Raw genomic sequence first — 72,089 nt, forward strand, 5'->3', positions numbered from 1 at the left:
TGTGTGAAGGGGAAAGGAATTTTCCAATTTGGGGGAAATTACTGGACATTGGCACTGAATCAACACTAACCACTGAAGACCCATATCACCATTGTTAGTCCACCACTCAGATTAGAGATTTATGGAGATTAGATAATCAACAGAATTTTGGCTTGAATTGTTTTCACAGTGAGACCAATGGATCCTCAAGTCCACCCTGTGGTTATTTTCTGGGTTTTGGAATGTAAAATTGGAATAAACTTCCTCAGCACCTGGCATTGTTAAAGGTTTCCTGAATCATAGAGTGGAGCTCTTATTGTAGGAAAAACATGTGAGAGCCACTCAAACTATTACTACGTACAAAAATGATGAGCTAAAAGCAATACTACAGACCTTGGGAAACTGCAGAGATTACTGCCATGAACACTTACCTTGAAAGATGATGCATGGTCTTTCCTACCAACTCCATTCATTTCTCTTATTTGGCCCATGAAGGTGACAGCTAATCTTTGAGAATGAGAATGGATTACTGTATATATAGTCAGTGGAGTCTAACTGCAGCTACTCTTCTAGATGCACTTTAATTGCCAGAGCAAATCTACACATTTCTTGGCAACTGGTGTGCAAGAATGAAGCCAACAATTGTCTTTTTGCTATATGTATTAGTAAAGATTATCCAAAGCAGTTTCATTTCAGATGACAGGTCTATCCTTAGGTTCTCTTCTCCTACTTTAGGATTGCATCAACTCTCTGGCTCAATGTCATATTCTGAATCACAGAATTAGTGATTAATTTAATTAGCTTTCTTTTAACTACCCCAAGAACAAAAGGGACTTCCCAGGTGGTGCTAGTGGCAAAGAACCCACTTGTCAATGCAGGTAGATCTAAGAGATGTGGGTTCAATCCCTGGGTTAGGAAGATCCCCTGGAGGAGGGCATGGAAACCCACTCTATTATTCTTGCCTAGAGAATCCCATGGATGAGGAGTCTGGTGGGTCACAAAGAGTGGTACATGACTGAAGCAACTTACCAGGCACACACACGAGAACAAAAGAATCTGAAGCAGATCTAAGGTTTTATGCAAGCTGATCTGCCAGCTGGGCCCTGTGAGTTAGCAGCTCTGATGTTGCTTGAAATATTAGTTGTAAATAGGGATCATTTATGAAGCCTTTAATGGCCTTTAGATGAGACACAGAGCAGATCCTTAGGATTTTTTGAGCAAATCTATATTATCTTCTGTAGATCACTGCTCTTTTAGAGAGAGCTTTTGGAATTGTTACCAGGCCTCAGCATATACTGGATGCTTTACCGTTGGCTATCAAGAGAACATGTGATCCAAGCTTCCCATCATGACTCCTTAATCCATAGAGTTGGGCATGCACAGCAGTATCACACAAGATGAAAGCATCCTGGTGTCACAGAAAAAATGCAAGAATGAGTGGGCCATGTGTCCATTGTCTATTCTTCTTCTACACTGATTTCTTCTCCTCAATCCACACGTATGTATTGATGTTGGAGGAGGTCATTGAGAAGTTACTACCCTATAGCCAGATCTGGGCAATGGAAAGCTCTTGTCCTCTCCCTTGTCTTGGAATGTGCATTCTGCTTGCATTTCCTGAGCTAGAAGCTGTCCCATGGACGCATTCTTGAGAGATCAGTGTGTTATTGAGACCATCTAGATGGTATATGTGACTGAATCCAGTTAAAGCCTCTATATAAACTTTTAAAGATTCTGGAGGGTGGGTGTGGAGATCTACACATGTTGAAACCACCTAAGACAAGATACATATGTAACTTGCCTTTCTCAGTAAACCTGCCACCTACCAATATGGTGTGGCTTGCCTCTTTCTTTGTTTTCTCTTTGTCTCCTGTAGATGGGGACCGGTTTGTGAACCAACAGTTGAAAAGTAATTGAGAATTAAAACTCAGCCTTATATTCTGATGTGTGCTAAGTCACTTCAGCCAAGTCTGACTCTTTGGGAACCCATGGACTGTAGCCTGTCAGTCTCTACTGTCCATGGCATTCTCCAGGCAAGGATACTGGAGTGGGTTGCTGTGCCATCCTCTTCTCTACCAAGGGATTGAATCCACATCTCTTACATCTCCTGTATTGGCAGGCAGGTCTTTTGTTTTACCACAAGCACCACCTGGGAAGCCCTGTTTCCTGATGGTTCTATGCATGGTTCCTGATGGTTCCCCAAAAGTGGACAACGGAAGCATTGCTGCACCAATCCAGGATGGTTCTAAAAGACAATGCTGATGGCAAATCTTCTCAGTGGGCAGAGCCTCAAGCAGCACAACTTGCTATTCATTTTGCTTGGAAGGAGAGATGACCAGAGATGTGGCTCTTTCAAGCTTATGGACTGTGGCTCTGCAAATACAACTATCTGATGAAGTATTCTGAAACTACAAAGTTTACTTTAGTTATTGATATTTAATAGTATCATTAAACATATTATTTCTTCATGTTTATTATTTAATAATTTTATATATTTTCTGTTGTGATTAACATTACATCCTTAATTTAGGAAGTTTACAGGGAGCTTTAAAAAATTAGTAGAAAATCTTTTTTCATAGCCAGATTTGGAGTAAAGAACAGCAACAAAACAACAACAAAAAGAACTACAAGAAACACCTTCAGTTAAGTTGAGTTCAGTTGCTCAGTCATGTCCGACTCTTTGTGACCCCATGAATCACCACCCCAGGCCTCCCTGTCTTTCACCAACTCCTGGAGTTTACTCAAACTCATATCCATCAAGTCAGTGATGCCATACAGCCATCTCATTCTCTGTCCACCCCTTCTCCAGCCTCAATCCCTCCCAGCATCAGAGTCTTTTCCAATGAGTCAACTCTTCACATGAGGTGGCCAAAGTATTGGAGTTTCAGCTTTAGCATCAGTCCTTCCAAAGAACATCCAGGACTGATCTCCTTTAGGATGGACTGGTTGGATCTCCTTGCAGTCCAAGGGAGTCTCAAGGTCTTCTCCAACACCACAGTTCAAAAGCATCAATTCTTCAGTGCTCAGCCTTCTTCACAGTCCAACTCTCACATCCATACATGACCACAGGAAGAACCATAGCCTTGACTAGACAGACATTTGTTGGCAAAGTAAGGTCTCTGCTTTTTAATATGCTATCTGGGTTTGGTCATGACTTTCCTTCCAAGGAGTAAGCATCTTTAAATTTCATGGCTGCAATCACCATCTGCAGTGATTTTGGAGCCCCCCAAAATAAAGTCTGACACTGTTTCCACTGTTCCCCATCTATTTCCTATGAAGTGATGGGCCCAGATGCCATGATCTTAGTTTTCTGAATGTTGAGCTTTAAGCCAATTTTTCACTCTCCTCTTTCACTTTCATCAAGAGGCTTTTTAGTTCCTCTTCACTTTCTGCCATGAGGGTGGTGTCATCTGCATATCTGAGGTTATTGATATTTCTCCCAGCAATCTTGATTCCAGTTTGTGATTCTTCCAGCTCCACGTTTCTCATGATGTACTCTGCATATAAGTTAAATCAGCAGGGTGACAATATTCACCCTTGATGTACTCCTTTTCCTATTTGAAACCAGTCTGTTGTTCCATGTCCAGTTCTAACTGTTGCTTCCTGACCTGCATACAGGTTTCTCAAGAGGCAGGTCAGGTGATCTGGTATTCCCATCTATTTCAGAATTTCCCACAGATTATTGTGATCCATACAGTCAAAGGTTTTGGCAAAGTCAATAAAGCAGAAATAGATATTTTTCTGGAAGTCTCTTGCTTTTTCCATTATCCAGAGGATGTTGGCAATTTGATCTCTGGTTCCTCTGCCTTTTCTAAAACCAGCTTGAATATCTGGAAGTTTACGGTTCACGTATTGCTGAAACCTGTCTTGGAGAATTTTGAGCATTACTTTACTAGCGTGTGAGATGACTTCAATTGTGTGGTAGTTTGAGCATTCTTTGGTATTGCCTTTCTTTGGGATTGGAATAAAACCTGATGTTTTCCAGTCCTGAGGCCATTGCTCAGTTTTCCAAATTTGCCGCATATTGAGTGCAGCACGTTCATAGCATCATCTTTCAGGATTTGAAATAGCTCAACTGGAATTCCATCACCTCCACTAGCTTTGTTTGTAGTGATGCTTTCTAAGGCCCACTAGACTTCACTTCCAGGATGTCTGGCTCTAAGTGAGTAATCACACCATCATGATTATCTGGGTTGTGTAGATCTTTTTTGTACAGTTCTGTGTATTCTTGCCACCTCTTCTTAATATCTTCTGCTTCTGTTAGGTCCATATCACTTTTGTCCTTTATTGAGCCTCTCTTTGCACGAAATGTTCCTTTGGTATCTTTAATTTTCTTGAAGAGATCTCTGGTCTTTCCCATTTTATTGTTTTCCTCTATTTCTTTGCATTGATCGCTGAGGAAGTCTTTCTTATCTCTCTTTGCTATCCCATGGAACTCTGTATTCAGATGCTTATATCTTTCCTTTTCTCCTTTGCTTTTCACTTCTCTTCTTTTTACAGCTATTTGTAAGGCCTCCTCAGAGAGCCATCTTAGGGATGGAGCCAAAGCAAAAACAATACCCAGTTGTTGATATGACGGGTGGTAGAAGCAAGGTCTGATGCTGTAAAGAGCAATATTTCATAGGAACCTCGAATGTTAGGTCCATGAATCAAGGCAAATTGGAAGTGGTCAAACAGGAGATAGCAAGAGTGAATGTCAATATTCTAGGAATCAGTGAACTAAAATGGACTGGAATGAGTGAATTTAACTCAGATGACCATTATATATACTACTGTGGGCAGGAATCCCTTAGAAGAAATGGAGTAACCATCACAGTCAACAAAAGAATCTGAAATACAGTACTTGGATGCAATCTCAAAATCGACAGAATGATCTCTGTTCATTTCCAAGGCAAACCTTTCAATATTATGGTAATCCAAGCCTATGCCCCAACCAGTAATGCTGAAGAAGCTGAAGTTGAACGGTTCTATGAAGACACCCAAGACCTTTTAGAACTAACATCCAAAAAAGATGTCCTTTTCATTATAGGGGACTGGAATGCAAAAGTAGGAAGTCAAGAAACACCTGGAGAAACAGGTAAATTTGGCCTTGGAGTATGGAATGATGCAGGGCAAAGGCTAAGAGAATTTTGCCAAGAGAACGCACTGGTCATAGCAAATACCCTCTTCCAACAACACAAGAGAAGACTCTACACATGGCCATCACCAGATGGTCAACACCAAAATCAGATTGATTATATTCTTTGCAGCCATAGATGAATAAGCTCTATACAGTCAGCAAAAACAAGACTGGGAGCTGACTGTGGCTCAGATCATGAACTCCCTATTGCCAAATCCAGACTTAAATAGAAAAAAGTAGGGAAAACCACTAGACCATTCAGATATGACCTAAATCAAATCCCTTATGATTATACAGTGGAAGTGAGAAATAGGATTAAGGGACTAGATTTGATAGACAGAGTGCCTAATGAGCTATGGACGGAGGTTCCTGACATTCTACAGGAGACAGGGATCAAGAATCCCCAAGAGAAAAGAAACATCTTAGGTTTGAATAAATGAACTGAAAATAATAAGAATAAGAACAAGGATAATGACAACATAACCCAGTTTGACTGAAAATCTCAGCCCATTAGTGTATAATGGTACATAGATTTTTGTTGTCTGGTTGCCTTTGACTGCTCTATTGAATCTCCCATCTGTACTAACTTACAGAGACTCTTCATACTTGAGATGGTTCTCATAACTTTTCTCTTCTTTTTGGCTCTGAAAATTTAGTTTAGTCAATTTTTTAAACCTTAATCTCTTATCAAATCCAAGGTGTTTTTTTTTTTTCCTCCTCCCTCATAGGCAAGTCTAATGTGTCAAAACAAATGTTTTTCTCTGTTAATCCCTTCTTTTTGCCCAGTTCATCTTCTCTGAAATTGTATGTTTTTAAAGACCTTCACCCTGGCATGTGGCCTGCAATTAAAAGTGGGAAAAAATGAAAAAATAAGGAAAGACTAGCCTCTAAACATAATCCAGTCTTCCATCTGTAGAACGCTTATGAACAGTTTACTTTCCCCTAGCCACTAGCTGCCTGTCTGCCTATCCATCTACTTATCATCTAAGTGTGCATAGGAAAGTCAGATTATAAATAAGATGATTCAAAATTTTTATAATACTTATGCAATTATACTCAGAACACCTCTTTTTGACCCTCCGTAAGATCATAATACATTTTTATTTTCATCACTTTGTAAATACCAGTGTGCTATGACTGTTTTAAAAACAGTGACAATTAATTCTGTCATATTACACCACTGTAGCTTTTGCACTGTGGATAAAGAAATATTTGTTAGTAAGGCTGCTGCTACTGCTAAGTCACTTCAGTCATGTCCGACTCTGTGTGACCCCATAGACATCAGCCCACCAGGCTCCCCTGTCCCTGGGATTCTCCAGGCAAGAACACTGGAGTGAGTTGCCATTTCCTTCTCCAATGCATGAAAGTGAAAAAGTGAAAGTGAAGTCGTTCAGTCGTGTCCGACTCTTAGCCACCCCATGGACTGCAGCCCCCCAGGCTCCTCCATCCATGGGATTTTCCAGGCAAGAGTACTGGAGTGGGGTGCTATTGCCTTCTCCTAGTAAGGCTGCAGTAGACCTTAAAGATGGTTTCAATAAGAGAAATGATGTGAGACACCCAAACTCATCATGAGCTGCAACTAGAATTATCCTCTATTGTTTTCTTCATGAGTTTATACAGATGGATAACAAACACATGAAAAGATGCTCAACATCACTCATTATCAGGGAGATGCAGATCAAAAGCATAATTAGGTACTGTCTCAGCCAGTCAGAATGGCCGCTATCAAAAAGTCTACAAACAATAAATGCTGGAGAGGGTATGGAGAAAAAGGAACACTCTTACACTATTGGTGGGAATGCAAACTAGTACAGCTACTATGGAGAAGTGTGGAGATGCCTTTAAAAACTGGAAATAGAACTGCCATACAACCCAGCAATCCCACACCAAGGAAACCAGAATTGAAACAAACACATGCACCCCAATGTTCATCACAGCACTGTTTACAATAGCCAGGACATGGAAGCAACCTGGATGTCCATCGGCAGATGAATGGATAAGAAAGCTGTGGTACATATACACAATGGAGTATTACTCAGCCATTAAAAAGAATACATTTGGATCAGTTCTAATGAGGTGGATGAAACCAGAGCCTCTTATACAGATTGAAGTCAGAAAGAAAAACACCAATACAGTATATTAACACATATATATAGAATTTAGAAAGATGGTAATAATGACTCTATATGTGAGACAGCAAAAGAGACACAGATGTAAAGAACAATCTTTTGAATTTTTTGAGATAAGGCAAGTTTGGGATGATTCAAGAGGATAGTGTTGAAGCATGTATATTATTATATGTGGAATGGATCACTGGTCCAGGTTTGATGCATGAGACAGGGTGCTCAGGGCTGGTGCACTGGGATGACCCTGAGGGATGGGATGGGGACAAAAGTGGGAGAGGGGTTCTGGATGGAGAACACATGCACCCGTGGCTAATTCATATTGACGTGGCAAAAACCACTACAATATTGTAAAGTAATTAGCCTTCAATTAAAATAAATAAACTAATTAAAATATGAATTAACTAGTGGTGGGAAAGTATTAGCTTTACTATTCACATTTATAAACACATGGATATAGAGCTTGGCTGTTTTATATGGGATAAGTAAGAAAGGAAATAGGCTTCCCTGGTGATTCAGATGGTAAAGAATCTTCCTGCATTGTGGGAGACCTGAGTTCAATTCCTGGATTGGGAAGATCATAGCCTGCACTCACAATTTTAAAACCCTACATTTAGAATGAGAAGGAACTATTGTGGCAAGCTGCAGTACAATAAAATGAGGAGGAGGTGCACAACTAAGTTTATGGTGGGAAGATCCTACCAATTAACTGTTTCCTATGACTGTGTGTAGGTGGAGTGAGTCAATCAGAAAGCAGCTTGCTTTCAGGCCTTTTCACTTTTCTAGAATACTGATGAATATTTTCTAAAAGTAGCGGATGTTGATAACCCATAGTCCCTGGAAGAATTAATGTGAGCTAGATAGATAGTCCTCCCCAACCACCACCATCATCACCATTTGAGTTTACTAATCTGTTGGAAATAAAGCCTTAGATAAAAAACAGACAAACAAACAAACAAAAAACATGCTCAACATGCAAGTAGGGTTCCGATATCATAGACTATTGCTTTTTTCTTAGTTACAAGCAAGGAACAATTTCAATGAAAATTTTCAGTTGATTCTGTCAAAGTCATTAATATTTATATTCCAAGAGAAATTACACTGCAGCAGGAAAATGCTCAGAGATTTAGAGTTGTATGAATGGTTTTAAACATTCCTGCAGAGTACAACAACATAGCTGGACAGAGAACCATCTTGCCCCCTGATAGGCACAACTATAGCATATATTATTACATGCCACATTAAGGATGAAATAGCAAGCTTGAAAATAGGTTGGGAAAGAAGAATTCCCTCTTATATATTGCTATACATTGATACATAACAAATACCCACCATCCACAGTTCCCTTATCTGAATGTACCACTGTTTATTTATGCATTTACCTACTGAAAGATATCTTAGTTGCTTCCATCTTTTGGCAGTTATGAATAAAGCTGCTATAAACATATATGTACACGTATTTGTGTGAATGTAAGTTTTCAGCTCCTTTGGGTGAATACCAAGGAAAGCAACTACTGGATCAAATGGTAAGATAATATTTAATTTTGTAAGAAATGGCCAAAGTGTCTTCCAAAGTTTGTATGCCATTTTACATTCTTTTTTTTTTTTTTCATTTTACATTCTTATCAACAATTAATGAGCTTCTGTTGCTTTATATCTTCATTAGCGTTTGGTATTTTCACTGCTCTGGATTTTGGTCATTCTAAGAGGTGTGTAGTGATATTTAATTGTTGTTTTAATTTAATTTTCTTAATGACATATGATGTGAACATCTTTTCAGATGCTTATTTGCTATCTGTATTTCTTTAGTGTGGCATCTGTTATTAGGAGCATTTTAAAATCGTGTAGTTAATTTTCTTATGGTTGAGTGAGTTATTTGTATATTTTGGAAAATAGTCTTTTATCAGATGTGTCTTTTGCAAATGTTTGCTCCCACATTATGGACCATCTTCCACTGTATAATTGTAAGGGATTTGGTTTAGGTCATACCTGTATGGTCTAGTGGTTTCCCCTACTCTCTTCAATTTAAGTCTGAATTTGGCAAAAAGGAGTTCATGATCTGAGCCACTGTCAGATCCTGGTATTGTTTTTGCTGACTGTATAGAGCTTCTCCACCTTCGGCTGCAAAGAATATAATCAATCTGTTTTCAGTGTTGGCCATCTGGTGATGTCCATGGGTAGAGTCTTCTCTTGTGTTGTTGGAAGAGGGTGTTTTCTATGACCAGTGCATTCTCTTGGCAAAACTCTATTAGCCTTTGCCCTGCTTCATTATGTACTCCAAGGCCAAATTTGCCTATTACTCCAGGTGTTTCTTGACTTCCTATTTTTGCATTCCAGTCCCCTGTAAAGAAAAGAACATCTTTTGGGGGGCAGGGTGGGGGGTTGTTAGTTCTAGAAGGTCTTGTAGGTCTTCACAGAACCGTTCAACTTCAGCTTCTTTAGCATTACTGGTTGGGGGATAGACCTGGATTACAGTGATGTTGAATGGTTTGTCTTGGAAACAAACAGAGATTATTCTGTCGTTGTTGAGATTGCATCCAAGTACTGCATTTTGGACTCTTTTGTTGACTATGATGGCTACTCCATTTCTTCTAAGGGATTCTTGCTCACATTAGTAGATATAATGGTCATCTGAGTTAAATTCACCCATTCCAGTCCATTTTAGTTTGCTGGATTCCTAAAATGTCGACATTCACTCTTGCTATCTCCTGTTTGACCACTTTCAATTTGCCTTGATTCATGGACCTAATATTCCAGGTTCCTACACAATATTGCTTTTTACAGCATTGGACTTTACTTCCATCACCAGTCACATCCACAACTGGGTGTTGTTTTTGCTTTGGCTCCCTCTCTTCATTCTTTCTGGAGTTATTTTTCCACTGATCTCCAGTAACATTTTGGGCATCTACTGACCTGGGGAGTTCACCTTTCAGTGTCCTATCTTTCTGTATTTTTATACTGTTCATGGGATTCTCAAGGCAAGAATACTGAAGTGGTTTGTGATTCCCCTTTCCAGTGGACCACGTTTTGTCAGAACTCTCCACTATGACCACTTTATCTTGGGTGGCCCTACACGGCATGGCTCATAGTTTCATTGAGTTAGACAAGGCTGTGGTCCATGTGATCAGATTGGTTAGTTTTCTGTGATTGTGGTTTTCAGCCTGTCTGCCCTCTGAAGGAGAAGGATAAGAGAATTATGGAAGCTTCCTGGTGGGAGAGACTGACTGAGGGGAAACTGGGCCTAACTCTGATAGGCGGGGCCATGTGCAGTAAACCTTTAATCCAATTTTCTGTTGATGGGTGGAGCTGTGTTCCCTCACTGCTATTTACCTAGGGACATACTATGATGGAGGTAAGGAAAATAATGGTGATCTCCTTCAAAAGATCCCATGCATGTACAGCTACACTCACTGCTTCCAACCATACAGCAGACCACCACTGACCCATGCCTCCACTGGAGACCTCTAGACACTCACAAGCAAGTCTGGGTCAGTCTCTTATGGGGTCACTGCTCCTTTCTTCTGGGTCTTGGTGCACACAAGGTTCTGTTTGTGCCCTCCAACAGTCTCTTTCCCAGTCCTGTGTATGGTCTGGCAGCTCTATGGTGGAATTAATGGTGACCTCCTCCAAGACGATTTATTATACCCAAGTCTGCTGTACCCAGAGCCCCTGTCCTTGTAGCAGTCCACTTCTGACCCATACCTCTACAGGAGATGCTCAAACACAGTTCTGTCTCAGTCTCTGTAGAGTCCCTGGGTCCTGGTAGCATGAGGATTGTTTGAGCCCTCTGAGCATCTCTGGCAGGCATGAGGTTTGATTCTAAACATGAATTCACCCCTCTTACCATCTTGCTGGGGCTTCTCCTTTGCCCTTGTTTATGGGTCATCTCCTCACAGCCATTCCAGTGCCCACTGTCTTACTGAGGTTTCTCTGACCTTGGGTATGGGGTTTCTCTTCACAGCTGCTCCAGTGCCACACAGCTGCCACTAGCTCCAGGACCCCCAACCTGACCATTCAGGTATGACCTAAATCCAATCCTTTGGGATTATACAGTGGAAGTGAGAAATAGATTTAAGGGACTTGATTTGACAGAGTGCCTGATGAACTGTGGATGGAGGTTTGTGACATTGTACAGGAGGCAGGGATCAAGACCATCCCCAGGAAAAAGAAATGCAAAAAAGAAAAATGGCTGTCTGAGGAGGCCTTACAGATAGCTGTGAAAAGAAGAGAAGAAAAAAGCAAAGGAGAAAATGAAAGATATATCCATTTGAATGCAGATTTCCAAAGAATAGCAAGGAGAGATAAGAGAGCCTTCCTCAGTGATCAGTGCAAAGAAATAGAGGAAAACAATAGAATGGGAAAGACTAGAGATCTCTTCCAGAAAATTAGAGATACCAAGGGAACATTTCATGCAAAGATGGGCTCAATAAAGGATAGAAACGGTATGGGCCCAACAGAAGCAGAAGATATAAAGAAGAGGTGACAAGAATACACAGAAGAACTATACACAAAAAAGATCTTCATGACCCAGATAACCATGACGGTGTGATAACTCACCTAGAGCCAGACATCCTGGAATTCGAAGTCAAGTGAGCCTTAGAAAGCATCACTATGAACAAAGCTAGTGGAGGTGATGGAATTCCAGTTGAGCTATTTCAAATCCTAAAATGCCAACAAAATTGAGAAACTCAGCAATGGCCACAGGACTGGAAAAGTCAGTGTTCATTCCAATCCCAAAGAAAGACAATGCCAAAGAATGCTCAAACTACCGCACAACTGCATTCATCTCACACACTAGTAAAGTAATGCTCAAAATTTTCCAAGCCAGGCTTCAGCAATACATGAACCATGAACTTCCAGATGTTCAAGCTGGTTTTAGAAAAGGCAGAGGAAACAGAGATCAAATTGCCAACATCTGTTGGATCATCGTCCTATAGGTTTATAGTAAATCTTGAAATTGGGTAGTGTCTGTCCTCTAAATTTATTCTTCTTCAGTATAGTATGGACTATTCAGGGCCTTTTCTTTTTTCTATATAACTTTAGAATCAATTTATCAGTATTCACAGTATAACTTGCTGGGATTTTATTTGGGACTGCATTGAATCCATGAATTAAATTCTAAAGAAATGAAATATCAGCATATTGATGATATTGTCTTGTTTTATCTAGGAATGTGGATTATCTCTTCATCTGTTTATTTCTTCTTTGCTTATGATTTTCAGATTTTGCAATTTTCCTTAAAAAGTTATTCTGCATATTTTACTGTATTTATACTTAAGTATTTTACTTTTGGGGGTGCTAATGTAAATGGTATTGCATTTTTTATTTCAAACCCTACTTGTTCATTGCTGATGTATAGAAAAGCAGTTGACTTTTAGATATTAACTATATATTCGGCAACTTCACCATATTGCTTTTCATTACAGCAATTTTTTTTTTGGTGTTTTTTTTTTTTCAGATTTTCTCCATAGACGATTACATCATCTATGAACAAAGACTTTTATTTTTAATTTCTTCACAATCTTTTATCTTTTATTTCCATTACTTGTCTGATAGCTCGGTTGGTAAAGAATCTGCCTGCAAGGCGGGAGACGTGGGTTCAACCCCTGGGTTGGAAAGATGCCCTGAAAAAGGGAAAGGCTACCCACTCCAGTATTCTGGCCTGGAGACTTCCATGCACAGTCCATGGGGTCACAAAGAGTCAGACACGACTGAGCAACTTTCACTTTCCATTACTTGTCTTATAGCATTAGCTCAAGAATCCACTACAGAGTTGAAAATGAGTGATAAAAAGGGACATCTTTGTCTAGTATCTGAACTTAGTGTGAAAGCCTTGATTTTCTCATCATTAAGTGTGGAATTAGGTGTGGATTTCTTACAGGTATCTTTATCAAATTGAGGAAGTCCCCTTCTATTCCTAGTCTACTGAAAGTTCGTTAATCTTGAACAGATTTTGGATTTTTCCAAATGCTTATTCTGAACATGAGACTTTTATTTTTTAGGCTTTTGATATGAGAGATTGTACTGATTTTCAAATGTTGAACCAGCTTTGCACACCTGGCATAATCCTGCTTGTTTGCTGCCCATCTTTAGCTCACATGTCTTTGTAAATATGTATTCAATTTTAAGATAAATATGTTATTACTTTGTAAGGAATTAAAATATTTAGTAAAATAAATGAGCAAAATAGCTTTATATTCATGGTTCTAAAGTAAGCAAATTAAAGATGATATTTGTTGGTGTTGTTAAGTTTCTAAGTTGTGTCTGACTCTTTTGTGACTCTATGGACTGTAGCCCCGTAGGCTCCTCTGTCTATGGGATTTTCTTGTAAAGAATATCAGAGTTGGTTACCATTTCCTTCTCCAGGTATCTTCCTGACCCAGGGATCAAACCTACATTTCCTGCTTGGCAGGTGGATTATTCACCACTGAGACACCTGGGAAGTTCAAGGATGGCATAAGAGTCATGTAGATTTTAAAATACACTGATGATTTTTAGCCATTATTATATTTGTGACTTCCAAAGAAATACTAATATCTCATCCTTATTTAATTTTAACCACCTGCCCTGATATCTCTTGTTTAAGCCATTATCATCTGTCACCTATGTTATTGCAACAAATATTATTGACTCTCTGCCTTTACTCTTGCTTCCTTTTAATATACCTTTAATAAAGAAGCTTATAAGGGCCCTATGAACTGATAATTTCCAGATGTACAAACTGGATTTAGAAAAGGCAGAACAACCAGAGATGATATTGCCAACATCTGTTGGATCATAGAAAAAGCAAGGGAATGCCAGAAAAACATCTACTTCTGCTTCATTGACTCTGCTAATGCCTTTGACTGTTAGGATCACAACAAACTGTGGAAAATTCTTAAAGAGATGGGAATACAAGGCCAGCTTACCTGCCTCCTGAGAAACTTGTATGAAGGTCAAGAAGAACACTTAGAACCGGGCATGAAACAATGGACTGGTTCAAAATTGGAAAAGGAGTACATCAAGGCTATATATTGTCACCCTGCTTATTTAACGTATATGCAGAATACATAGTAGGAAATGCCAAACTAAAGGGATCACAAGCTGGAATCAAGATTGCTGGGAGAAATATAAATAATCTCAGATATGTAGATGACACCACCCTTATGGCAGAAACTGAAGAAGAATCAAAGAGCCTCTTGATGAAGGTAAAAGAGGAAAGTGAAAAAATGTGGCTTAGAACTCAACAACAGAAGATGAGAAGATTTGATGGCATCACCAACTCAATGAACATGAGTTTGAACAAACTCCGGCAGATAGTGAAGGATAATGAAGCCTGGAGTGCTGCAGTCTGTTGTGTTGCAAAGAGTCAGACATGGCTGAGCAGTTGAACAACATGTGACTATATGTTAGATTCATATTAAAAATCTCCAGTGATGACCCATCTCAATCAGAGTAAATGACAAAGACTGTACAGTGGTTTTGAAACCTTACATTATCTTGATTCCTTTCAATTCAGTTCAGTCACTCAGTTGTGTCCTACTCTTTGCAACCCCATGGAGTTGCTAGGCTTTCCTCTGAACATCACCAACTCCCAGAGCTTGCTCAAACTCATGTCCATCGAGTTGGTGATGCCATCCAACCATCTCATCCTCTTATGTCCCCTTCACCTCCTGTCTTCAATGTTTCCCAGCATCAGGGTATTTTCCAAGGAGTCAGTTCTTCGTATCAGGTGGCCAAAGTATTGGAGCTTCAGCTTCAGCATCAGTCATTCCAATGAATACTCAGGACTCATTTCTTTTAGGATTGATGGGTTGGATGTCCCTGCAGTCCAAGGGACTCTCAAGAGTCTTCTCCAACATCACAGTTCAAAAGCATCAATTCTTTGGTCCTCAGCTTTCTTTATAGTCCAACTCTCACTATACGATTCCTTTAATTCTCTGAAATTGTCTCATACTACTCTCCCTTCATGACTCTATTGCAAACTCACTGGTTGCCTTAATATCCCTGTAACATTCAGGCTAACTCCTGCTTTTAGAGTCTTCTCTCTTACTGTGTCTTGTAGGTTCTAATGGATACATTTTTGGCCTGCCCTCTTACCACTATCTACTTTCTGATCTTTACTCAGACATCAGTCTCTCTGTAAGGTTTTCTGTGTTAACCATATCCTGATATGCAGCTATCTACAACAGATCCAAGATTTCCAGTCTCCATCTCCTGCTTGGTTATCTTCCACTTAAGATTTTCTAACAGTATAGATAAATATGCAGACAGTGTGATAACTGATTTTATGAGTTAACTTGATATTTGGTCAAATGTTAGTCTGTATTATGTCTGTGTGAATGTTTTTGGACAAGATTCACATTAAAATTGGTAGATTGAATAAATTAGACTGCCCTCCTTGAAGTGGATTGGATTCACCCAGAGCTTTGAAGGCCTAATAGAACAAAAACAATGGCCCTTCCCCCAGTAAGAGAATTTCTCTTGCCAGCCTGCCTTCAGATTGGAACATTGACCTATTCCTGTACACATTCAGAATATGTATATATTTGCAAACAGCATTTGCAAAGCTGTTTCTACACATTGATAGAATACATTATCCAGCAGTCTATAATCGTCCATCATTTTCACTGAATTCCACCAAACCAGAATGTGTGAGAAAGTAAAGAAACAGAATTATGTGTGTTAGTGGAAATTTCTGGATATAGTCGCTTCAGTAATTTTGATCATATTTGCCACTACTCTCCCTCACAACATGGCTTATGTAATTAATTGCCTAAAGCTGGCTTTCTGAAGCAGCTGAAAAGATAAAATGGCATAAGCAATTCTAATGATTACACAGTTATAGCCGAAGGGAAGGGAAGCAAATGCAGTTGTTTGTGCTTTGATGATGTAAATAGCCAATTTTTCAGACCTGAATTAATTATCTTCAGTAGCGGCTTTGCCATAATTCATTAAGAATCTATCTAATTGTGCAGAGCTGCTTGAAACCATTATATCATTATTGGTTTTAAAGATTTCTCTCTTGATTCAACAACTAGATTATCCATTACTTGGGGGGCATGACCTGTTTGCATCACCTTGACTCAGGTAGACCCTCAACAAGTTTCTATTAAAACTAGTAATAAGATTGATAATAAATGTAAACCTGCCAATAATCACACCAGACTTACTGCCTGTATGAAATCCTCCAAAGTCTTTTTTTACCAAATAAAATATAAATTACTCAGTCTGTAGACAATGCTTTCTTCAGTTCTTCCACATTTATATGTCATGACGTATCTCTCACCACTCCCTTTATTTTCCTAATGCACCAGTCAAGTAAGTGCTTCTTGTTTCCTGAACAGTATCCAATTTTTGTCATCTATGTATCCTTATTCATATTGTACCTTCCACAAACAAACAAAACAAACTCCTGAAATAATCAAAACAATGTAATTTTACTGAAATAATCTCTTGATAATTGAGGCTTATTGAAGGTTGCGTTCTCAATCCTAACTCACCTTCTCAACAAGAATGTAGTCCTTCTTAATAATCCTCAAATTTATATCATTCTTAAAGCTTGTTTCAATACAAATATAAGAAAGAGCCATTTAACTGAGGTTTTAGTTTCTTAAAAATATAATTTATATTTTGAATTGAATTGAGAAAATTATAAATAGTTATTTCAAGACATAAGGGAAGTTTTTCAATTGATTTAAAGAAAAATTGCTTTTTACCAGCTCTGATGGATATTTTCAACTTTAATATCAGGGAATTCACAAGGAAAATCCATGTTTACAAATATATGAATAATGAATAAGAGTGTAAGCAAGACTTTGATAATGTTTCTATTGTATCCTTTTTTTACTTTTCTTTTGCTTTCTAACAAGGTTCTTCTTTTCTAACATTGTAGCATGCACCACAGTGAACTAAAATGTCCCTGTTTCTGGCTGTCTTACTAGATGATAAGCTAGTTGATGCCAAGCCCTTCATTTAGGCTCCTCATATATCCTTGAGACATAGCATCTAGCAGTTTCCTGAGGTGTAGTGGATAAGAGTGCTGTTTTGGGAATGAGACACATATGTCACTGAATCCCCTTTCCTTCACTTCACATTTGTGTTAATTTGTTCAGATGTCAATGTGATTAATCATTTTATTAGTTTTTAAGTTAGTTGTCTTGGTTATTTTGCTGAGACACTAATTTACAGTTTCTTTTTGTGTAAAATGGGGCAATAAAAGCAATCAACCCAGAGGATTGTTGTGAGAATTCAAGTGCTTATTGCAGTGTCTGACTCATGAAGCCTTCACTGTTAGCATAAAACAAGGGGTAGAAAGCAGGGACTCTGGAGCAAAAGATCTATAATCAAATGACAGCCCTGTCAGGCTGGCTGAGTGACACTGGCACTTAAATTCTTATCTGTAAAAGTTATAACAGTTTTTATCTTATAGAGTTATTCTAGGAATTGAATTATACAAGGATACACTTGTTAACTAAATAAATACTCACAACCTGAAGTTAGAGAGTTATTTTATTCCATGGGAACATCTTAGGACTTCAAGCCTAGGAGGCAGCACCTCAGTAGCCCTGAGAACCTGCTCTGAGGAGGCAAGGGCAGAAGTTAGTATATACAGAAATTTTTAACAAAGGCAGGCAGGCAGTCTAAACATCAAAGATTGCTGTTAATTAAGGAAAACCAGATATCTCAAGGAATTTAGCACTCTTCTATGTGTGGGAAGATGCAAGAGTCTGGGATTATCAAAGTCATGCCTTTCGTATGCTTCTCAGCTATCTGGAGCCAGTATCCTGTTCTTTTTTGTTTCTCATATCCTCTCCTATTGATGACTGTTATGTCTTTGTTTAACGATATGACAGGAGATATTCCATTTCACACACTTAAAATAGTTATTGCTTCCTATAATAAGCATTTTATAAACATGTATTATTATTTAGTTAAATATTGTGATTAGGGCTTTATTTACACATGTACCTTCCAGTCAATGCCAGTAGACTTATTTTAATATGTACTTTGCAATCTATTGCACAATTCTAAAATGTAAACATCTACTACAACCTTAATTCAGTTATGTTGGGTCTGTACTAGACTATTGCCTCAGTCTCCTAACCAGTCTCCTATGTTTCTATTTTCTGCCTCTTCAATCCATTTTCTACCTGTCTCTGAGGTGATCTCCCTGATTATGCCATCGCCAATCTCCACGTGCCTCAGTGAACATCTCTTGAATAAAGAGAATTCCAGTCTTAGGATGCCCAATTCTATTATTTAGTTCTACTTTTCTCTTTTAATAACTTCTCAATCACAGTATGCCCCCTCCATTCCCTACCTAGCATTCTTACTCCTTTAGACTTTTTCATATGCAGTTTCTTCTGCTTGGAATTCTTTTCTCTCATCTCTCTGCTTTTGCCTGCTTAACTCCAATCTAGCCTTCAATCTCAGTGCAAATGATATTTTTTCTCTCACTATCTCTCCAATGTAAGCCCAGTTAAGCAACCTAAACTTGTGGTCTAAGAACAAGCCACTGATATTTGTGTTCATGTTTGTTTTATTGCATTTTTAATCTATGAACTTCTCAACAGCAAGCATGGAGCCTTACTTTTCTTTGCATTTGCAATATCTTCTAAAGTGCTACTTGTGAATGGATTTTCATTGAAGACAGAATTGTCCTTGAAATTATGCAGCACTAATTAAACAGTATTAATGATTATATTTAGTGTGTGCTGTGCTGTGGGCTAAGTCACTTCAGACTCTTTGTGACCCTATGAACTGTAGCCAGCCAGGCTCCTCTGTTCATGTGATTCTCCAGGCAAGAAAACTGGAGTAGGTTGCCATGTCCTTCTCCAGGGGATCTTCCCAACCCACGGATCAACCTGCATCTCTTATGTCTCCTGCACTGACGGGCAGGTTGTTTACCACCGCCGCTGCTACTGCTGCTGCTAAGTCGCTTCAGTCGTGTCTGACTCTGTGCGACCCCTAGCACCGCTGTCTTAAATCCATTGTGAAATATGTAGATTCACTATTCCACTTACTTCCCATTAGGTCCTGAGGGATACACTTTATATAGGGTCTAAGATTTGATACAAACTTACATAGACTCTCTGATGTAAGGAAATTATATGCAAATGATGTTTTAATACAAAAGTGTTCACATAACATTATGAAAAAAAGCAATACAAATCAAATTCTATAAATAAGATCCATGAGAATGAAAGGACGTCTGAGGCTATTTCTCTCCAGTGCCAGGAACATCAGGTCCATTCATGAACCTGATGAAAATTCAAATAAACCATTTCCCTTTCAAAGTATCAATAACCTGTGATACAGAGAGAAATAAAGGATCAGTCTCACATCAGAGAACCTGGGTAGAATCCATGTCTTTAAGCTAATAATTGTTTAATGCAATCCAAGACCATGTCACAGGATGAGGTATTATGCTATAGAATACAGTTGTTTTTTTTATAAGGTGTCCAACACAGTCTCAAATTACATTTAAATAATGATGACTGCCATTTTATTTGTAGAAGAGCCTGAAAGCAATGGATCATTATCATAATTACCTCTCTTTTTCTCAATTAATCATGCAAAATACAACTGTCTTTGACATTAAATGGGCCTATGTTGCAATGAAACTCCAACAGAATTGGATATGTGACCTTGGATAAACTATATACTTTTTCCAAGCCTCAATTTCTGCCTGCCTCATGAGTAAAATGAACATAATAATATCCTCAGTGAATTTCGGGGAATATAAATAATACTATTGTATTATTAAAAACTTTCAGTTTCTTTAAAAGAAAATCTCAGTACAGAGGGTAAAAAAATGTTAATTAATGCATGAGTTACTGAAAAGGAATTGAAAGAATTGTGTCAAGCACTGATTCCTGAGCAAATTGCCCTGGTGACTAGCAAAATGGACTGGGCTTATTGACTGTGGCCTGGGTTACATGCCCTTCTATATCATTCAGAGTTCAATCATGGAAGCATAACTTCATATCCAGTGGGTTATAACATGCCAGGTATTAGGGATTCGACCTTGCACTATTGTTGGAGTGGGCCAGGCAGTCTCTGTAAAGCTGTTGTTTTCACATCTGATGATGATGAGCTTGAACTCAGAGCACAACCAGTTAGGAAGGTAAGATGAAGGTACAGATCACACTAGAAGACACAAAAACAAGCTGAAAGCCCAGGGGGAGAGACTGAGTCCTGTGTCTGTCCTCCCTGTTCTGCTGTCTTGTTGGAGGAGGTTACTGGGGAATATAATGGCCAGTTAAACCACAAGCTGACCCAGAAAATCATGCTCCTTGCCCCTGATCCCTGTCCTTGGAAGCAGTTTCTGCCCATAGTTATCACATCTGGAGCCATTTTTAGAGATGCAGCCATGTGACAGCAATGTGTGTTTGAAACCTTCTGGATGATATACAACACTAGGCCCAGTTACGGTTTCTATATCAACATTTAAGTCTCTGACAGGTGGGTATGAAAATCTACTCTTGTGGTTGCCCAATAAAAGCGTCATGTATAATGTCTTGTTTATTAAACCTCCCACCTCCCAAATTGGAGTCATGTGCTTCTTTTTTCAGTCGCTTTTTGCCCTGCATATGCAGAGGCAAAACACACATTAAAGGAAGTTATGGGAAGTTTAGTTCAGTTTAGCTAAGCAAACAAACCACCCATACAATTTAAACCTAGGGTGGGAATCAGCCCCCTCAAAGCACAGAGAATGAAGCTCAGAGATTATATTTTTACTGAAAGAACGGACAATGTGGATGTGGTGGGGAGACAGCAAGGCGTCCCTGGTGGATCTATGTAAATGAGATTGAGCCCGTGCTGTGCTGTGTTGTGCTTAGTCACTCAACTGTGTCCAACTCCTTGTGACCCCATGGAATATAGCCCGTCAGGCTCCTCTGTCCGTTGGGAATTCTCCAGACACCACTTGACAAACACTCACTGTTGATAAAGTGAATAAAAAAGCCAATAAACCAACCATGGACTTGAAAACTTCTAGAAAATCTAAAATGTTCAGTCAATAATATCTGTGCACTTATGAACTTCTCTGCTGTAAAAACACTTGTACTTTTAAAAAATAAGTATTATTGAAATATAGTTAATTTATGGTGTTTAGACTGTTTCGGATCGTGAAGCAAAGTGATTCAATTATGGCAGAAAGTGAAGAGGAACTAAAAAGCCTCTTGATGAAAGTGAAAGTGGAGAGTGAAAAAGTTGGCTTAAAGCTTAACATTCAGAAAACGAAGATCATGGCATCTGGTCCCATCACTTCATGGGAAATAGATGGGGAAACAGTGGAAACAGTGTCAGACTTTATTTTTTGGGCGGCTCCAATATCACTGCAGATGGTGACTGCAGCCATGAAATTAAAAGACACTTACTCCTTGGAAGGAAAGTTATGACCAACCTAGATAGTATATTGAAAATCAGAGACATTACTTTGCCAACAAAGGTTCGTCTAGTCAAGGCTATGGTTTTTCCTGTGGTCATGTATGGACGTGAGAGTTGGACTGTGAAGAAGGCTGAGCACCGAATAATTGATGCTTTTGAACTGTGGTGTTGGAGAAGACTCTTGAGAGTCCCTTGGACTGCAAGGAGATCCAACCAGTCCATTCTGAAGGAGATTAGCCCTGGGATTTCTTTGGAAGGAATGATGCTAAAGCTGAAACTCCAGTATTTTGGCCACCTCATGTGAAGAGTTGACTCATTGGAAAAGACTCTGATGCTGGGAGGGAATGCAGGCAAGAGGAGAAGGGGACGACAGAGGATGAGAAGGCTAGATGGCATCACTGACTCGATGGACGTGAGTCTGAGTGAACTCCGGGAGTTGATGATGAACAGGTGTGCTGCAATTCATGGGGTCACAAAGAGTCGGACACGACTGAGTGACTGAACTGAACTGAAATATATATATATATATATTTTTTTACATTCTCCCCCATTATAGATTATTAAAAGATATTGAGTATAGTTCCCTGTGCATCAGTAGGTCCTTGCTGGTTATTTTATACACAGTAGTGTATATACTTTATTCCCAAACTCCTAATTTTCCCTCCCCTGACTTTCTTCTTTTATTAACTATGAAAACACTGGTTCTTAAAAATCCCAAAATGATCGTGTCTTTACCATAAACTTTTTAGCTTTCCTACTCTAACCCATGTTTTATTTTTGTGGTCATCATAGTATGATCTCCCTCATCAATATTACACAAATCTTAGTTCATTTGGCTGGAAAATAAAGGGTGAAATAAAGGGTGGTTATTTTTTCAAATCTCCTGAATACTTTAGCTAAGCAAAAACAATAAGCAATATTCATAAATTGTTCTGCTCTTTCAATTCCAACAGGAAAACTGGTATTTCATTTAATGGAAATCGTCTTCATAACCATCTTCTTCCCATGAAAACAGTCTTTTGACACATTAGCACATGTATATAGGTTAATTATAAAACCTAAACAGTTCCATTAGAGGAAAGACCTAAAATGATTATGGAAAATGTTCTTTTTCTTCCAAAGTATTCAAAATCAAACACTCAGTAGTACAATATGTTTTAGGTTAATTGCTTTAATCTAGTTTTAATTAAGTTTATGTTGCCATGCCAACAAATGGTTTTTAAATTGTTGAAATCTTGATGTTTTAGAATATGACTAAAATTAATTACTTAAGAGCATTTGACTCACTTTTTTAGAAACATGTAGTGTAATTTTAGCATCACTGTAGCAATGATTTTATTATAACAACTTTGAAAAAACTATACTGCATTATAAGATTTACTTCTGCATTCCAAATTTTATGAATGTATTTTTTCTAAGACACATCTACCTGATTATATATGGTTTACAAAAATAACATTAGATATAGGAAACAGAAACACAGTCACACATTTGCTAAGTAGCTATTAGGCCCAAATGATCCCTGTTTTCAAACATTCAAAGTATGTTTTCTGGGAATATTGTACTGTTCTTATACATTCAAATAGAAGATTAAAAACAACCAAATAACAGGTGACTTTGGTCTAATTTACAGTTTCCAGTTTTTTTATTGACATGCCTTGAGTCTTGAAACAAAGAGAGCCACATGAAAGCTCTTGGTCTTGGGTCACTGGTAAAATGTGCTCGTAAGAAAATATAAGATTAATGTGCTTACTTAAGAGAAGCCTCTTATCTGCAGCAGACTTGAGTATTAATGAACCTTCAGGTTTTCCCTCTTCTTGGAAATGTATTTGCTGGAATAAACAGTTTATCTCACCAGAAATGTAACTTGCATTCCTGATTGGTGAGATACCTAAAGAGCTAAGTCAGGACCATTGCTCTCCATGGAAGCATTGCCTGAAAAGACACGACAAAATAGGACAGTGAATATCTGAGAGGAGCTTATGTATAACCACTTCAGGAATAAGCTGACACATGCCTGCAATAAAATTCAGAGTCAAAAATAGAGGCCAATCAGCATTATGCTAAGTCAAATCACTGCAGTGAAATGAGAATAAATAACTATGTGTTTGGAACAAGATGACCTCAGGGAATCTCAGTTTTAGTGGGTTGTTCCAGCTCATTTTAATATCATGAATTGTCAAATTTAAATAAAAATATGAGTATATGGAAGTGAAAAAATCATACCTTACACATAGAGCTCTGCAAGTTATTCTTTTTTGGATTTTGTCAAAAATAAAATTATGTTTGAATTTAATTGTTGACCAACATATTATTATATCTAAAAGCCAAATAACTACAATGTCCATTTACTTGAAGAAAAAATAAAATGTCCTTGTAATATTTATTTTTTTTCTTATAAGATTTCTTATACATATTTTTTTAATTAAGGAAAATGAATTTTTTGTATATATTCATAAAAAAACCCTGTAAATATTTTATATTTCTAGCAATAAATGAAAGCAATTGCTTGGATAATTAAAGTATAATGCATGATAAGAGAAATTATGCTTGTCAGCTCTGATTTGAACCAAAGACTGTGCTGGTCAGCTCTGATTTAAACCAGCACTTACAAAAATATATTCCCTAGAAAATTAATCCTAAAAAAGTGCTGTGTGAACACACATACGATTTTTTTTAGAATTTATATTTTATCTCTGCTTCTTAGGGACTAAAAATGAACACTAACTTTAGTCTCTGTAAATGCCTGGATTAAAGAAATGTTTAACTTTTAGTAACTCAGCATTTAGATGTGCAATGAAAAACTTTGTTCTTTCAACTCCTATTTATATCTTATTCTGTTAATATTCTATTTCATACCTATTATGAACTACTAGTCTAACCATTTAGAGGGAGTTCTCTAGGCTGTCCTGGCAAACCTCACGGATAGAGGTCTTATATAACTACCTGCTAATTCATCTCATGAACTTACACCAAGTTCCCTCACTTTCATTTTCAGTTCAGTGGCTCAGTCGTGTCTCACTCTTTGCCACCCCATGAACCGCAGCACACCAGGCCTCCCTGTCCATCACCAACTCCCAGAGTTTGCCCAAACTCATCTCCATTGAGTCAATGATACCATCAAACCATCTCATCCTCTGCCGTCCCCTTCTCCTCCCACCCTCAATCTTTCCCAGCATCAGGGTCTTTTCAAATGAGTCAGTTATTCGCATCAGGTGGCCAAAGTATTGGAGTTTCAGCTTCAGCATCAGTCCTTTCAATGAACACCAAGGGCTAATCTCTTTTAGGATGAACTGTTTGGATCTCTTTGCAGTCCAAGGAACTCTCAAGGATTTTCTCCAACACCACAGTTCGAAAGCATCAAATCTTTGGCACTCAGCTTTCTTTATAGTCCAACTCTCACATCCATACATATGGAAAAACCATAGCCTTGACTAGACAGACCTTTATTGACAAAGCAATGTCTCTACTTTTTAATATGCTGTTTAGGTTGATCATAACTTTCCTTCCAAGGACTAAGCGTCTTTTAATTTCATGGCTGCAGTCACCATCTGCAGTGATTTTGGAGCACAAAAATATGAAGTCTCTTATTGTTTCCACTGTTTCCCCATCTATTTCCCATGAAGTGATGGGACTGGATGCCATGATCTTAGTTTTCTGAATGTTGAGCTTTAAGCCAACTTTTGTCAATCCCTCTTTCACTTTCATCAAGAGGCTCCTTAGTTCTTCTTCACTTTCTGCCATAAGGGTGGTGTCATCTGCATATCTGAGGTTATTGATATTTCTCCCAGCAATCTTGATTCTAGCTTGCGCTTCACCCAGCTCAGCGTTTCTCATGATGTACTCTGCATATAAGTAAAATAAGCAGGGTGACAATATACAGCCTTGACGTACTCCTTTTCCTATTTGGAACCAGTCTGTCGTTCCATGTCCAGTTAAAACTGTTGCTTCCTGACCTGCATACAGATTTTTCAGGAGGCAGGTCAGGTGGTCTGGTATTCCCATGTCTTTCAGAATTTTTCATAGTTTACTGTGATCCACACAGTCAAAGGCTTTGGCATAGTCAGTAAAGCAGAAATACATGTTTTTCTGGAACTTTCTTGCTTTTTCAATGATCCAGCAGATGTTGGCAATATTATCTCTGATGCCTCTGCCTTTTCTAAAATCAGTTTGAACATCTGGAAGTTCACGGTTCATGTATTGTTGAAGTCTGGCTTGGAGAATTTTGAGCATTACTTTACAAGCTTGTGAGGTGAGTGCAGTTGTGTGGTAGCTTGAGCATTCTTCGGCATTGCCTTTCTTTGGAATTGAAATGAAAACTGACCATTTCCAGGTGTGGCCACTGCTGAGTTTTCCAAATTTGCTGGTATATTGAGTGCAGCACATTCACAGCATCATCTTTTAGGATTTGAAATAGCTCAACTGGAAATCCATCACCTATACTAGCTTTGTTCGTAGTGATGCTTCCTAAGGCCCACTTGACTTCACATTCCAGGATGTCTGGCTCTAGGTCAGTGATCACACCATCATGATTATCTGGGTCACGAAGATCTTTTTGTACCATTCTTCTGTGTATTCTTGCCACCTCTTCTTAATATCTTCTGCTTCTGTTAGGTCCATACCATTTCTGTCCTTTATCGAGCCCATCTTTGCATGAAATGTTCCCTTGGTATCTCTAATTTTCTTGAAGAGATCGCTAATCTTTCCCACTCTATTGTTTTCCTCTGTTTCTTTCCATTCATAACTGAGGAAGGCTTTCTTATCTCTCTTTGCTATTCTTTGGAACTCTGCATTCAAATGGGTATATCTTTCTTTTCTCCTTTGCTTTTCTTCTTTTCACAGCTATTTGTAAGGCCTCCTCAGACAGCTGTTTTTGTTTTTTGCATTTCTTTTTCTTGGGATGGTCTTGATTCCTGTCTCCTGTACAATGTCACGAACCTCTGTCCATAGTTCATCAGGTACTCTGTCCCTCACTTTAAACTGACTCTTTTGTTTAGTCTTACACAGGTTAAGGAATAATATAGTTACTTCTCACAACTTCATATTCCTCCATGGTCAGAACTTCATATCCCTTCATAATCAGAAATGTGGTAATGAAATTGCTCATGGAAAGCATCTTGAAAACTTGTAATTACTTGATATTTAAGAGGAAGCTTTACTTAGACAATGATAGGTCCACATGCAATAGTGAAAGTAATACAAAGTAATTTTATATACAGTTTTCTGACACATGCTTTGTAAAACTCTTGTATAAAACTATTGTCATTGATACAACCTACCAATATATTTTTGTTTCCTCACCTTCTCTTGTTCTCATTTGTGTGTATATGTAGTTCTGTACAGTTGTGTTGAACATGTAGGTTCACATATCTGCTGTGATGGTCATGATAATGGCCAGTTTTCTCATCATGGATATTTTTCCTCTTGTCCTTTCATAATTACATCCATCTTTCCTCCTGGAAACTCATCCAAACTTCAATGTATAAAAAAATTTTTTATGGCTGAGTAGTAGTCCATGATATGCATGTCCCACAGTATTTTTAACCATTCATCTGTTGAAAGCTATTTGGGCTGATTCCAGATTTGGGCTATTATGAATAAAACTTATATATACAATGGCATAAAGGTTTTTTATAAATGTAAATTTCTAGTTCTTTAGAGTGCACTTCCTGGATTTTATGATAATTGCATCTTCCTTCCTTCCCTCCTTCCTTCCTTTTTATTCTTTATTCCTTTACTTTTAAATAAACTACCAACAATATTCTAAGGCTTGTGCTTTTCCATATAAATTTTAGAATAAGCATTCCTATGTCTACACAATAATCTGTCCAGAATATTGATAAGAATTGTTTTAAAGCATAGACCAGTTTTAAGAGAATTGATCACTTTTTTTCTAATGTTTTAATGGGTTTTCCCATCCATGACCACACTATGTATATTTTTTTTAGGTTTTTAAAATTTCTTTCACCAGAATATTTTAATTTTCAACATACAGATTTTATACATGTTTTGTTTTATGCATACTTGTATATTTCATTTTATTTAGAGCAACTGTAAATTATTTTGTGCTTTAATTTTCCACATGTTGTTTCTAAGTAAAAATGCAACAAATTTTAGTGTACTGACATTGTATCCTGAAAACTTTCTGTGTTCATTATTATTTAAGATGTTTTGTTTGTCTATTTGTTCTTTGTTGAATTTTTTGGATTTTTACATAAAATTATGTCATGTGAAAACAGAAATGATTTACTCTTTTCTAATCACTGTTTCTTCTATTTTGACTTGCCTTATTTCAGTGGTTAAAACTTTCAATATTATACAAATATGATTAGTAAGAATAGATATCTTTGCCTTATTATTGTCTGGATCTAAGAAGAAACACAGTCTTTCAGCATTAAGTGTAATGATAGTTGTAGATTAACTGTTTAGTTCAGTTCAGTCACTCATTTGTGCTATTTGTGACCCTGTGGACTGCAGCACACCAGACTTCCCTGTCCATCACCAACTTCCAGAGCTTGTAAAACTCATGTCCATCAAGTTGGTGATGCCATCCAACTATCTCATCCTCTGTCATCCCCTTCTTCTGCCTTCGTTCTTTCCCAGTATCAGGGTTTTTTCAAATGAGTCAGTTCTTCATACCAGGTGGTCAAAGTATTGGAGTTTCAGCTTCAGCATCAGTCGTTTGAATGAATATTCAGGACTGATTTCATTAAGAATGGACTGGTTGGATCTCCTTGCTGTCCAAGAGATTCAAGAGTCTTCTCCCACACCACAGTTCAAAAGCATCAGTTCTTCAGTGCTCAGCTTTCTTTATGGTTCAACTCTCACATCCATACATGACCACAGGAAAAACCATAGCCTTGACTAGACAGATCTTTGTTGGCAAAGTAATGTCTCTGCTTTTCAATATGCTATCTAGGTTGGTCGTAACTTTCCTTCCAAGGAGTAAGCGTCTTTTAATTTCATGGCTACAGTCACCATCTGCAGTGATTTTGGAGCCCAAGAAAATTAAGTCAGCCACTGTTTCCACTGTTTCTCCATCTATTTGTCATGAAGTGATGGGACTGGATGCCATGATCTTAATTTTCTGAATGTTGAGCTTTAAGCCAACTTTTTCACTCTCCTCTTTCACTTTCATCAAGAGGCTTTTTAGTTCTTCTTCACTTTCTGCCATAACGGTGGTAACATCTACATATCTGAGTTACTGATATTTCTCCTGGCAATCTTGATTCCATCTTGTGCTTCATCCAGTCCAGCATTTCCCATGATGTATTCCGTATATAAGTTAAATAAGCAAGGTGACAATATACAGCCTTGACATACCCCTTTTCCTATTTGGAACCAGTCTGTTGTTCCATGTCCAGTTCTAACTGTTGCTTCTTGGCCTGCATACAGATTTCTCAAGAGGCAGGTCAGGTGGTCTGGTATTCACATGTCTTTCAGAATTTTCCACAGTTTGTGGTAATCCACACAGTCAAAGGCTTTGGCATAGTCAATAAACAGAAATAGATGTTTTTTCTGGAACTTTCTTGCTTTTTTGATGATCCAGCAAATGTTGGACATTCAATCTCTGGTTCCTCTGCCTTTTCTAAAACCAGCTTGAACATCAGGAAGTTCATGGTTCATGTATTATTTAAATCTGGCTTGGAGAATTTTGAGCATTAAGATGAGTGCAATTGTGTGGTAGTTTGAGCATTCTTTGTCATTGCCTTTCTTTGGGATTGGAATGAAAAATAACCTTTTCCAGTTATGGCCAATGCTGAGTTTTCCAAATTTGCTCACATATTGAGTGCAGCACTTTCACAGCATCATCTTTTAGGATTTGAAATAGCTCAACTGAAATTCCATCACCTCCAATACCTTTGTTCGTAGTGATGCTTCCTAATGCCCACTTGACTTCAGATTCCAGGATGTCTGGCTCTAGGTAAGTAACCACACCATCGTGATTATCTGGGTCATGAAGATCTTTTTTTGTACAGTTCTTTTGTGTGTTCTTGCCACCTCTTCTTTACATCTTCTGCTTCTGTTAGGTCCATGCCATTTCTGTCAGCTATTAAAACATACGTTTCATCTTACATGACAAATATATGTCAAAAACAATCTCAATACCCAGTGCAAGTTTAGACAGGTTTCTACACAGAAATGGTCATGCAGAGAGCTGGCCCCTGTCTTCTGACTTGAGATCCTGCCTCTCTTCTCTTACTCTTCTGAGTTCATGCACTGTGTAGGGTGTTGTTTGCACCCATGTGGATACTCCTGCTCACACACCCAAACTTCACCACAATGTCCACCAGATATATGGGAAACAGCCACCAGATATATGCTGTGCCTTTGAAAGGATGGAGCTGTGGGGGATGTCCACAGGATCACTGGAAGAAAGTTTAAGGCTTTTAGGCAGGACCTGCAAGGTCCTGGATATCTGGGAAAATAAACGAAGACTTGCAGGCTCTGAGTGCACGTGGCCTCTTGGCTCCATGTTGGGCTCAGCTTTGTAGTGGAACAGATCTTGACTAGAATAGGTCTAGAGTGAATTCTTCTGAAAGTCTCCTAGAGGGAAGTTTTCTTATCTTAGTCTATGTGTAGCCTGTGTCTGTTTGCCAGTGTTTAAGAAAGACCTACACTGGTGTTTGTCTCTGCTTCCCTAAGAACAGAATTTAGTCAGTGAATAGAATCTTTCTTCTCTTCTATACAAGAGCTTTGAACAAAACTAGAACATAGAGTATAGTGTTTTTTAAAGAAGTAAATGTGTTGGTGCCCACCTCCTTCAGTGGAATTTTGGGCCAGCTTAGTTCCTGTTCCCAGTGGGGACCGCACAACTTTATTGAGAAAGTTCTCTAAACCATCTGGAGTGTTACGGTGACATTTACTTTTCTCAGATTTGCTCAGTGTGCCATTCAGCTTTCTCTGTTCTCGAAGGACATCCCTGAGTTTTAAATTGGCTGTTTTCTTTATTCATTATCAAAGACTAACATTAAGACAACAAAGAAAATAATGTTGCATTTCAAAGCAACAGCTGCTCTGTCTTCAACAGTGCTTTATTAAAAGTTTCCAAGTTGTATACCACATTGAGTTTTCAACTTTTCAGAGAATGACACTAATTTTTATCCACTTCTCCAGATTTTTAATGAGCAGTTTGTCCCCTGATATCTGTGTCAGAGGGTGGAGAGGTATGGTTTGTGGTTTCTGATTGTTTCAATTAAGGAGATCATCATTATTTTGTGTACTCTAACATCGCTAATAAATTTGGTTAGGAGAAGTTCTGACACAGAAGGTGGCTTAGTTGACATTGATGTTTAAAAGACATTGGTGATTACTCCAGATTGATAAACTTCATCTCTTTCAACAACATATGCCTTTCTACAGGAAGGCCCACACAATAATTTATCTTCATTTTTTCTCCTCTTTTCTCCTGTATTCTCTACCCATCAACCCATGCATTCCAGAGTGTGCAGGAATAAGTAATCTTCCACAGAACAAAGGGATTAACAACAGATTCAAATCTGGATCAAATTGTCAAAGCCCCTCACATCACACAGTGATGCAAAGCTGTGCAAATTATCATTCTAAATCTACCCACATTTCAATGCTGTTTCCTCAATAGGAATAATTGGATGATTTATATTTCCTGCTGACTTTTAAACATGACTGTCAGTGCATAAAACAAATTAGTTTTAATAAGAACCTTCACATGAGCACACAGAAATGGAGTGACAGGAACAGTAAATGGAGATTTTCAATAATTGTATTGACAGAGCTTCACCAAAAGAATATTCAGGTAATTAGGATAATTAAGTAGTAATGAGCATTCCACTTATTACTTGTATCCTATTTCAAAATGTCTAAATGAACTTATAATTAAAATCATACTGTCTTTAAAATAAGGAGTCCTTTTTTTCCTAAAACTACTGAAATGTTATAGTGATGATTTTGAAAGCTAGTCAGACTTGAAAAAATTGTTAAATGCAGACCCCACAGACTTATCTAAAATGCTATATTTCTTTAAGAAACAAGGCTAAAATGAGTTACACTTTACTAAAATAGTTGATTTTTAATATCTAAAACATTTTTACTTTAAAAAGTATTTTTTAAATAACATAATATTGATAAAGTTAATTATGGTTTTATGTTCAGGGAGATTTAATAGAATCATATTATTACTTTGTTATTTTATACAAGCTGTGATGGCAGAGATAACCTGATAAATGGAGTTTATAAATATTGTAATGCATAGCATTGTCACTGAACAGAGAGATTATGGTCACATGGATAGAGCCTGTCTGTGATTTAGAGTGGTTTAAGTGAAGTCAGGTAATTGAAGCTGGGAGATAGTTGGAATCAAATTGCATATTTTTTTGCTAGTGCTAAGGAGGTTCATTCTATGGGAAATCAGTTCAGTTCAGTTGCTCAATCAAGTCCAACTCTTTACTACCCTGTGGACTGTAGCATCATGGGAAATAGTAAGTTATTAAACAGTGGGAAAACATGGAGAGAAATGTCCTCTTTTCTATACTACTATGGCAAGATTGTCATGGTAAGATTAAATCACTGAAGTGTCTATATGATAAACTTTATTTTCTGGATTCTTTTATTATTAAACAGTTTAGTTACTATATTATTGATTTATCTTCATTATTTGAAGACTCAGGCTGTTAAGGTATAAGACTGCTTATAGTGAGTTTCAGAAGTTTAATGATTTTTTAAATAAAATATTATATGTAAAATATTATATATTACAAATATATGTATCTCTAATAAATAGACAAATAAATTTTATATATTTGTGTTAAGCACATTATACATTATTATAGAAATATATCACTTCTCTTTTACAACATTTGTACATTTCAACTGAAAAATTCAGTTTGTCAATTGAATCCCATGAGCAAAAGCTCACCAGTGAAACTTTGATTACTTCTCAGTTTACACTGAGCTTTAAAGGGGAAAACAATCTCTTATTTATTTGTTGCAAGAAGCTTTTCATTTCTGAAAATAAAATTCTAAACTTAATAGCATCTTCATATCTCCCTCTTCTGGAAGAGGGCATGGCAACTCACTAGAGTATTTTTGCCTGGAGAATCTCATGGACAGAAGAGCCTGGCAGGCTCCAGTCCATGGGGTCGCAAAAAATTGGACATGGCTGAGGTGATTTAGCACACACTCATATATCTCCCTCTTACAAGTTATTGAGTATCCAGTAAGGTAAAGTCTTCACTGCATCTGCTACCCCTGTCTACTTTGTTTCAGGCAAAATGGATGCAAGAGGCTCTTGTCAAACCTAGACAGTACAAACTGGAATGAGGAGAGGTGAAATGATTCCTGGGACAGAATAAGAATTGGCTTATCTGTCTGAAAAACCCTCAAACAAACTGATAATTTTAAACATTTTTAGTCACAAGTCTCACTATTTTGTGATTTAAATTCTCACTAAATATGATGTGACTTTTTTTTTATTTAATTTTTTATTTTTAAAATTTTATTTTTAAACTTTACAAATTGTATTAGTTTTGCCAAATATCAAAATGAATCCGCCACAGGTATACATGTGTTCCCCATCCTGAACCCTCCTCCCTCCTCCCTCCCCATACCATCCCTCTGGGTCGTCCCAGTGCACTAGCCCCAAGCATCCAGTATCGTGCATCGAAACTGGACTGGCAACTCGTTTCACACATGATATTATACATGTTTCAATGCCATTCTCCCAAAGAAAATAGGAATGTTATTGGTATCCTTATACAAAATAAACCAGAGAAATAAATGCACTCACAAATCAGAACAAAACATAAGGTAATAATGGAAATGAATGTTTAAAGATGTCTAAGAGAGTGATGTTTAACGCAAAATTTACATTTTTTAAAAAATTTTATTTTATTTTTAAACTTTACATAATTGTATTAGTTTTGCCAAATATCAAAATGAATCCGCCACAGGTATACATGTGTCCCCATCCTGAACCCTCCTCCCTCCTCCCTCCCCATACCATCCCTCTGGGTCATCCCAGTGCACTAGCCCCAAGCATCCAGTATCGGGCATCGAACCTGGACTGGCAACTCGTTTCTTACATGATATTTTACATGTTTCAATGTCATTCTCCAAAATCTTCCCACCCTCTCCCTCTCCCACAGAGTCCATAAGACTGTTCTATACATCAGTGTCTCTTTTGCTGTCTCGTACACCGGGTTATTGTTACCATCTTTCTAAATTTCATATATATGCATTAGTATACTGTATTGATGTTTTACCTTCTGGCTTACTTCACTCTTTATAATAGCCTCCAGTTTCATCCACCTCATTAGAACTGATTCAAATGTATTCTTTTTAATGGCTGAGTAATACTCCATTGTATATATGTACCATGGCTTTCTTATCCATTCATCTGCTGATGGACATCTAGGTTGCTTCCACGTCCTGGCTATTATAAACAGTGATGAACATTGGGGTACACGTGTCTCTTTCCCTTCTGGTTTCCTCAGTGTGTATGCCCAGCAGTGGGATTGCTGGATCATAAGGCAGTTCTATTTCCAGTTTTTTAAGGAATCTCCACACTGTTCTCCATAGTGGCTGTACTACTTTGCATTCCCACCAACAGTGTAAGAGGGTTCCCTTTTCTCCACACCCTCTCCAGCATTTATTATTTGTAGACTTTTGGATTGCAGCCATTCTGACTGGTGTGAAATGGTACCTCACAGTGGTTTTGATTTGCATTTCTCTGATAATGAGTGATGTTGAGCATATTTTCATGTGTTTGTTAGCCATCTGTATGTCTTCTTTGGAGAAATGTCTATTTAGTTCTTTGGCCCATTTTTTGATTGGGTCATTTATTTTTCTGGAATTGAGCTGGAGGAGTTGCTTGTATATTTTTGAGATTAGTTGTATGTCAGTTGCTTCATTTGCTATTATTTTCTCCCATTCTGAAGGCTGTCTTTTCACCTTGCTAATAGTTTCCTTTGATGTGCAGAAGCTTTTAAGTTTAATTAGGTCCCATTTGTTTATTTTTGCTTTGATTTCCAATATTCTGGGAGGTGGGTCATAGAGGATCCTGCTGTGATGTATGTCAGAGAGTGTTTTGCCTATGTTCTCCTCTAGGAGTTTTATAGTTTCTGGTCTTACGTTGAGATCTTTAATCCATTTTGAGTTTATTTTTGTGTATGGTGTTAGAAAGTGTTCTAGGTTCATTCTTTTACAAGTGGTTGACCAGATTTCCCAGCACCACTTGTTAAAGAGATTGTCTTTAATCCATTGTATATTCTTGTCTCCTTTGTCAAAGATAAGGTGTCCATATGTGTGTGGATTTATCTCTGGGCTTTCTATTTTGTTCCATTGATCTATATTTCTGTCTTTGTGCCAGTACCATACTGTCTTGATAACTGTGGCTTTGTAGTAGAGCCTGAAGTCAGGTAGGTTGATTCCTCCAGTTCCATTCTTCTTTCTCAGGATCGCTTTGGCTATTCGAGGTTTTTTGTATTTCCATGCAAATTGTGAAATTATTTGTTCTAGCTCTGTGAAGAATACTGTTGGTAGCTTGATAGAGATTGCATTGAATCTATAAATTGCTTTGGGTAGTGTACTCATTTTCACTATATTGATTCTTCCAACCCATGAACATGGTATATTTCTCCATCTATTAATGTCCTCTTTGATTTCTTTCACCAGTGTTTTATAGTTTTCTATATATAGGTCTTTAGTTTCTTTAGGTAGATATATTCCTAAGTATTTTATTCTTTCTGTTGCAATGGTGAATGGAATTGTTTCCTTAATTTCTCTTTCTGTTTTCTCATTATTAGTGTATAGGAATGCAAGGGATTTCTGCGTGTTGATTTTATATCCTGCAACTTTACTATAGTCATTGATTATTTCTAGTAATTTTCTGGTGGTGTCTTTAGGGTTTTCTATGTAGAGGATCATGTCATCTGCAAATAGTGAGAGTTTTACTTCTTCTTTTCCAATTTGGATTCCTTTTATTTCTTTTTCTGCTCTGATTGCTGTGGCCAAAACTTCCAAAACTATGTTGAATAGTAATGGTGAAAGTGGGCACCCTTGTCTTGTTCCTGACTTTAGAGGAAATGCTTTCAATTTTTCACCATTGAGGATAATGTTTGCTGTGGGTTTGTCATATATAGCTTTTATTATGTTGAGGTATGTTCCTTCTATTCCTGCTTTCTGGAGAGTTTTTATCATAAATGGATGTTGAATTTTGTCAAAGGCTTTCTCTGCATCTATTGAGATAATCATACGGTTTTTATTTTTCAATTTGTTAATGTGGTGTATTACATTGATTGATTTGCGGATATTGAAGAATCCTTGCATCCCTGGGATAAAGCCCACTTGGTCATGGTGTATGATCTTTTTAATGTGTTGTTGGATTCTGATTGCTAGAATTTTGTTAAGGATTTTTGCATCTATGTTCATCAGTGATATTGGCCTGTAGTTTTCTTTTTTTGTGGGATCTTTGTCAGGTTTTGGTATTAGGGTGATGGTGGCCTCATAGAATGAGTTTGGAAGTTTACCTTCCTCTGCTATTTTTCGGAAGAGTTTGAGCAGGATAGGTGTTAGCTCTTCTCTAAATTTTTGGTAGAATTCAGCTGTGAAGCCGTCTGGACCGGGGCTTTTGTTTGCTGGAAGATTTTTGATTACAGTTTCAATTTCTGTGCTTGTGATGGGTCTGTTAAGATTTTCTATTTCTTCCTGGTCAAGTTTTGGAAAGTTGTACTTTTCTAAGAATTTGTCCATTTCTTCCACGTTGTCCATTTTATTGGCATATAATTGTTGATAATAGTCTTTTATGATCCTTTGTATTTCTGTGTTGTCTGTTGTGATCTCTCCATTTTCGTTTCTAATTTTGTTGATTTGATTTTTCTCCCTTTGTTTCTTGATGAGTCTGGCTGATGGTTTGTCAATTTTATTTACCCTTTCAAAGAACCAGCTTTTGGTTTTGTTGATTTTTGCTATGGTCTCTTTTGTTTCTTTTGCATTTATTTCTGCTCTAATTTTTAAGATTTCTTTCCTTCTACTAACCCTGGGGTTCTTCATTTCTTCCTTTTCTAGTTGCTTTAGGTATAGAGTTAGGTTATTTATTTGACTTTTTTCTTGTTTCTTGAGGTGTACCTGTATTGCTATGAACTTTCCCCTTAGGACTGCTTTTACCATGTCCCACAGGTTTTGGGTTGTTGTGTTTTCATTTTCATTCGTTTCTATGCAAATTTTGATTTCTTTTTTGATTTCTTCTGTGATTTGTTGGTTATTCAGCAGCGTGTTGTTCAGCCTCCATATGTTGGAATTTTTAATCGTTTTTCTCCTGTAATTTAGATCTAATCTTACTGCATTGTGGTCAGAAAAGATGCTTGGAATGATTTCTATTTTTTTGAATTTACCAAGGCTAGCTTTATGGCCCAGGATGTGATCTATCCTGGAGAAGGTTCCATGTGCGCTTGAGAAAAAGGTGAAATTCATTGTTTTGGGATGAAATGTCCTATAGATATCAATTAGGTCTAACTGGTCTATTGTATCGTTTAAAGTTTGTGTTTCCTTGTTAATTACATTTTTAAAAATAAATCTGAAAGACAAATTTTATGAAGGCTATAATATTAGAAGGGATCAAAACCTCTGTGAATGCTATGACACGGAGAAACAGTAATTAGTGCAGGTATTTTAAGAAAAGGCCTCAGCTGGGTTAAAATTTTCTCATCAATTTAGAAAATATTAGTGCAATTTAAAAAGACTTAAAGGTGTAATATAATCCATTCATATGCCACTAGGCAAAATGAGCTCTGAAAGAGAATATGTAGCTCAGGAAATTGTATTAATACAAAGACCTCCAAATATGTCTTCATGAATATCAAGAAGTGATGACATCTTAGAAAGACTACAATCAGAAAATAGAGGGTCTTAAAAGTCATGAAGACTGTGGGAAGAACTTGGAATTCTGTCATAATTATAAATTTGGGGTCAGACTGAATTATTACAAAAATTTATGAATTAGGTATATTGATCAGATTTTAAATGCTAGCTCATATTCTTGCTCTTTAATTCTCATGTTGACAACTGTATTCATAGTTTTCATGTTGCCTGATAGTTGTGATAAATATCAAATTATAAAGAAGCCAGCGTTTAAGGCCCAGGTTCCTGGAAGTGCATGCAGCTTACACAGTGGTTGGAGGAGTGACAGTGATGCATGACTAGCAATGGGAGGAGTTGGCAACACAAACTAGAATCACGAGGCAGCTGCTGGGACTGAATGTGAATGTAAACTCACCCTAGATCTGCCCTTTTTCTCCTCAGGTTTGCTTGGTTTAATAGTACTAGTATTGTCACTGATTTGAACTTTTTGCCTTAGAAGCTTTTAATATTAATATAATTCAAGGAAAACTTCTGATTATGTTAAAGACTTGGGCTAAGTTCAAAGCATCTGTGTATTGAAGCTTTCAGGAGATTCCCTGACCTCCCCTCTTAAAAATAGAAATACAGTTTGATATCAATGATTTGGATTGGAAAGCTGTCCTTAGAGTTATTCTTTAGGGACTGAAATGATGAGGGTTTAAATGGAGAGAGGACATTGAGGGTTTTTTGTTGTTGTTGTTTTCTGTACAGAATTTAGGGCAAGCTAGATCCTGTACTGTGTAATTATTTTCATTTTTAAACAACTGAACATCAATACTATTGACTTCCTGAGAGGTCGTTTTTGCTAGATGATGTGTGGGTGCTTCAGAAATTTATCTTTTATTTTTATAATATAGATTGTCATAGTTGACTTAATTTTGTTCAGTCCAGTGCAATGCAACTACAACATATAATAATGAATTTATGAATAAGAGAAATAAAAAATCTTAAAAAACTAAACCAATAAAGTCCAGACATAATAAGTGAGCAGATCATCTGTAATAGAAAAATAAGAATTTATCCTATTTCTCAGTGTGAGTGTAAACATAATTTCTTTTGAAAGTACTTTCCTGATTTTTTTTAATAATGCTGGGAACTTTCCTAATCATACTAGTCAGTGTACTTTATTTTAATTATGTGCTTCAAATATATTTTCCCTTTTAGATTTTGAGGTTTATGAAGACAAAGACTGTTTCTATATAACCTTGGGATAACATTATCCTCATAGGGACTAAAATAGATATTTTGACATAATAAATTCTCAGTAAATACTTCTTGAATGAAAGGATGCTAAACAAATGATCACTAATTGTACAACCAAATAGCAATAGGACAAAAGAGCTACAGAATCCCAGAGTTCCAACTAAGATGACTCAGGAATAGTCTAAGTATTGAAGGAGCTGATGATACTGTAATTTGATCAGATGTTATGTTCATCTTGCTAGGAGAAAGACTGTAAAAACAAGACAGTAGTCAGGCCAGGTAAAATAAAAAAAAATGCAATTCCAAATACCAAAGATGGAAGTGCTAAGCTGAGTGGTGTACTGTTTGTTGGGTTGGCGTGACTGTTTGGCCACAAACCAGGTTTGTTGAGTGAGAAGGCTGCATCAGGCTATAAGAATTTAGCATTCTGACATTTGAATCATAGAATCAACTCCTGTGGTCAGTTAATCAATACGCTTGATAATTTGGATCCCTACATTCTTTCTTTGCACAGAGAAAATATACTGATTAGATTGGTGCAAATGTCCATGTCATTTGATATTTTGATTTTGTCTCTAATTTCATAAATTGAGATTCCTGATTTTTTTTTCAGTTTTATGAGTTTTGTTAAAATGACATACCCCTGAAAGATGAATACCAACAAAATCAAATTCCTAACTTGCAGGACTGAGACTCTAAGTTCCTGAGGCTTCCTGCTCTCACCTGTGATATGAGCTGGTGTCACTAAACCTTACCTATGATCACTGTGACATTACACACAAAACTATCACAACCTTTCTCTTAGAGGAATTTGGTGCTTATTGTGACCAAATTGTGGCTTTGTGTTATGATGGGATTAAAGTCCACCTCTAGTCTCAACCGGAGAAGGAGATGGCAACCCACTCCAGTATTCTTGCCTGGAGAATCCCATGGACGGAGAAGCCTGGTAGGCTACAGTCCATGGGGTCGCAAAGAGTCGGACATGACTGAGCAACTTCACTTTCACCTTCACCTAGTCTCAACCACACACAAAGCATCAAGATGCAAAATCATCAGATCACACAGATGTCTCTAGGAAACTACTATTTCAGAAAGTGAGTAGATTTGATGAATGTCAGTGAAATTAAGACATTTGACTTTTGTTTGTCCAAATTGGAGGAACTTGAAATTTTCAGTAGAGGAGAAGGCTTAAAATATTTTTAAGATAGTTCAGACACTTATTTTTTTAAGTTGCACAGACCCAGACAAATACCAAACTTTGGAACAAATAAAAGTAGCTTTAGTCTATTAAGTCTTGTAAACTCCACTTTTTATCAAAAGGATGATGTATTCAAATATAATAATAATAGATTTCTATGGACAGATGGGAAAATATCTTGAGTACATTTTTTCTGTTGATTTTCTTATTCCCATTTGGTTTTGTCCTTAGGCAATGACTAATTTCTTGAAAGAGGGTCTGTAAGAATAACGTTGACCTAATCATCATTTCCGGAGAAGCCAATGGCACCCCGCTCCAGTACTCTTGCCTGGAAAATCCCATGGATGGAGGAGCCTGGTAGGCTGCAGTCCATGGGGTCGCTACGAGTCAGACATGACTGAGCGACTTCACTTTCACTTTTCACTTTCATGCATTGGAGAAGGAAATGTTCTTGCCTGGAGAATCCCAGGGATGGGGGAGCCTGGTGCGTTGCCGTCTATGGGGTCTCACAGAGCCGGACACGACTGAAGCAACTTAGCAGCAGTAGCAATCATCATTTCTGTTCTGCAAATTGAACAGGGTGAGTTACTATTTCCTCTTGCAAGAGAAACTTAACCTTGTATATTATAATGGGTTGCTTTCATTAGTAGAAGCTTCAGTCTTATGCTGTTTGTGGAATACTGATGATTCATTTCATTTTTTCATAGTGAATACCTTTTGAAATTGTATCTTAGGTGTTTCCTGGCATTGCTGCTAGATATTTAAGTAGGGCTTATTGACCTGGCACCTGTGTGTTTTGCAAAGCGTGGAAGCAGGTGAAAAGGCAAATGAAATGGAGGCATATTTTAGATGATAGCACCTGGTCCCCAAATGAACTGATTTAGAGACCAATAACTATTCAATGATAAAATAGGTGATTAGGTGAGCCAATTCAGTACTTAGAAGATTGAAATGACTAGTTTGTTTCCCAATTGATCTGGCTAAACAGATATTTGGTGAACTGAGATTCAAAATTACACAACTGATTAACACGTCTTTTTGTGTGGGACTGTCATAAGATTGTTGAGATGGGATTGACAACACAGAACTGGCAGTTATGAAGTTCACATGAAATGTGTTTCTCTTGCCATGTTAACTTGTTCCTAGGCTGCTGAGCATATGCCAGGCTGTGAGCCGGCCATTTCTCATCCCCATAGTTGGCCAGTGGGTCTCCTCCTGTGTTTTATCAGGTAAATTGCTTATCTCCATTTCGGTAAGGCTTTTTATCTTGTACTTTCGTTTGGAGCATATCCCTCCATTTCTTCATTTTGCTTGACTCTCTGTTCATTAAATGAAATGGCTACCTCTTCCAGTCTTGAACGAGTAGTAGCTGTATAGGGAAGGATTCATATTGTTCAACCATTCCCTAGCTCTTGGTTGTTTTTCAAACCTTTGTGATTTTCCAAGCAACCTATTTTATTTGTAATAGCTCACAGTAGTTGAGAGTGTACCAAGACGAGCCAGAGTCCAAAAAGAAGGACTTCAGTGAGCACCCAGATTCAGGCTGTTGGAAGCCAGTCCTTTAGGAAGTAATTTTTAAAGAACTCAGTTACACGGTCCTGTGTAGGACCATAAGGATAGGCCCTACTGTCCTGCAGAGCCAGGCAATCCGGAGGTGTCCCCTGGCAGCAAATCTAAAATTCAGGGTGCCAGACAGTAGCATAAACCCCTTTCTGGATGACTATTGAATTTGAACAAAGGAGAAAGAGAACTCAAAGATTGCATCCACCAGCCTTAATTCCCCTGAGAACACTTCCTTAAAGCCTGACCCTGAGGTCAAAGCTCCTGTACATGCAAACAAACCTCTTTCTCAAAAAGTGTGGGGATGTGTTTCAGCCTGCTGTCTGAGCAGCAGCTTGGAGGTGACAATCTACCAGCAGCTCTTCAGAACCAGGTGGTGAAAGGGTGTCTCTTAGGCTGCAGCTGTGAAAACTGGGTCACCATAAGTAAAAACAGGACACCAGATGCATGCAGACACTTCCCTCTGGCGGATACTGACATTCTGGAGTAAGGCAAAGGGGAAATGTAAAGATGGTACCTGCCACAAAAGGAAAAATGAAAGCTAAAAAATAAGGCTTGCCAGGGAAATGTGTCTAGAGTTAAATAAATAAATAAATAATTTTAAAAACTTAAAGTAAAAAATATGGTGCCCACCAGACTCTGTTGGTTGAGAATATCCCAATATAACCCCACATCTAACTCTGTTTTAAAATTACCAAATAAGCTTTTTCATATGATGCTGGAACACCTTTTAAAGGCTGTTTCTGCACTGGGCCCTGGGGTGAGTGAGTTTGTTTGTGAGCCCTTTAAGAGTTGTTTCTCAATTCACCATAGCCCCACTGGTCTCACAGACATAAGCCTAGTTGGTTTTCAAAGTTAGGATAATTGAGGAAACTCATCTCTCAGGTATACGTCTTAAAAGCTATGGTGCCCCATGTGGGATATGAACTCTTCACTCCACAGGGAGAAGAGACAAGTTTTGAATTCCTTCACAATTATGGGTCACCATGTGGGGCAGAAGGTTGGGAAGTAGAGTTTATGGTGAGATTGTATCTCAGCCTTTCCTACTTCTCCTTTGTCTGATGTACAAAAATGGTTCTACTAGTTTTTAGGTCTTTTTTTAGAAGATATTGTCCCATAAATAGCTTTAGATTTGGTGTGTTCTTAAAGGAGATGAGTTTAGAATCTTCTTGTTTCACCATCTTGTTCCAGAACCCACCTCTTCTCTTTTAATATCTGTAGATGTGGAGTAGGTTATTGCTCATTATTTGTATTTCTTTTAACCACCAGCCACTTTCAAGTTGGATATATATGTTACAAAAGTATGAGCCAAATTACTTTGTCTCAGTTATGTCATCTGTAAAATACAGAACACAATCCATAAAATAGGTGATACCTACGATATACAGTTGTTCAGAGGATTAAGCAAATCAGTATACATAGAGATTGAGAATAGTTTCTGTTATATAGTAAATTCTTAGTAAATGATATCTATAACCATGAAAATGATAATGATAGAGATGAGAGTGATGAAATGACAGATATTTTATATAACCTTTATGTTCAGGTGTCTGCTGGGTTTTAATAATTCAAAACAGTACCAGACATTTTTCATACTATATATAATTTTCAACTTTTCACTAATCAAGAAGAAAATATAGAGTCTCCAAGAAGTCTCAAATGTGACACTGCATTGAGTATAATGCAGGTAGGCAGAGGAGACAAAAAAATCAGGTAAGATAGCTTACCTGGCATCTGGAGAGTTGATCTAATAAAAATAGCCCTAGGAATGTTTTTCTAAAGAGAAAATTAGGAGAGAAAATTCCCTGTTCAATAATTAAACACAGGCACCATTTCATATAAGAATTTACTAGTTGGCTTAACAATTATTTTGGGGGAACAAAATTATAGCATCCATAGAGGTTACATTCTAGTTGGAGGAACATGACAAGCTACAAGATTTTGCATACATGATATTTCTCATGGAGAAAAGTGGTACTGAGGAAAATAGGGATTGCCATCTTTTGTTGGGTCTTAAAGAAGGAATCACTGAGAAGAGACTAGACAACCAGATAATTGGAGGAAGGGAAAGTGAGTCACAGAACTGTCAGGAAGAGCATTCCTGGTAGAGAAAACAGCAGGTCAAACGTTCTGAGGCAGTTAAGATGTGATGACGCTTTAGGGTATTTCAGAAATAATAATAAACCAGTGTGGATAAAGCTGAATAACAAGTCTTAAAGCAATAGGAGATAATGTCAGTTTATGTAGGACCTTTCATTAATTAAATGAAAAACTGCTGACAGATTTTGAGCAAAGGAAAGAAATCTTTGGAAAATGAACTCTGGTGCTATGTTAAGGATTAACTGTTAGGAAGCAGAGTAAAGACACTAGAATAAAAATCTTTAGAAATTCTAAAACCTAAGCAAAAGCTGCTAGTTGAGTGGAAGTATTGCAAAGGGATCTGATTCTGAATGTATTTAAATAAAAGTATATGTTTATGAATTGATTAAATCATATAAGGGAGAAATAAGTGCCGAGCGCTTTGGGTGGAGAATTTTCGAAGGTTGCCGTCACTTTGGGAGAAATTGAGGACAGAGCAATTTGGCCGTGATGGAGGTATGGCTGGATATTACAAAGGAACAGCAACCAAGAGAGAATGAGGTTCCAGATGCCAAATGAGAAAAATAGTTCAAGCATAAAAAAATCAACTGTGCCAAATAATGCTGTCAAGTCAAGAAATGTGTAAAATAAGTTATGACCATCTTATTAAACAACACAAAATCTCTGGTCACCTTACAAGGAGTAGTGAGATTGAAAGTCTCTTCAAAAGGGGAAGGGTCAATATAAGAATTGCTTTTCTTTTCTAGAATACCTTTTTACAGACACTGCAGGATTATAATTTTGTCCCATCAAGGTCACTAAACTCAGAGAGAGGTCTTTGCTATTACTGGCTCAACCTGATTCTTTTTCTTGATCAGTGTGGATTCCATCAAAACATAGAAGGTCTATCAGAATCTGAGGGAGTGGAGGGCATGATTCCTTCTATGTTTTATTTTTCTGGTGAGCTAGACCTAGCACTTGGACATGTTAGGAATCTAACGGATATGACTGCATTTAATAAAGCAGCATATGGCATTTGTGTGGATACATATTACAACTGCCAACACTCAGTCACCTGTTTATCAGTGTTTAAGTCATGCACATGGAGCTTGAAGCTGTTGGGGGGAATGTGTAATTCCTTGGTTCTGTCTCACTGCAGCAAAAATTTGCCACCAGTGTTACAGCTTGGTTACAGCTCAGTTTTATTTGGCAAGCAAAGGAAAATATATCCTTGAGGCCTGAGGCCTTGACCCTAAAGAAGAGAGATCAATTTTGGCTCCTCCTTTTATACGTTTTTTTCTGCCCCCCTTTTCCCAGCCTGCTGTATGTAAATTGGGCTAGCCAGGAGGACTCTTTTTTCACCTGAGGTTCTCACTCTGGTCCTCAGACCTTCCTTTGTTCCATTTTCACAGGCTTTTTGCTTTCTTTGTCTTTTAGCTGCTGCTAATTTGGACTCCTATTTCCTATTCTAACTACCTAACAAAGCTAAAACCCTGGTATCAAATTTTACATCCACCAACCTGGTATTCACTATGAATGAAAGATCATAATCATCTTCTTTAGTAACCTGTTGTTATAATCCAGCAAATTTAGCTTACATCAGAGTATCTCTGAGAGCTATTTCTAGATGTGAATTATGTTATTTAACAACTGACTTCTCAGTATCTCCATTTGGATATTACGAGATTGCAAATGTAATGTGACCTAAATTTAACTCCTGGTTTTCTCTGCTAAGCTTACTTCTTCCGGAGTTTCCCCATTTCCATTTGATGATAATTTCATCCTTCCAGGTAACTGCTAAATAATTGAAGTCATCACTGAATGTTTGCTTTCTCCAGTATCTCAAATTCAATTCATCAGCACATCCTGTTTTCTTGACCTTTAAGTTATGTCCAAATTCAGTGACTTTCAACTACTTCCACTGGCAATATCCTGCTTGAGTCACCATCAATTCTAATCTCAATTTTATTGCAGTAGCTTCCTAATTGGCTTTATGTTTCTATGCTTGTTCCACACCTACATGCTATTATGCAGAAAGCAGTCAAAGGAATCTTGTAAATCTGAGGACCTCACACCTCCAGTCTGAATCCTCCCCCGACAGTGGTTCCCAAATTCTCTCAAAGTTCAGCAAATACTTGCTTTACCCTTCTTCCTTGCCCTCCTTAATTCTACAGCCTAATCTTCAGTTTTATCATTCACTCACTGTGTTCTGGCCAACTGCCCTCCTTGTTCTACTTTTTCTATTATGCATCAGTTCAGTTCAGTTTAGCTCATTATAAAATGCTATGTAATTCATGGATTTATTTTATTATTATTTGTAAACTTTTGTAGTCCTTTTCTAGAATTTAAGCTTCATGAGGGATTAAAAAAATAATCCTTGTCAGCTTTATTCAGTGAAGAATGAAAGGTGCCTTGATCTCTCTGGCATCTAGAAGGAGCTTAGTGAATATTTGTTGAATAAGTTGAATAAATTATTATTTTGTTATTAAGATATGTTATTATTTTGCCATTTTGCAGATAAGGAAGTATAGTCACAAAGAGCTTTAAAGTGTTTACATTAATATTAATAGTAAGTGACTGAGTCTGAATTAGAATAGAAAAATACTACTTCTAGAATCAACAATTATGTATTCCCATACTGTTACTGAGTCCAAGCTGGCTCTGCTAGCCTCAGGATAAGTCAATGAGACAATGAGATGAGGTGTTGGGACTAGGAAGGGACTTTGTTTGGGAGCTACCTGACCAAGAAGATGGCAGACTAGCACCTCAAAATAATAAACTTGTAGGTGCCTGGTTGCCCAGTTCTTTCATGGATCAGAGATGGAGGGGAGGTGAGGAATGAAGTAAAAAGACTATTCAATCCTTGCAAATGTCCCCTAGAATGGCAAGCCTCAGGCAGGGGAATGTATTAGTTTTACTTCCTTACAGTCCTTCACAGGTGGGTAGCTCAGGTTATCTCCTTGAGGCAGGCCATTATGTATGCCTACAACAACAAAAAGTGGCAGGATGAGGGTTAAAGTCACAGAACAGCAGAAATTCAAAATTAACTCTTCCTGGTAACAATACCGCAACTCTCTGTATATGAATATAAGAGAAAAATATTTATTTTGAAATTAAAAAGTATAAGGTAACTTCATGCAAATAGATACAAAGAGACTTCCTTGTCATGTTGATAAGTTTAAAAAATTGCAGAACAAATTCTATAGCATGATATTATATTAAAAATTCATGAGCATATACATATATATACTTTCATATGCACATACATATTTGTTGTCTAATGTTATTCACTTCCTTTCTCATGAATATGTACAAATAGAAAATTGTTCTCAAAGTAGGTATAATATGGGAAAGGGGGATTTTTAGAATAATCTTTCTTATTTTTAAATATTTTGCAACCAGCACTTGTTACATTATAATTTAAATAATTGAAAAATAACCTGTATAGCAGTAGAATTCCCATAAATACTAAACAGAAGTTCATTTAAAAATCAACTTCCCTTTTCCTCAGTGGATTTCATAACATTTTTGTTTACTTCAAAACTGAAATACATCCTTTAGGATGGTAATTGGATTCAATAATCTGGCCCTCTATGGGAGTGAGGATGTTGTGGGAATCTTTATTACTGCTTATGTATATCATTACATTTCAGTTTCACAGTATTTTGTTCACTAATATTCCCAAAATACTGTGAAAGATGCTGACAATGTTTCTTTCTTTCAGATGTGATTTAGGTTGAGTAATTCTACATTTAATCCCCTCACTTCCCCAAGTAGGGCCTTGTAAACTCATGGGGTGCTCCCAACAGTAGTAGTAATCTCCAATAAAGGATGGCCAGGGAGGAGCACATTTGAATTCTTTACAGGTGATAATTTTTTGATAAATCCTTGAGGGCACATGTTCCTTATTGAGAATAGCTATTCTGATATGTTAAATTATAGAAAAATTAACATGCTCCTAATTTATCCATCCTCAAATACGGAACTAATTGTAATTTTATATAATTTATAATGTAAGATACTATCTTTACAAGTTTTGGTTGAACCAGCTTCCTATATGCATAATAACTAATTGATGGCCTTCAGATACATTTGTTAAATTCATAAATTTTAATCATAAACTCATTTTAATCGTTAGGAGTGGAAAACAAGGAAAAAAATCAATCATTTTCTTTTCTGAAATGAATCGTTTTTTCTTCTTACTGATTCTGTTCATATTTGTTGACATATATGTACATATGTTGGATTTCCCAGGTGGATCAGTGGATAAAAACCTGCCTGCAATGCAGGAGACACTAGAGATATTGGTTCAATTCCTGGGTCAGGAATATACCCTGGAGGGGGTCATAGCAACCCACTCCAGTATTCTTGCCTGGAGAATCCCATGGACAGAGGAGCTTGGCAGGCTACAGTTCATAGGGTTGCAAAAGTCGAGCACGACTGAAGCTACTGACCATGGCATAGCACACAGCACATGTATACGTTTTATCAGTATCGCTTTTTATTAATGTAATCACTTTATCTGTGTATACAATCAATTTAATTATATTAACTTCATCATAGTTTATGTTTTTAAAAATTACAATATTAACTGAGTGGTAAAGGGAAAACAGTGGACTGATGGAGGGGAGCAAAAGTATTATCTACAGTGTTTTCTGTTGTAAACAGGCATGTGGAAAAGTGAGCCCATGCTATTTACATACATGTGACATAGAGAATGGGAGAGAGGAAGAGATAAATACAGTTTGATTGGATCAAATGAAACATAAAGATCAAATAAAAATTGAAATATCATAGGGGTTCTAGACTCTCTTTCCGTATTATATTTTGGTTTAGCATCCCCCAAATTTAAGATTCCATTTATAAATTTATAATTATTCCTTTTCATGCTCAAAACCAACTAATTTTTTGCTATCTCTTTTAATGCCATCAGCTTTTGCTTGAATTGGCCATCTAAGAATATTTCAGAGCCAAAGTTATTAAAATATTTCTAAACAAGAAGTAATTTCCCATGAAGTCTCCAAGGTGTTGAATTTTAAGCCACTACATATATTATGGTATTTAGAACACTCTGATTTTCATTTGTGCATATCCCAATCAGCATATGATCACAGCTGGAAAAGTGAACTTGAGTAATGAAATAAATGAGATGCCAAAGCAACAGTCTTTCTTAGAATGGAGGCCATTAGTTTAATTGCCACAGATGGATGGTAATCAGGTCTCAGAGTCCTGGTACTTGAAGTAGTCTTTCAAACCCTGAATATGAATTTAACATTTTTTATATTCTTTGAGTGGTCATCAGAATGGAGCAAAAAAATATTCTCATGTTAAAAAGTGGTAAATTTACAATTTCCTGAGGGAATATTCCAGGAATTGAGTTTTAAGTGATTCCTCAAAATTTTAGTTTATTATGCAACATGAAGTGGATGGCACTGTTTACCCAAGGTCTTCACCTGTAAAATGAATATTATCATAGTCCTCATCATTATCATCATCATTATCACTATTATCCTCATCACCTCTATCAGTAGTGTTGGGTTTACTGAGATAACAAATGTAAACCATTTAACATATCTCCTGATAGGTAGTGACCACACACAAAGGTTCTTCATGGATTCTTAAGTGAAAGTTGTATAATGTTGCTAAGTCTCAAATTCCCTATTTATAACAGGCAGACTATAATGGCTGTTTTCAGGCTTTCAACAGTATTAAATTTGAATTGTGACTGAACTGTACAGTACATAAGCATTGCTTCACATGTAGAACCAGCTTTAAAATTGAGTCCAACTTACTGAACTCAAAATTGAGTCAAAAATATTCTTACAAAGCAGATGGTCAAAGCTATGTAGAATCAGCTTTCAAGGGACATTCATTCTCTGAAACTAAAAGTCAGTAGATGTGTATTCTTTTTTTCTCTATTGCATGAACCCTCCTTGCAATCCTATTATAGACAAATATTGAAAACATTTTTTTTAGTTTTATGAGAAACATCTCAAAACAGTAAATCTTAAAAAAAAAAAAAATCCAATGAACAAGAGAAGAATTTAGAGTTATTTAAAATGCAATGTTTCCATATATCTTCAACATTTCATCAACTCCCATCCTGAGTTCTTTCTTGACTCAGTTCCCTTAGTTCTTTCTTTCCCTTAGTTCTTTTCTTGAACTTAGCATTAAGAAGACAAATTTTTCATCTCAGAGAGGTAGAATAGAAAGAGCAAGGACTTTGGAATCAGACTAGCCATGTTTATAATTCCATTGTCATGTAAAGATGTAAAACATACTATCATGTAGATACAAGTCATAATCTTGTATCTTTTACATATGTACCATTACATATCTACCTATCACAAGATATGTTAAATGTTAACTGAGTCAAATCTCAATTTTATTTTCTATAAAATGTGGCTAAAAGTACCAGTACTGTTATGTTCTATAAGGATTCAGTTCAGTTCAGTTCAGTTGGATTACATATAATATATATTAAATACCTAACAATTACTAATTCAGTTATAGCTCTCATAACTCTACTTTCATGTTAAAATATACTCTGTTTCTATTTGTTTCTCAGTTGTTCCATAGATCAAATACCTTAGGAGCAATTATTGAGACACTTCCTTCATAGACGGTTTTCAAGGTAAATTGCCTGGTTACTAACTTCACTCAGTTACTTCGCTTTCCTTAATCTCCCTCCAGGATGGGAGACTATGAAAAAGGCAGTCAGTGACTTTACACAGGTAGGTATTAGAAATTTGAAAGAGAGTTTCTTAAAACTCTGTCTCCTAAGTTGAATGTAGAAAATAATCTATTTTCTTTCTAAAATGTAAGATCTAGGCCTTAATAGCTAGAATATTCAGAATTTCAGAAACGATGAATTTTACCTCTCAGAAAAATCTGAACTCCCTTTCCTTCCAGGCTTTACTTTCTGCAAGTTTATGCTGTCCTCCTCAGAATATTTTCTTTTCACCAACCCCATTCCTGCCTAGACAAGACCTTGTCTTCCTTCAGGTCTGTTTCATAATAATGATCACAGATGTAATTATTTTATTCACATATTTACTCCCTGATGATATGCCCATGAGAGCCAAGGAGAGCTTGTGTGTTTTCCCAGCACAGGGACAGCACCACATAGACCCCAGTCATTTTATAAATACTTGATGAGTTGGCACTGGCAGAAATAGAGAAAGGGTGAATTAGGAGTGCCAGTTTTTGTGTGTCCTGTCCTGAGGTCTTCATTTATTCTTTGACTTATCTTTCTGGTACAGTTACATTGGCATCATTTTTCTTTTCTCATAAAATAAAACCAAACAATAAGAAAGAAGCTTAAGATAATATTCTAGTAAAAAATTGCTTCAACTAAAATATAATTGAGTAAATGTAAAATAAAATTTACTTATATAGGTCATAGAACTTTAGTTTTACCTCCAAAGGTCAACTTCTTAATCTCTTTGGAAGTTTGATTATTACTTTTATTAAAAGAAGTAAAGAAAATGACACCTTCAAAGGCCAATTTAATTACTTTAATACTTATGTTATTTTTCTAGATCAGCCTCTACTGTGTGATTTGGGGCAAGTAATTAATTTCTGTGACCAAGCCCTTGCCTATAAAATGGAGGAAGAATAGAACTTATCTCATAGAATTTTTAAGAGGTTAAAATGATTTAATATATATAAAGTATTTATATAAAGTATTATGATTGTTGTTAGTTTTTAAAGAACTATAGTACTTGACACTATCCCTCTTCAATTTTTTAGATATGACACTTACACCATCAAGAAACTCATGTGTCTTGTCATTTCACTTCTCTGTTTGGTAAAAATATATATTAAATGAGTTAGCCTTCACTTTTTAATAACTAATTTCCTCATGGTAGTTTAAACATTGGGCATATTTAATTTGCTTGAAATATAGGAAAGCTTAAAACTCAACAAAGGTTTTGCCCTTTGTGTACTGTAGGTTAAACTACATGAAATAGTCTGGTTTTATTGGTGACTATAGCAAATACTACACCTGATTCCTTATATTGGGAATTAGTTAGTCCTTTAATGAGCTTCAGTAACAGTTTGGTTTACCAAATAGCAACCTAAAAGAGGGACAACCTGCTCCGGTGGTATCTGAAAATCATGCTGGACTAAGGAAGATTCTGAAACAACTGCAGTATCAATCAGCAGAACATATCCAAAATGTTAATTCAAGAAAGTCAGATAAAAGTTTAATTTAAGATCTATTTCCAGTGAGACAGGGGTAGGATGAAAGGATTGAACAAAGAATGGTAAAGCATCCAGGCCCCAGAAGGTGCTGGACACCTTTACTACCTGTTTGCCCAAAGGAGCAATGTGATATCCGGGAATGAGGGGAATCTAGGGCCTGGTTAGAGTGGCAGTTGTGGGAATTTCATGCCCAAGACAGAGGAAACCAGTCACCATAAAAACTACTGGGTGGCAAGAAAGAAAGAAAAGATTAAATTCTGTCTCTCTCTCTTCCTCTCTCCCTCTTCCTCTCTTTCTTCTTTTCTGTCTCTCCAGCACACCAATTCTCTGCTGCTGCCTCTATGGCCAAATCAAAACTGAGGATGGAGGACTTGGGATACTGGGAATGATGCAGTCTGTGGAAGTCAACACCCTGTAGCCTAGAGCAAGGTGTAGATGGGAGCTCGGAGAAAGCATGTGATGTGCAAAGGGAGTTAAGTCAGCCCAACCACCTTCTGGGCAATTTTGTAATTTTAAGGTACCTTTATATTATATTAAATGAATTCAGTTATGTCTCTACTTAAAATAGAATTTGTATAATCAATAAATGTGAATAGGAAGAAAACATACCTATATGTGTATGCTACAATTTGTATGACAGCTTGTGTGACTAAAAATAATGCAGGAATATTTTTATTTCCTGGTAAACTAAAAGTATTTGCAAATGGAATTCAGTTATTTTCTATATTAAGATTTTAAACATATTTTCAATATTACCTTGGCAGGCCACTCTCTTTGAGTGTTTATGTTTCCCTTATGTTTATAAGCATATACTTTCCAGGTCTTTTGGTTTTAACAGGGTAATACATATTACAGATGCTTATGTTATAATTTTGTGCAGTTTTGCCCTTTATCATTCATGTCGGCAAGAATTTTCATTATTGATTAAGGCTCAGGACTATCAATGTTTAGGACCAGAACAGAAAGGCAGCACATAGCGAATACTGACACATTTTTGTGGTTATCTTGCACAATTCTAATAGTACTATTCCCCATTCCCTGTGTGTGCTCAGTCATGTCTGACTCTTTGCAATCCCATGGACTGTAGCCCACCAGGCTCCTCTATCCATGGGATTTTCCAAGCAAGAATACTGGAGTGGGTTGCCATTTCCTACTCCAAGGAATGTTCCTGACCCAGGGATGGAATCTCACCTTTTGCATTTCCTGCATTGGCAGGTGGATTTTTCACCACTAGCGCAACCTGGGAATGTACTATAAGATCATCAAATTCACATAATTTTTTCTTTTGATTCCATGGCAAGGCTAATTTTAGATCATAAAAACATGGAATTAAATTAAGGAAATACTGTTATCCCAATAAATTAGTGATTTATCATATAATAGATATATTTGAATATGTATAAATATAGTCAATCTGAATTTTATTTTATAAGAAAAGAAATGATAGCCTAAGCTTATGAGTGTGTAAAAATAAATGAAGTGAAACTCAAAAGAGAAAAGGAAAAATATACCCATTTGAATGCAGAGTTCCAAAGAATAGCAAGGAGAGGTAAGAAAGCTTTCCTCAGGGATCAGTGCAAAGAAATAGAGGAAACCATAGAATGGGAAAGACTAGAGATCTCTTCAAGAAAATCAGAGATACCAAGGGAACATTGCTTCTCTGGTGGCTCAGACGGTAAAGCGTCTGCCTGCAGTATGGGAGACCTGGGTTCAATCCCTGGGTTGGGAACATCCCCTGGAGAAAGGAAATGGCAACCCACTCCAGGACTCTTGCCTGGAAAATTCCATGGACTGAGGAGCCTGGTAGGCTACAGTCCATTGGGTAGCAAGAGTTGGACACAACTGAGCGACTTCAATTTCACTTTCACTTTTCAAGGGAATATTTCATGCAAAGATGGGCTCAATAAAGGACAAAAATGGTATGGACCTAACAGAAACAGATGATATTAAGAAGAGGTGGTAAGAATACACAGAAGAACTGTACAAAAATAATCTTCACGACCCAGATAATCACGATGGTGTGATCACACACCTAGAGCCAGACATCCTGGAATGTGAAGTCAAGTGGGCCTTAGAAAGCATCACTAAGAATAAAGCTAGCGGAGGTGATGGAATTCCAGTTGAGCTATTTCAAATCCTGAAAGATGATGCTGTGAAAGTGCTGCACTCAATATGCCAGCAAATTTGGAAAACTCAGCAGTGGCCACACTGGAAAAGGTCAGTATTCATTCCAATCCCAAAGAAAGGCAATGCCGAAAAATGCTCAAGCTACCGCACAACTGCACTCATCTCACACGCTAGTAAAGTAATGCTCAAAATTCTGCAAGCCAGGCTTCAACAATACGTGAACCATGAACTTCCAGATGTTCAAGCTGATTTTAGAAAAGGCAGAGGAATCAGAGATAATATTGCCAACATCTGCTGGATCATTGAAAAAGCAAGAGAGTTCCAGAAAAGCATCTATTTTTGCTTTATTGACTATGCCAAAGCCTTTGACTGTGTGGATCACAAGAAACTATGGAAAATTCTGAAAGACATGGGAATACCAGACCACCTGACCTGCCTCCTGAAAAATCTGTATGCAGGTCAGGAAGCAACAGTTTTAACTGGCCATGGAACAACAGACTGGTTCCAAACAGGAAAAGGAGTACATCAAGGCTGTATATTGTCACCCTGCTTATTTTACTTATATGCAGAGTACGTCATGAGAAATGCTGAGCTGGGTGAAGCACAAGCTAGAATCAAGATTGCCGAGAAAAATATCAATAACCTCAGATATGTAGATGACACCACCCTTATGGCAGAAAGTGAAGAAGAAGTAAAGAGCCTCTTGACGAAAGTGAAAGAGGAGAGGGAAATGTTGGCTTTAAACAATATTCAGAAAACTAAGATCATGGCATCCAGTCCCATCACTTCATGGCAAGTAGATGGGGAAACAGTGGCTGACTTTTATGGGGGGGCTCCAAAATCACTGCAGATGGTGACTGCAGCCATGAAATTAAAAGACACTTACTTTTTCGAAGGAAAGTTATGACCAACCTAGATAGCATATTAAAGGCAGATACATTACTTTTCCAACAAAGGTCTGTCTGGTCAAGGCTACGGTTTTTCCAGTAGTCATGTATGGATGTGAGATCTGGACTACAAAGAAAGCTGAGTGCTGAAGAATTGATGCTTTTGAACTGTGGTGTTGGAGAAGACTCTTGAGACTCCCTTGGACTGCAAGGAGATCCAACCAGTCCATCCTAAAGGAAATCAGTCCTGAATATTCATTGTAAGTCCTGATGCTGAAGCTGAAGCTCCAATACTTTGGCCAACTGATGCAAAGAGCTGACTCATTTGAAAAGACCCTGATGCTGGGAAAGACTGAAGGCAGGAGGAGAAGGGAACGACAGAGGATGAAATGGTTTGATGGCATCACTGACTCAATGGAGATGCATTTGAGCAAACTCCGGGAGTTAGTGATGGATAGGGACGCCTGGCATGCTGTGGTCCATGGGGTTACAAAGAGTCGGACACTACTGAGCAACTGAACTGAAATGATGATTGTGGTTAATGCCAATGGATAATCTATTTAGGTTTCAGTGCTTTTTGGCTCAAGACCTTTATCACTCCTAAAATTTTTTGAACATGGCAAGAGTGGCTTTTTTCATGCAGGTTAAAGCTATTCATATTTGGGGGTTAGAACTAAAACTGAGAACATTTAAACACATTCATTTATTTATCTCAAAATGATGATAAACATGTACTAATACCTTTAACATATTTTTTTGGAAATATATTACCAAAACAGAAACAAGTTAAATTAATAGTAACAGTGACATTCTTTTACATTTTTGCAAATCATTTTGATCTGTGCCTTGATAAAAGATATCTGGACTCTCATATATACATCTCCATTCAATCTACAGTGTATGTCCTCTGCAGTACACTTGGTTGAAATTTGTTGGAGAAAATCTGACTTCACACAGATAAATCAATTAGAAATACAAAACCTTTTGGACTCTGAAAGGGTCTTGAGGACTCCGAAAGCCTCATGGCACCACACTAAGCTTTAGGTCATTTTTCTCAATATAAATAGTCATGGAGAACAATGGACTGGTTTCCTTGAACCCTAATATCCTAATAATTGGTTGGAAAGAACAACAATGTTATAGAAAATACACATGCATTTTTTCAGTTAGTAATCACACAACCCTATACATGAGATGGGTATGATAATGCCCAGATTTTCGCTGCTAAACTAGAGACACATAGAGGAGCATGTCTAAAATCACAACTAATTTGAAGAGAAGGAGAGATTTGGATCGTGTCTGTTTGATTTCAAAGACCAAGCTCTGTCCATTTTACCATCCTAAGAAAAATTCTGTTCATTAGCAGCACTGACTGGTGGAAATTGAGAAGGGGATATTTTCAACTGTCAGTGTTGTTGTTTTACTTTCATATATGATTTTTCTTACAGAATGTTTTCCTTCCACTGCCTATATGTGTTTTGTCTTTTACCACTGTTCTTGTTCTTTACTGTGATTTTTCCAATATTATTTGCAAAAAAATACTTAAGTTACAACTACATGGTTAACAAGTTTTTCCTTGGTGAGCACAAAATTATATTTATCCTTAGTTTTTACATAGTTTCAATACACATGCCTTATTTCTTTGAATATATCATATGTATAAAGAAGCTAGAAATGAGCTTTTCTTCTTCCTTATCAGCAGATCGTGTCCTCTCTCTCTACTAGCATCTCTAATTTCCCATACGATTGATTATTACAAAATTTCAACTCTTCCTAATACCTTGCCTTAGAAGGTACTGCTATAGGGGTGTACTTTTCTCAGTTCAGAAGACCAGGTAACCTCCTATTCCAAGGGCATGAAAATAGTGACTATTCACCTGAGAATAGAGAATCCCTGGTCATATATTTCAGTCTAATTCCAGTAACAATCTTATAGAAAATATCTTCACTGATTCCATAAGCTTTCACTGCCACCACTGCATATCAATCCCTGACTATTAAAGTATTTTCCCCTTAAAATACACATGTCCATGAGGTTGGATTTGAAGGATTTAATAATAATTTGTCATAATTCACTTTTATGAATTCAGAGATATCATCAAACATTTTATGCCATTTGACTCTGTGTATGTTACTTTTTCGACACCACCCTTAGGGCAGAAAGTCAAGACGAACTAAAAAGCCTCTTGATGAAGGTGAAAGAGGAGAGTGAAAAAATTGGCTTAACGCTCAACATTCAGAAAATGAAGATCATGGCATCCGGTCCCATCACGTCATGGGAAATAGATGGGGAAACAGTGGAAACAGGGTCAGACTTTATTTTTCTGGGCTCCAGAATCACTGCAGATGGTGACTGCAGCCATGAAATTAAAAGACGCTTACTCCTTGGAAGGAAAGTTATGACCAACCTAGATAGCACATTCAAAAGCAGAGGCATTACTTTGCCAACAAAGGTCCATCTAGTCAAGACTATGCTTTTTCCAGTAGTCATGTATGGATGCGAGAGTTGGACTATGAAGAAAGCTGAGTGCCGAAGAATTGATGCTTTTGAACTGTGGTGTTGGAGAAGACTCTTGAGAGTCCCTTGGACTGCAAGGAGATCCAACCAGTCCATTCTGAAGGAGATCAGCCCTGGGATTTCTTTGGAAGGAATGATGCTAAAGCTGAAAAGTCCAGTACTTTGGCCACCTCATGCAAAGAGTTGACTCATTGGAAAAGACTCTGATACTGGGAGGGATTGGGGGCAGGAGGAGAAGGGGACGACAGAGGATGAGATGGCTGGATGGCATCACTGACTCGATGGACGTTAGTCTGAGTGAACTCCGAGAGTTGGTGATGGACAGGGAGGCCTGGCGTGCTGTGATTCATGGGGTCGCAAAGAGTCAGACACGACTGAGTGACTGAACTGAACTGAACTGAACTGATGTTACTTTTTCTCAACCTTTGACATGCAACTTTTATCTCTGAAGTTGTTAGGTGACTGCTTAGCCTTCACATTTTACTTTCTCATTCCAGGCAAGGAAAAAATCAGAAATTTCAAAAGCTGTTTTTCTGAGAAGGTTCATCTTTTATTTCCAAAGGATTCCCTTGTCATCAAACATCCATTCCTGTCTCACTGCCCAGAAACAGACTAGACCACATCTCACTGGAAGAGATCAGGGAGAAGTGAGTATTCATTTTCTAGTTCCTCTGATAGAAGAAAGTAAAGGAGAAAGTGATTGGGCAATTCTTTGTATTAATTCATTCTTACTTATGTAGGCAGGGCCGACTGTGTTTAAGGCACAAAATGAACCTTATCTTTTTAAAGCTTATATTGTAGTTCTATGACATAGGCTATTAAGGAAACATGTAAAGTAGTTAAACATGGGATTGAAACGACCAAGAGAAAGAATGCGACTTTAAAGACTATGGTGATAGCAGACCTCAGTAATAAAAGAGCATCTGGATGGAGACTTAAAAGTGTTGAAAGATGAAGCTATTTGGATTTCTGACTTAGGAGTGTTTCAGTTAAAGGAAATGGTAAATCAGAATTCTGAGGCAGGATTATCTATGGTAATTATTGTGCCCAGTGATCTTCAGTGAGCATGATAGGGTGAAGGTGAGCAGATAGGAGTGAGCTAGGGTATTTGGAGACATGGTCAGAGATAAAAAGCAGGTCTTTTTAAGAGACTGTTGTAAGTATGTCCTTTCTTATAAAATGGTAAATTATTGAGGTGAGTGGAGGGGATTGGAGGAACTTGAAAAGAGTTTCTGCCATACTGTGCTACATAACATTGAGAACTATATTTGAAATAATTTATTCCTCATGTTACACTATTATGTATGTTGTTTAAAGAAATAAAGCTCAGGAAATATATGTTACTTATAAAAAATTAAACACCTTATTAATAGCAGAACTGGGACACAGAGCCAAATGCTGTGCTTCCTGATTCTAGAAGGAATTTCCACTATACTTGCAGCCGTGTTTGTTTCCTCAATGTGGATAATGTCATTCTATATTTATATTTACTGTCTTGAAATTAAGTAAGTTTTCATTTTATTTTTATTAATCCTTTGTCAGTTAGAATATAGTACCAGTATACCAATCAGCCATGCATTTGTTCATTAAGCAACTGTTTATAGATTGCCTAGAGATTTTCTAGGCATTTTGGGAGATAACAGTGTCAGACAAGTTTAAATTGAGTGAGTTAACAAAGATAATAAAAATGTAAGTACATAAAATATTAGCCAGTAATAAATCCAATTCAGAATTAAAGAGGTTGCTGGAACATTTTAACTCCCATTAAAATAACAGGAGTAAGGCCAACATTGCTGCAGTTCACTGGACAAGGAGGAAACTGGTGGGTTATACAGCTCTAGAAGTAGGCGGGTACTGGATACTGGCTTCAAAGGCCAGGACGAAGAGTTAAAATTGTATGCTAATATCATGGAAAACTATTAGAATGTTTTGAGTAAGATGGTATCAAGATCTGATTTATATTTTAAAAGATTATTGTGTGGGGACTTTCCTGGAAGTCTAGTGGTTGAGACTTCACCTTCAAATGTGGAGGGTATGGGTTGGATCCCTGGTCAGGAAGCTAAGCTCCTACACGTCTCATGGCCAAAAAACCCAAACATAAAACATAAGCAATATTGTAAAAAATTCAATAAAGACTTTAAAAATGGTCCACATGAAAAAAATCTTTAGAAAAAAAGATTATTACACTTGGACAATGTTTTAGGCGGCACATTAGAAGCAGAGAAGCCACTAAGAAAGGATGGTATTTGGGACTAAGATGGTAATAAGAGAAATGGAAAAAAGTTTTATGAGACATCTGAGACTGGCTTGATTTTCTTGTGGCAGACCTCTTTTAATGTTTGTGTTTTTTTTTTCTTATTTCTGATTATTGTTTTTTTTTTTTTTAATTTATTTGTGGAATTTTTCTTTCTGGATACCTCTGTGGAATTGGATACTTCTGGATACTTTCCTGGATACCAGTTACTTGGATCTTGTCGAGACCAGCTTGAAATGCAGGGTTTCCAAAAGCGTGATACAGTGAGAGAATGAGAAATGAGACACAAGAATTCAGAGAAAAGCGAGGATCAGGGGAACAACACTGATCCAAGTTGAAAGTTCCGAAACTGAATCCAAGCCAGCTTTATATAAGCCAGACGTGAATGAAGGAATAAAGGGGGAGTTAAACTATAACTCATATGGCCTTCAGGGCCAAAGAACAAAATGATCATTAACCACTGAGTAATTAGGAAACTAAAAAAGATCTTCACGACCAAGATAATCACGATGGTGTGATCACTCACCTAGAGCCAGACATTCTGGAATGTAAAGTCAAGTGGGCCTTAGAAAGCATCCCTACGAACAAAGCTAGTGGAGGTGATGGAATTCCAGTTGAGCTATTTCAAATCCTGAAAGTTGATGCTGTGAAAGTGCTGCACTCAATATGCCAGCAAATTTGGAAAACTCAGCAGTGGCCACAGGACTGGAAAAGGTCAGTTTTCATTCCAATCCCAAAGAAAGGCAATGCCAAAGAATGCTCAAACTACTGCACAATTGCACTCGTCTCACATGCTAGTAAAGTAATGCTCAAAATTCTCCAAGCCAGGCTTCAGCAATATGTGAACCATGGACTTCCAGATGTTCAAGCTGGTTTTATAAAAGGCAGAGGAACCAGAGACCACATTGCCAACATCCGCTGGATCATGAAAAAAGCAAGAGAGTTCCAGAAAAACATCTTTTTCTGCTTTATTGACTATGCCAAAGCCTTTGACTGTGTGGATCACAAGAAACTGTGGAAAATTCTGAAAGAGATGGGAATACCAGATCACCAACCTGCCTCTTGAGAAACCTATATGCAGGTCAGGAAGCAAGAGTTAGAACTGGACATGGAACAACAGACTGGTTTCAAATAGGAAAAGCAGTACGTCAAGGCTGTATACTGTTACCTGCTTATTTAACTTCTATGCAGAGTACATCATGAGAAACGCTGGGCTGGAGGAAGCACAAGCTGGAATCAAGATTGCCGGGAGAAATATCAATAATCTCAGATATGCAGATGACACCACCCTTATGGCAGAAAGTGAAGAGGAACTAAAAAGCCTCTTGATGAAAGTGAAAGTGGAGAGTGAAAAAGTTGGCTTAAAGCTCAACATTCAGAAAACTAAGATCATGGCATCTGGTCCCATCGCTTCATGGGAAATAGATGGGGAAATAGTGGAAACAGTGTCAGACTTTATTTTTGGGGGCTCCAAAATCACTGCAGATGGTGACTGCAGTCATGAAATTAAAAGACGCTTATTCCTTGGAAGTTATGACCAACCTAGATAGCATATTCAAAAGCAGAGGCATTACTTACCCAACAAAGGTCCGTCTAGTCAGGGCTATGGTTTTTCCAGTGGTCACGTATGGATGTGAGAGTTGGACTGTGAAGAAAGCTGAGCACCGAAGAATTGATGTTTTTGAACTGTGGTGTTGGAGAAGACTCTTGAGAGTCCCTTGGACTGCAAGGAGATCCAACCAGTCCATTCTAATGGAGATCAGTCCTGGGTGTTCTTTGGAAGGACTGATGCTAAAGCTGAAACTCCAGTACTTTGGCCACCTCATGCAAAGAGTTGACTCATTTGAAAAGGCTCTGATGCTGGGAGGAATTGGGGGCAGAAGGAGAAAAGGACGACAGAGGATGAGATGGCTGGATAGCATCACTGACTCGATGGACATGAGTTTGGGTGAACTCCGTGAGTTGGTGATGGACAGGGAGGCCTGGTGTGCTGCGATTCATGGGGTCACAAAGAGTCGGACACGACTGAGCAACCAAACTGAACTGAATCAATAACAAATCAGTATCTAAGGCTAATATTCTTATCTATAGATTTTCCACCAGATACATAAAACATGTGACTCTGAGATGCCAGTTGAGAAACAGTCTGGGGTCGGTTTTCCGACCCCAGGATCATATCTTGTTTGCAAGACTATGAACAGTCCCCTCTGGACTTGTTCCAAGAGTCTCATGCCTTATAGCATCCAGTTTATTAATAATTATAAATTTCTTTTGCGGCCCTTGCCGGGGCCTGCTTTTCTTTTATTCTTCCTGTCTGCTACAGGATCTAATGCCTGACAAAATTTAAAAATGTATAAAATTGGATAGAACTACATTGGGCACAATAAAACCAAAGATTTGAAAGGTTGGGGAGGACAATAAAGACAGAAAAGGAAATGGGTTTGTGTGATGCCAGGAAAATACATTGATTATCTAATGGAAATGTCAGATTTCTAGTTTTTAAAATAGTTTTATCTATTTGAAAGATGATAAAACTGTTCCATTGATTACCTATGTGTACTGGAAAAATAAGTGATGGAATTGAAAATGAAAGGAATATAAAGCTACTCATAGATGAAAAGGGGAACAGATTCTTTACTCATTGAAAAAACCAATTCTGTAAATATATATTTAATATGTACCTTTTACAAATCATTCTGCTTGGGATTATGAAATAGAAGATTATTATTTTTTTAATTGAGTGCATTGAATTTGAGTACAATTGGAGAATAAGAAATACCTAATCATGATCATCACTATACCACTATAATATGATCATCATTATACCACAAACAGGAGGAAAGATGTGTAAATTTCAGAAGAGTTTGTCAATGAGAACATAATGCCAGCCAGTGGTGATCAGCAATGCATAAAATCATCAAAACGTGCTTCTTGTCCTTTTTGAGTATGGTATAAGAAAAGGGCCATTATCAACAAGGCTTTGAAAGCTAGAATAGTTAGCATATTGATTTAGACTTTTCTTCTTTTAATGGGAAGATAAGATGATTCATGTCTTGAATCACCAGGAGACATAATTTTGTGAATCTAAATTATAATTTTTTTAAGTTGGTTAAATCTAGTTCTAGAGGCACAAGTTTATATTGATGCAGAGCATAAACGAATTACTCTCAGGCCCTGGCAATTGAGTACGCAATAATTATAGCATAATGAGATAATGAAGAGACTCTGTCAGGCTTTTTTAGGCTGAGAGGCTTGAGGATACAAATATTTGAAAACGGAGAATACCAATTAGTTTTCATGCTGCCCTATTAGTAGGATAGATAGTTACATTTTTTCAATTGTGCAATGAAATGAAGGCAGATGGGAAACAAACTGCAGCTCATACAGCGGTATTCGTGTTAAACAAGTCATGGCCATTATATGCTGGAAACAACACAGTAATTAAAAATCAGATTTCCTTGCCAGCAAAAGCCACCTCTGAACCACTGTGACTCAAGTGATACATAGTATAATGCTATTGTCTCAGTCTTGTAGTGTCTCTATTGGCTTGAAATTAGAATACCAATTGTGACATTTGAAGTACTTATGTAAAAAAAAAAAAATCTTAGCATCAATTTATGTTAATTTCCTTTATATTTATGTCCTAGCTATTTGATCTCAACCAGGCCTGGAAGGATCGATTAAACTGTATTTAAATTTATTCTGCTTTGTAGGTGTCCAGTAAAATGAACATTGTAAGTAGTTCTGCTCTAGGGTTAATTTGTTCTGTAAAATTACACATATTTCTCCAGAGTATTCATTAGTGGAATAAAATAGTGAACTAATCTAGATTCTGAAGGATTATCATTATTGCCATGCAGATATCTTTGATAAAATTCCAGTTGGGATTACTTCCCAGGGCCTGAATAAACAAAGTAGAATACTTCAAATCTCAGCTTGTGCATATATCTTACGAAAAACACAGATGAAGTTGCTGAGAATTGCAGGCCAGTCAAAAGGCTAGAAAGCTACATGCTGCAGTAGTTTATTGAAGAGTTTTTCAGTGATATTTTGATGCTCAACAGATAACTCTGGTGAGTGTTATTAAGACATAAATTAAACCTAAAATTCAACTATAATACTCAGCACTTTGCAGCAATTCAAATGCATTTTCAAGCATCCTTTGGCCTTTTGAGAGTAAAAATAACATAAAAGTTGACAGTTCCTATAGGAAACAAAATATGTTGTATCTTTAAACACACACACAGCCATATACAGAAATAAAAGGAAAATTATATATGACCCAGCAATCCCACTGCTGGGCATACACACTGAGGAAACCAGAAGGGATAGAGATACATGTGCCCCAATGTTCATCGCAGCACTGTTTATAATAGCCAGGACATGGAAGCAACCTAGATATCCATCAGCAGATGAATGGATAAGAAAGCGATGGTACATATACACAATGGAGTATTACTCAGCCATTAAAAAGAATACATTTGAATCAGTTCTAATGAGGTGGATGAAACTGGAGCCTATTATACAGAGTGAAGTAAGCCAGAAAGAAAAACACCAATACAGTATACTAACACATATATATGGAATTTAGAAAGATGGTAACAATAACCCTGTGTACGAGACAGCAAAAGAGACACTGATGTATAGAATAGTCTTATGGACTCTGTGGGAAAGGGAGAGGGTGGGAAGATTTGGGAGAATGGCATTGAAACATGTAAAATATCATGTATGAAACGAGTTGCCAGTCCAGGTTCAGTGCACGATGCTGGATGCTTGGGGCTGGTGCACTGGGACGACCCAGAGGGATGGTATGGGGAGGGAGGAGGGAGGAGGGTTCAGGATGGGGAACACATGTATACCTGTGGTGGATTCATTTTGATATTTGGCAAAACTAATACAATTTTGTAAAGTTTAAAAATAAAATAAAATTGTAGTTGGAAAAAAAATAGTTATATGCTTTTGAAAATAGACATAAATTTTGCTATGATTTCCTATTTTATTTTTTGTTGTTATTTGTATTTTCTTTAGTTGTATTACAAAATACTCAAGTTGTAAAAATGTGTATAAAGTAAAACTTGGAAAATCCCAGCTCCTTTCTGTATTCTCCTTCTCCAAATTAGTAGGATGTGGCTTGCTGTGAATTTTTCCATTTCTTACTATATTTGTTATCTTGCCTATACTTTATATACATAGATTTAGAATTTTTACTCATTGGATTAAGCCTTGTTTTGTTTTTTTTTTTTCCTGCAATTTGATCTTTTAAATTTAAGATTTTCAACAGTTTTTTGAAGGAGACTAGTTAACTCACAGGATGGAACAAAAGAACTGAAACTTTAGGCAGTTCTGTCAGTATCAATAGCAGTAATTCGTTGATCAAACAAGGTCCTGAATTTGGTAGGAAATCTCTTAATTTTTCTATGCTAATTAAATTTTAAACTGCTAGAAACTTGTAGAACTATTTATAAACATTTATAAAAGCTTTTTTTGTTCAATATTTTTTTCACTAGTGTTTCTCCATATCATGACACTATAATTTTAAAGCTTTCATGGCAGGTCATTTCATGGCAGATTGTGGTTATCATAATTTACCTATTGCATTATTACATCATTCTACCTTTAACATTAGAGATTTACCCCTTTTTTCAGTCAATAAATCATGCTGTGATTAATATTATTAAGGATAAATCTTTTTTCCCCAGTTGAGTTCAATTTCTTAGCATAGACTCCCCTGAGTGAAATTATAGTTTAAAACTATTAACACTGTCAGATCATTTATAGCTTTTCATTTAAATTGAGGTTAAAGAGAAAACTCCTTTCTTTAAAGCTCTAAAATGATATTAAGAGCAATTGTGGTTGCCTAATGAAATGAAAGCCTCTTAATAGTTTTGTTTTAAATGCTCCAGCTGATAAGATTTTCAATATTACTCTTCATTAATGCTGATTTTCTCTCATGGTTACCAAATTTATTATGTCCATGGAACTGCTATGGCTCTGTACACACTGGTAATTAAATACATTTTCTTTAGAAGCTCTGTTTATTTAGAATCCCTAGTGCATATTCAACTACACTGAAAGAAGAGATATCTCAAAAATATTACAAGGAAATTAAATCAGCTAATACTTTGCTGAATATGTTGAGAACCTTACTTGATCTACTACTAATGAGAAAAAGAAAGGCTTATATTTATATCATTTTCCGCACTATACCAAATCTTACTTTATGACTAATTGGTATTCCTATATTTGTTAAGGTCCACTAACAGATTTAATCCATAGAAGGAGATGGAGTAACTCCGAGAAGTGAAGAAAGAACTGAACAATTTTGAAGATGCCTGTTGACCTCTTCAGGCAGCTTCCATAAATATAACTCAGTTCCAGTGATCCCCAGTTTTTGCTGTTTCCCAGTCCAAATTTTACATACTCAATAATGAATATTCAAATGGGCTATATGTGATCCAGGTATAAAAATTTTAATGCACACTAGTTATTGGGGACTGTAGGAGAGTAAAATTTGCCACCTGAAATGTCTCTTTGGAATGCAGACATTTGGAACTGAAAAGTCAAGGACCAAAACGTCAGGAAGAAACATTGACCTTCCCTGTAACTGCCTATACAAATTTAGTAGACAGAGGCCTTGTCATTAGAATCGAGCTGTCACCAGAGATGTCTGCAAAGAATATTGGTGAGGTGTGGTGGAAAAAACTCAGTAGCAATCAGGTTCCACTCTGGGTCCTATTGTCAGTGCTTGGCCCAGAAAACATTTATCTATGAAACATTTGCTTTTCCATCTTCATTTGAATTGCCTTCCTCCCCTTTGAAGTCCCAAACCATTACTCTCAACTTCTTTTGTCTTTAGCTGAAGATGGTTTTGAAGGTGACAGTTTTGCCCATTTTGATGAGTTGCTCAATGTTATCGGTCTCTCCCATGTATCCATGTCATTAAACTTTGTTTAATAAAGGAAATCAGTCCTTGAGTGTTCATTAGAAAGACTGATGCTGAAGCTGAATCTCCAATACTTTGGCCACTTGATGCAAAGAGCTGACTCATTTGAAAAGACCCGGATGCTGGGAAAGATAGAAGGCAGGAGGAGAAGGGGATGATAGAGGATGAGATGGTTGGATGGCATCACCGACTCAATGGACATGAGTTTGGGTAAACTCCAGGAGTAGGTGATGGACACAGGGGCCTGGCATGCTGCAGTCCATGGGGTCGCAAAGAGTCAGACAATACTGAGCGACTGAACTGAACTGAACTAATGAACTGAACTGAAACTTTGATTTTCTCTTGTTGATCGGTTTCATGTCAATTTAATTCTTAAAGCAACCATAAGAACCTAGAAGGGTGGAAAAAATTTTCTTCCTCCCTGGTATGACACAAATCTGTAAGTTGGGTGGCTGAAAGAGTTACCATGAGAAGGTCACAACCCAACTGGCTTAATCAGTATTATTGACAATTTCTAAGAGTCTTGAAAGTGGGAATTTCTGGGGTTTTTTTGCAATAAGTTTATTATATGCTTTTTAAAAAAAATGATTGGCATATAGTTGATTTACAATGTTGTGTTAGTTTAAGTGTACAGCAAAGTAAATCAGTTATACATATATCCACTCATCTTAAAAAAATTTTACTTTGATTTTTTTATTTTTGGGGGGCCATGTTGCACAGCATGAAGAATGTTAGTTCCTCAACTAGGGATCAAACCTGTGCTCCCTGAAGTGGAAGCATGGAGTCCTAACCACTGGACCACCAGGGAACTTCTGGCAAGTATTTTTATGATGTTCATCATGTAAGTGAGAAAACAAGTTCAGAGACTGGTGGCAGCAAATTTGTTAGATTTGTCTCTTGAAAACTACTGGCATATTCAGTAGCCTCCAGTAAGTACATAACAGAGGTTTTTTCCTATTTTGGTCTTAGTCTCCAGGAGTCTTAGAAGTCTTAGAGTCAAATGAAACATTAACCTCAACTAGAAACACATTTGGCTTTCCTTATGAGTTCTGGTCTTGATTTTTCAATTATCTCATTCATTTATTATGCATGTCAATATAAAAATCTGTTCTATTTATTAGAAATATAAGTAAATCATAGTAAAAATAAGTAAATCATACAAAGTGTCTTTTTCATAGAGTTATGTAAGTTGGGACTGATATTAAACGGAGTTCTATGCACCAAAATATATCTTTATATCTATTCAGCCATCACCCGATTGAGACTCAAAAGCATCCTCAAATCACTTTAAATTTCTACTTTTTAAATTTCTACTTCACTGTTATTTCCTTAGTTTTATTTTCCTATAATTTCTCAGATTTAGTTACTGATAACGGTAATTTTTACTAATGCATTTTTAATTTGCCACTTAATCTATTTTTACTTGACTTCCTAAACACAGGTTGTTAATCCCAAATGCTGCTGGGCATTTGCCTGCTATCAGGACAAGTGTAATCTATAAAGCATAACCTGTGTGGCAATAAAACATAGTTGGCTGTGTTTAATGATAGTTTTTATTCTAAAAAGTTACAGTCAGCTTGAATTAGGGAGGGTTTTTTTTTAAAGATGGAAGTCAAGAAACAAAATATAGTTATATGTGTTCACACATATATTCATATACATGCGTATATTCATATTCACACACATACACACACACATACACAGAGGCTTCTCTGGTGGCTCAGAGGATAAAGAATTCTTCTATACAGGAGACCCAGTTCAATCACTGCGTTGGTAAGATCCACTGGAAGAGGGTATGGAAATCCACTTTAATTCTATGGACAGAGGAGCCTGGCAGGCTACAGTCCATCGGGTTGCAAGGAGTTGGACACAACTGAGTGACTGACTATGTATGTATGCATACACACACACACACACACACACACACACATATATATACATAAATGTGTGCTATCCATTGAAAGATATATAAAGAGCAAATCTTACAGTTAAGAAATCATTGGTCATCCCTGACAAAGGACTTAAGAGAGAAGCTCAAATAAATAATCTTAACAAGGTAAAAATACATTGTCTCACCAGTGTCAGAATACTTAGATAAGAGATAGTCTTTTTTATTACATAAAATGTCTTGACAAACCATTTTGAATCTAGACCTTGAGATTCAGAAGATATTATTTGGAAAGAAAGAGTAAAATAAAATAAAGTAAAATAAAAAGTTAGCCTAAGGACTATGAATTTCAAGTTGGAGGGTATGGAGAAAGGAGGGAATAAAACTGGTTTGAACAAATGGAAGCCATAGAATAAGACTGGATTTTGGAGACTAGAGTGGTGGGAGGGCACGGTCAAGAAAGAAATCTCCTGTGACAGGTTGGCAAATGACTTTATAAAGAGAAAGTTTCTGAATATTTTAAGCTGCTTTACCGTGATATAAACTTACCTTCCTCCAGCTTCTCCCCAAGTACAATGAAGTTCTGTGTACACAGATTTCATGGGTACACATTTTATCTTATTTAAAAAAAATAAATGGGAGAAGATCAAGCAAAGTAGGTTATGTTCCACCTTCAAAATGGCACTGACTAGATAGACAAGGACATTTGCAGAATGCAGACATACAAAATCAAATATTGGGGTGGTTATAAATAGAAAAGGCATGATTATTTCAACAGGGTGATTTGAGTAGATTTTAAATACAAAAGAATAAACTTACCTGGCAATATGGATTCATTAGCAAATGTATACATACCATCAAAGAGATAAAAAAAAAAAAAGAATTGTATATGATCCAGAGAATTCTATTCAGAAATAGTTCAAGCACTTGATTTCAAGAGAGTACTTCAGATGATTTAGGATTCTTCAAAATGCATGAAAACATATTCCAAAAAGCATAACATATGTTAATACCTTTGGCTTTCAATATAATTATACCACGTCTCTGAGGGAAGTAATATTAAAGCCACACTACTAAGATGGACAATGTTTTGAATAGATATTTAATAGAGAACATCCATGTCAGTGAACCAAATGGATCCTGAAACTGTGGGAAAGACACTCATCTTATGGATATATCATCTTTATCAAAACATAATAGGGGCTATGAGCTGAGAGGTCTTTTGATTTGTTATCTCTATTGCCAAGATGATAGATTGACTGGTAGTATATTTTTGACTAAGGAATAGTAGCTGGTTTGTAAAAGCTACCCATCTGTCTTATCAAAGTGGGGCCGTAGAGATATTTGTAGAGTTTTGTGTGATTTTTCCAGAAATGTACATATAAGACTGTCCAGCTGGTACATGGTATTAAAGTCTGTGTAGATTGATGAGGTCACATAAATGATAGTGGTACAGATAGAAACAAGCCTAAATCCCTTCAAAATTTAAAGATAAATATGGCAAAACCAATACAATATTGTAAAGTAAAATAAAATAATATAAAAAAAGAAAGGGAAGATATTTCAGTAAAGACAATGGAAATTCATTTCTATGAGTTATATGAGTATTTAATCCTATTGAGACTTATTTCTCATGTATAAAATATAAACTACTTCAAAAAGATATTAAGAGGATTGAATTACTTAGTTTTTGAAAAAGTAGCTGTATGTTAAGCACACAATAAATGTAGTTAACTTGAGCAAAGTCAGTATTCTTATATTTTTAAGTTCTCTAAGTGATTCTAATAAATGGTTAGTCACATGTTCTACCAAACTTGGCTATCATTAAGGGAAAATATTTTGAGCCATATTTTGAGTTATGTACATAGGTGTTATACATTTTTATTTCTTTTATATTTCCCTTCTGCCACTCTACTTTTTAGTATTCTCCAAGTACTCTATTCAATCCAACCCAGATTACTCAATTTTGTGGAGGTGTTCCTTAGTATGTATAAACCTATAGTTTACCACAAAGCAAAGTGGTTAGGACAGCCTGAAATCAACTTCATGTTGGGTGAGTGAGATGCTTATGAATTTTTCTTCACATTCAAACTTGTTATATAGAACAGAACTTTAAGTACATTGCTGTGGACAATAATGTTCATTTGTGTTTCTTTGAATAAAGAACAATTTAATAAATCACAGTGAAAAAAAAGAATCTTTTCATCAGTTAGGAAATTGTAAATTTTTAAAATTCTGCTGTAACGTGTTGGAGCCTTTAGTACATAAGGTGAAAACTGTTCTTATTTATTTTTTAAACTTCAAAACAAATATAAATTTGGTTTAACTTCTGATATCTGTATATAGGGTGGTAATTTTGTAATAGAAAGTACTGACATAAATGTGAAAAGTGGCATTGACATTGCTGAAACAAAACTTTGTTATTATTATTTTCTTATGCAAATTATTTAAATCTAGTTGCAAAGGTTTCACATGAATATCATGGTGAACTTCCTCACTTTCACTATTTATAGAATCAAACCAAAAAGCTTAACAATTAAGTTTGTGTGTTATTTTTATGTTGTTTCACCCATGAATTCCTATTCCCACCTCAGTTAGATTTGTTTTGTTGAAAGTAGGATATTTGCATAGTACGTTTATATTTCTCACAGTGTCTCTGATAATGTTCTGTGCATAGCAAATCATTTAAAAATAATTGATGGGATCATTTTAAATTACCATGTATGCCTGAAGTTTTAGTCTTGATTTTATGTGAGTGTTTCGCAGAAATACTGCAAGGCCTTATTCTTATTGCAAGATAAAAATTTAAATGTCAAAATAAATAAATATTTGAAAATTTTATAATTTAATCCATTCAAACAAATTATAATTATAACTATTTTTATTTACCCAATGTGGTCAATGACATTTTTCAGTCATTTACGTGTATTTCAGTCATATACACATATTTCAGAAAATATACATTTTAAAAAATTCTAGAAAAATTCTTATAATTTTCAGCATGTGTATTTAGTTAATATTATTTGACATTGTTCTCTGATAAAATCAAAGGCATATTAATCATAGTCTTCAGTATTCAGAGAATATTACTTAGCAGACAAAAAGGCAGGTGAAAAATTTATAAAGTAGCAAATTCATCCCAGATTATTTAAAACCAAATATACTTACAATGATATAACCATAGGTATAACCTCAAGAATAATGGTTAGAAAGTCTTTTAATGATAAAAGAAATAGAAGCAAAGTGTTGAGTTAACAGAAAGATACAGAATCTTTTTTAGGAAGAGTAATTGAAATAGGGAAGATATCTGTTAAGTGTGAAAGTTAAACTATCTCTTTAATAATGGCTATTGTACACAGTTGAAAGAGAAAAAGCATTCTAGGTCAAGATCAGCTGGAAAAATCATGATGGTAAAATAACATTTGTTGAATTTGAGGGCTGGCAAGTCACTCTGGAGGTGTTCAATTTTCTGAGCTGGGAAAGTACATTAGTATTAGTTTCGTGTGGTTTTTTTTTCTCTTTTTCTTGGGAAAGGGCTAGGTCAGTGCCTGACCAGTTCTCAATACATCACTTAAACTGAACTTCAACTTTAACTTCATTTCTCTGGTTTCTTTTGTCATTATTTCTATTCTTCTGTCTAACCATTCATAATGGTACATCCTTTGGATCATCTGTTTAGTTTTTGATTCTAAAAGATTACATCCCATTACCTCCTTGGCCCCAAGTACCATGGTCCTTCAGGCCTCTGTGACTTCATGCC

Source organism: Bos indicus x Bos taurus, chromosome 6 (genome assembly GCF_003369695.1).
Source record: "Bos indicus x Bos taurus breed Angus x Brahman F1 hybrid chromosome 6, Bos_hybrid_MaternalHap_v2.0, whole genome shotgun sequence".
Classification (NCBI taxonomy): domain Eukaryota; kingdom Metazoa; phylum Chordata; class Mammalia; order Artiodactyla; family Bovidae; genus Bos; species Bos indicus x Bos taurus.